The following is a 72089-nucleotide window of genomic DNA, read 5'->3' as shown; positions in this document are numbered from 1 at the left end:
GGGCCCGGTTGGACTTGAATAACGGCAAGCGAAGACGACGTCCAGAAGGCAATGGTCGGAATCATTCACAATATTTTTTCACTTTTTTAAGTACTTGCCTTTCGAAAAATACACTGAAAGGTTCAAAGGGAATTCCAGATATTTTGCTGGCGGTATGAACAATTCTGAAAAGTTTGTTTTTGTTTTGCGCTGACAGGCTTCCATACCAGCGTATAAAGTTATAAGTTAAAATAATTTGGATAAAGGTTTGGTAAAAGGTTCGCAATAGAGTGTTGCCGATGGAAAACTTGCTCAACTGACGTAAGAAATACAGCCGCTGTTCTCCTTTTTTGTAAATACGATTGGTGTTTTCCGGAAAAGATAATTTTGAGTCAATTGCTGCGCCAAGATATTTGTAACTGTCCACAGTTTCGATTTCTTCACCATTAATAAGAAGCGGCGTTAAACTTGAGTTTTGTCCTTCTGAAATCAATAATCATTTCTTTTGCTTTTTTAGTGTTTAAAACCAGATAGTTTCCTTGACACCAATTTATAAAGTTTAAAATTTCATGCTGGTAAAAGGTTTCTGAACGTGAAATAAGACCACATAGTGCTGCATCATCTGCAAATTTGACTGTAAAAACATCACTGGAGGTACTAAAACAGTCATTTGTATATAATGTGAATAAAAAGTACACAGCCTTGTGGAGCACCAGTAGATGTATATATAACATTTGATCGAGAGTCATGAACAGACACAAACTGACTCCGACCAACAATAAAATCTTTGAGCCACTTGATAATAAAAGAATTAACAGCCATACTTGACAATTTAGATAAAAGTAAATGTGGTTGTATTGTGTTGAATGCCGAGGAGAAATCAACAAAGAGTAATCGAACAAAGCTATTGCCCTTTTCCAGATGAGATAAAACATTGTGTAGGAGAGTCAGTGTAGCATCATCAGTACCACGCCCAGGTCTGTACGCAAACTGAAAGGGAACTAACACGTGTGTAACATTATGAAGCAAATGGTTTTTAACAATACGTTCTAGACATTTCATGACAACAGATGCAAGTGATGCAGGACGGTAATCGTTAAGAATAGATGGGCGTTGTATTTTTGGAACGCGGACAATGTTTGAAGTTTTCGACAGAGATGCGATTTTACCAGACGTTAGTGAATTTGGGAAAAACATTGAAATACATGTGGTGTTCTCCACATTCCTTTAAAATAAAACCACCCAGCTTATCTGGACCAGAAGATTTCAGAACGTTAAGCAGTTAAACGAAAGTAGTACATCTGCCTCTGTGATTAACAAGTCCTAACTCAGAGGTAGTGATAGACACATATCGTCAATCAAAACGGGCATAGAAAGAGTTCAGTTCTATAACAAACTATTGACAGTCAGACACAAGGATATTTTGCTACTTTTGTTTTGTTCCAATGATAGATTTCAAACCAGTCCAGGCTAACCTGACATTATTGTCGGAAAACTGTTTTTCAATCTTTTGTTTATAAGAGTTCTTACATTTGATAGTTTGCGTGAATATGTCTTTTGTACGCTTTTCACCCTCTTTTTGCCCCCTCAGCAGAACGAACGCTTTTTCTCATTGAGCACTGACTTGAACTCCTTTGTAATCGATGGCTTGTTGTTCGGATATATCTTGTATGGCTTGTTGTCCATTTTACAGTTTACAGTTTTGGTGACAGGTTTTTCAGACTTTAATTTCTGCTTGTAGGGTGGTAACAGATGGATTGTGATCCGATGATCCCAGGGGTGCTTTTACATAGGACTTGTAGGCATTTCTAATATTTCCGTAACAGAGATCAATAGTCCTATTGAATCTGGTGGAACAATCAACATACTGGTAAATGTTAGGTAAACATTGTTAAGAGTGCACTTGTTAAAATCACCACGAATAAAATAAGGGGCATCTGGAGAAAGTGACTGAGCCTTGTCACACGCTGCACATGGAAGTTGATACTACGTGGAAGTTGTTAGCTGACGCTAGAACAATGATCTGCTTACATCCCTTATCACACCCGAGATGAGCTGACGCTAGAACAATAGTCTCCTTGCATCCCTTATCACACCCGAGTTGAGCTGAGGCTGGAACAATAGTCTGCTTGCATCCCTTATCACACCCGAGGTGAGCTGAGGCTGGAACAAGTCTGCTTACATCCCTTATCACACCCGAGGTGAGCTCAGGCTGGAACAATACTCTGCTTACATCCCTTATCACACTCGCGGTGAGCTGAGGCTGGAACAATACTCTGCTTGCATCCCTTATCACACTCGAGGTGAGCTGAGGCTGGAACAATAGTCTGCTTACATCCCTTATCACACCCGAGATGAGCTGACGCTGGAACAATAGTCTGCTTGCATCCCTTATCACACCCGAGGTGAGCTGACCCTGGAACAATAGTCTGCTTACATCCCTTATCACACTCGCGGTGAGCTGAGGCTGGAACAATACTCTGCTTGCATCCCTTATCACACTCGAGGTGAGCTGAGGCTGGAACAATAGTCTACTTACATCCCTTATCACACCCGAGATGAGCTGACGCTGGAACAATAGTCTGCTTGCATCCCTTATCACACCCGAGGTGAGCTGACCCTGGAACAATAGTCTGCTTACATCCCTTATCACACTCGCGGTGAGCTGAGGCTGGAACAATACTCTGCTTGCATCCCTTATCACACTCGAGGTGAGCTGAGGCTGGAACAATAGTCTGCTTACATCCCTTATCACACCCGAGATGAGCTGACGCTGGAACAATAGTCTGCTTGCATCCCTTATCACACCCGAGGTGAGCTGACCCTGGAACAATAGTCTGCTTACATCCCTTATCACACTCGCGGTGAGCTGAGGCTGGAACAATACTCTGCTTGCATCCCTTATCACACTCGAGGTGAGCTGAGGCTGGAACAATAGTCTACTTACATCCCTTATCACACCCGAGATGAGCTGACGCTGGAACAATAGTCTGCTTGCATCCCTTATCACACCCGAGGTGAGCTGACCCTGGAACAATAGTCTGCTTACATCCCTTATCACACTCGCGGTGAGCTGAGGCTGGAACAATACTCTGCTTGCATCCCTTATCACACTCGAGGTGAGCTGAGGCTGGAACAATAGTCTGCTTACATCCCTTATCACACCCGAGATGAGCTGACGCTGGAACAATAGTCTGCTTGCATCCCTTATCACACCCGAGGTGAGCTGACCCTGGAACAATAGTCTGCTTGCATCCCTTATCACACCCGAGTGAGTGAGTGAGTGAGTTAATATTTAACGTCACATCGGCAATATCTCAGCCATATCGTGACGAGAACATTTAATACTGGAATGAAATATATGTCTATTATAAAACCTGTCAACGAAGGACAGTAAAACAACTAGAACATCACAGCTGAGAATATAAAACCAGTAACTATACCTAAAACAATTTATCTATAGAGGACAATACAAGATAAAAATGGGCTATAGATTGCTAACAACTGAAGGTAGATCACCATACTAGGGACCATTGGGACTTTCAATGCCTTTGCTACCTGCATGGACCCTAGCTGGATTTACATTATCCCCTCAGCCGTCAGCAATTTGTGAAATCTAGCCATGCAAATAAAAAGACACTTATGCTACGATTAAAAACGTGGAAACTTAGAATTTACTCTGAATGTTTGTGGACTTACGTACCCTCTCAGGAGGACGATAGTTTTACAGTACTTCAACCCTCTTTGAGGATACAGCCACTAACAATTCTAGTTACTAATCTAAACTACCACTTATTAAAATACATATATTTACAGAATCACTGCTCACATTTCTCCCATGAAATCAATTTCCTTTAAAAAACCAATGATTAAATGAAAGCTAACAGTTGTAAAAGGATCCTTGATAATTTTGACATTGAAATACTTATCCCTTGTGATGGAGAATTCAACACAGTCAAGCAGAATATGCTTGACCGTAACTCTCTCATCACAAGGGATACAAAATGGAGGATCCTCACCTTTTAACAGGTACTCATGGGTATATCTTGTATGGCCAATACGACATCGTCGCATGATTACCTCTTCAAATCTGGACTGACAACCCAAGTGGGTATAACCAATGTAGGGTTTCATTTCATGTAGTTTATTGATACCTACTTGGGGGTCAAACTTCTTCTGCATCAGATCACGGATGGAAGTTCTAATGCTAGCTTTGTAATCAGAGTATGGAAAAAGAAGTGGTGTCACAGATTTGTTGAGTGCTCCTTGGCAGCAAGATCGACCATCATGTTACCAGAAATGCCTACGTGGCTTGGTAACCAACAAAAGACGATGTCGAACTGGCCAGTAGCAAGATCATTATACAGTTCAATAATTTCTATTAAAAGTGGATGTTTACATGATAAATGTTTAATAGCCTGAAGACAAGAAAGAGCGTCTGAATAGATGATGCACTGTTTACATTTAGGGTGTCTTTGAATATATTTAAGAGCCATTAATATGGCGTTAGCTTCCGCTGTGAAAATAGAGCTGCTATCCGGTAGTCTAGAAGATATTGTTCTGGATCCAATGACAAGATGGCACAAGATACTGCGTCACCGTCATTGGACCCGTCTGTGAAAAAGGATTTGTAATTGTCATATTTGTTTTTAACTGATGATATTCTTGTTTATATTGTAAGTCATTTGTTTCATTTTTTTAAATGATGTTAATGCTAGGTCAACTTGTGGCCTAACCAATTGCCAAGGAGGAGAAGAACGAAGACGGGAAGGCGATATACTTTCCAGCTCAATGCCAGCAGAAGAAATAAATGGTTTAATTCTGTGCCCTAGAGGCGGAACAAGAGAAGACTTTTTGTGATACAAATCCTGATAAAGCGGATTGAAGACACAGTTATAGATTCAGTTACGGTTAGATTCATTAGAATATAATTTAGTAATGTATTGTAAAGACAGTTTTATACGACGTTGTGCAAGAGATGGTTCATCGGCTTCAACGTAGAGACTTTCAGTGGGTGATGTTCTGAAAGACGCCAGACAATGTCTTAAGCCTTGATGGTGGACAGAATCAAGAAGTTTAAGATTGCTTTTGCAGGCTCCACCATATACGATTGAGCCATAGTCGAGTTTTGAACGGACCAGTGATCGATATAGGTGTAAGAGGGTAGTTTGATCCCCTCCCCACATTGAGTTGGAAACAACTTTCAACAAATCTGGTGCCTTCAGGCATTTAGCTTTGAGGGATTTAATGTGCGGTAAGAAGGTTAAATGAGAATCGAAAATTAAACCCAAGAACTTGGCCTCCTTTACAACTCTGATGGGAGAGCCATTTAAAGATAATTCAGGGTCCTTATGCGGCTTATATTTTCTACATAAATGTATACAATTTGTTTTGGATTTAGAAAATTTAAAGCCGTTTTCAAGACACCGTTTGTTTATTTTATTTAGACACAACTGTAGTTGCCGTTCAATAGTATGCATATTTTTACCTCGACAAGAAATGTTAAAATCATCCACAAAAAGTGATCCGTCAATGGAATCGTTTAAAACCTTCGATAAACTGTTGATCTTAATACTAAATAATTAGGGGAAAGTCAATTTCATTCTCAACCTTTCTGAAAAGGAAATTCACCGATAAACCTCAGAACTAGAAACTATAATTAAAGACCATGAAGAAACAATTAGAAGGGACTTTCAAACTGTAGATGAAAATTTATTATCAGAACTAGCAAAACATACAGTTGACACATTAAAGAAGACGAAATAAGGGGTATACAGCTGAGAAACAGAATTCTATGGTATGAAGAGGGGGAAAAGCCAACCAAATATTTTGCAACCTAGAAAATAGAAACTATGTTAGCAAATCAATTAGTAAGATTACCACAGAATTGCCGACATCTATTCTATCGTAAATTCTACCTATATATAAATCAAATGTCTTTTACAATGAAAAGAGGTGGTATTACATGTATACCCAAGCCAAATAAAAACAGAAGTCTTTTAAAAACCTGGAGACCAATAACACTATTGAATTCATTGTATAAAATAGTGAGCACTTTTATTTCTAATCGTTTAAAAAAACCTTAGACTCTCTTATACATGAAAATCAGACTGGATTTATACCTGGTAGAAATACTGTCTCTAAAGATTTTATCAATTTGGTATTGGAAAAGTTTGGTTTCGGACCCAAAATTATTAGATGGATAAATATCCTAACCTATAATACAACTTCTTGTGTCATTCAAAATGGACTTCTCTCAGAATTCCTTTCATATGAACAGGGCTGTAGACAAGGGGACCCGTTATCACCACATCTTTTTCTTTTTGTAGCTGAAATCCTCGGATGCATGATAAGGCAAAATGAAAAAGTCAAAGGTATAGTAATTGATGATAAGGAGTATAAATTAGGACAACATGCAGATGATACTGAGTTGTTTTTAGATGGTACTGAAAAATGTCTTTATTCTGCTATTGCCACAATTAGTACATTCTATAAGATGTCAGGACTGCTATTAGACAATGCATCCTTTTCGGATGCAAAAGAATTGGCACACCCAATGCCTATATCAATAAAGTACGTCACATAAAACCAGAATCGGAAACACCTACTTGGTTCGTCAGTTCACATTTGAAAATCTCATCATGCAACGATGTCATATTGACAACAGCAGGTGTACACAAGAATATATATTGAAAGGCGATGATCCTCCGTGGTGAACGAATCACAGTCAAGCGTGTTCAGCTTGATTTTATTGATTTCTCCATCACACAAGAATAATATTTCAATGCCAAAACAGTTGGTGATGTATTTAATTTTGAATCCACAATCCACAAAATCCAGAATCATGAATATGGTCCTGAAAGTGGATCTTAAATAAGACGAATAGTATATTCGAACCAGTTATAGGATTCGGGAACATTGAACCTCAATATCACTGTCACATTCTGTGAAAATGTTAACCCGTGAAGATGCAGGTTGGAATTGATCTTCAGTAATCCGTGCTTGTTAACGAAGATGATATTAGTTGTCAAAATGCAAAGACTGGTTGGTTCCTCCTTAACGCCGCACTCAACAATAATCGACTAAAAAGTCAAATCTGGTCTGGCAATTGGCTTACCATGACTTTGTGAACCTGACCGCCCACTTATTCATCACGCATACTGATGTAATCCATTCATACCTACATAGCTTCATACAGACAAAACTTCATAGTCTCAGATTGTGCCAGATAAACGATAAAACCATCATCAAACTTTGTTTTGCATGAAAACAATGTCCATTGTACAATTCCGCCTCATAGAGTGTTTGTACGTATTGGACTTGCGACTGTTTGGATATAGGATAATTAGTATGGCAAGTGTCAGTGAGTTCCAGATATATTCATTCGTTTGAGCTCTGTTGAACACAATAATAATTAATTAATTAAAATACATAGGAAAAAGTAAAATCATTACTTTGTCAGATAGCAACAAAATGTTACCGTATTTAGTATTTTTTTTTGTTAATCACATTATCATAATCATTCTTAACAACTGATTGTAATTCATTCACTGTGTATACTGGTGTATGCAGAACTGTACAATCGACGTCCGATGGATGTGGAACGATTTCTTTTTGACAGACAGAAAGTTCTGGTACCGATAATGGTCACCCCAATGATCCTTAGCAATGACTATGATAATGGCAGTCCAAACTAATCACTGAAACGACCCTGCTGCTTTATATATTGCACCTAAATGAAACTCTATACCATGATACGTTAGCCATAGTGTGTATATTTGAAGACACAACATTTACTAAATTGTACAGTGCTATTTAACAAATAATGAAACACCAGCTAATCCGACTCCAGTATATTTTCACATGTGTACCATACTTATAATACCAGTATCAACATAAACCAATGAAGTTTCAGCATATACACTGATATCTTATCAATCATATGATTGATATCTTATCAATCATATGATGCTGGTTGTGATTGTGAAAATTGTGATTTAAAAGTTTAATTATAGATCCGAAAACCTTACTATCAGAGAATGTTGGAGAGTGTATGCCTCTGACATGAAATCATACGTCCCGTGCTGAAATGAGTTTGTAGCTGTGTTTTTGTTTGGTGTTCATTTATACCTATATACGGCTTTAGTCTGTTCGTGTCATTTCTTTCCTGATCAGTGCACTTCTTCATACTGCATCACCATTTCCACATCTATAGTATGTCCTCAGGCAAGTGTTTCACTCTTCTTTCTGCATGTCCTTCCTCTGATTAATGGAGACTAGTTAAAAGCATATTGTTCTTCCGTTTCGGTTGCGGGATTCAGGTTTTATAGATACCTTCGAGGACTGATTTTCTAAATGAAGTTCATGTTTCTGTTGTTGTTGCAGATCATGTTGATATCCAGAGTATGTGTCAGTGACATTGTAATCTCAGTTCGTCGCCATTATCCATTATAATAATTGAGCTCTTGTTGTCTGCCATCGATCGCACACGTAAATCGTCTTTCCTTCATTACTCAATGACACATATACCCACCCGAGTCTTCATGGACATGTATCGGTAGTACTGGCATTAAGCGACAGACTTACATCGCCACAGCTAGATTATATTAGATAAATCTAATGACAGACTGCTGTATTTTCTAAAATACCGCCGTTTGCCAATCTTTGGGTGTTGTTAGCATCTATCTTTGGATTCATCTCTCTGTAAGTGGTATAGTTGAACATTTCGGTAGATTTTCCAGTTTTATGATCATTACTAACAGTGCTACCAACTTCCTGTTTTATTGTTTGGTCGGTAGTGAGTTTAGATCCACGTTTATAACCCTCGTATCTCTGTGCAAGAGGAAACCCTGTTCCACAAGGAGAAACAGATCTATGTCCGTGTAACATTTTGACTACACGTTGACTGACTGACTACTATCACAGTTTGACTACCACTTTCAGTTGGAAATAGATTGGCTGAGTGCGGCGTAAAACTAAACTCACTCACTCATTCACTGAAATACATTGGCTACCTGGTGACACCCAGAGGCTTCAGTAAATTGCAGAAGGCTACAACTCGGCGGCCAGATGTATTCAGTTATTAATTAGCAGGAGGGAACCAAAGATGGATTATTGTTTCTGGTGTTGTGTGTGAAACTGATAATCCTCAGACGAGCATTATTGATTCAGTGCGTCCTTGTCAGGGGCATACCCCTTCAGCAAGTCATACTCTCGTGGGCATATTCGAATAAATGATTTTCTGTACATTTTGAAAATGGGTCTAGGACCTGATTTTGCTTAAGAATTTAGTATAAAGAATATCTGAATATTGAAAACACACTCATGCATTTAGCATTATACCTTATTAGACTCTCTCACGTGGTGTAGGACAGTAGGTATAGTGGTATGGTTCTTCTGTACCAATGCGAAGCCAACAAATTTGTTTCCCATTGTGCCTGGCCATCAGCTGGCTTTGTGTTCATCTTTCTACCGTGCATTGATTGACGAAGTTCTTATATCTGAATAAATGGAATGATATATTTATAACTTTATCGTATAACATATAACTTGAGTCGATTGTGTACTTTTCACACAGCGCATCCTGTCATCAAATGCAAAACGCATACGAACCAGATTCGTTATTGTGCTTATACAATAAGTTTGCTACTGATGGCAAGAAGAGATTGAAACCCTTCCTCACCCCCACCCCCTACACACACACACACGCACACACGCACACGCACACGCACACGCACACACGCAAAATCACCAACACCAACACCCACCTACCACAACCCTCAGAAAATGAAATATGTGTCCGACCTCCTCATCCTTCACTTTGATGTCATAAAATATCCGAATATATAATAGCTATAAATATAATTTTGAATTTTATAGAAAAATTCTGTATGTAAAATTCCCTGCTTTGTGCAGGGAGGGCAAACTTACTGGAAACATCGTAAGCAGCCATTTGAAACATTACTAATCACCATTCAGGGCAATATTTAGTCCGTGTTTTTAAATGTCAATATCGACTATTTGCTCGCTTGAATTTTAAAAAAGGCAACTTTCCGCTTTTTGTCAGGGCGTTTACATGTGCCCATGTCATTAAAGTTACCCCTGTACCATCACATAGAATTGTTAGAAACATTATGGACAATATGTTTCCTAACTAGATAACTGATGTTTTTAAGTGGTAGAGTAAATTAGCAACTGAGATTGTCAGTTGCTGCAAGCTTAAAGGGGGTTAAATCATTGTAAAATCAGCGTAAAATAATTCAAGACGGTACATGTCCCAAACTGTCTATGTAGTAAGGCTTTTATGTAGTATTCTTGATATTTTAATTTTAGGCTGCATTTTTCAACAGTCGGCAGCGATTGAAGGGATGGTGTAAATCCAGCCAGGGTCCATGCTGATAGCAAAAGGCCCCATGGTCCATAGCATGGTGATCAACCTTCAGTTGTTAGTCTACAGCCTGTTTTAGATGATGTATTGATCAAATTGTGCTGTTAGTTTTAATTTCACATATTAGGTTTAATTCAGACTATGATACTGTTGTTGTTTTACTGTAGGCACCCGTGGCGAGCCACCTCCTCGTGGTGGGTGCTGGGTAACGCCAAGAGCTCGCCGACACCCCCGTTGTGGACCCGGGGGGATATTTGGTCCACCAACCCATTTGCCGTGGGTTGCAACCCTGTGTCGGTGGAGGAAGGGATTCTGGTGGTTGAGGGCAATAGGTGCCTGCAACCCTGTACCTATTGCTCAACACACCACTTTGGCCCTGACTTCACCTAGACGGGAGGTAGAACTGACCCGGTTCTACCAATCGGCTGGTCATGTCATGCCCTGTGCATGGTCAACATCAAATGTGGATTATGTATATCTTTGTATCTTTTCCACGAAATATTTTTGTGATACTCTCATGTTTGAAAATTGTTGCTATGCCTAGAGTCCTATGCCAGAAGGCGGTGGCTCATGGGCCAATCTGGCAATACTGACCTCCGGGATCTATGTGTCTTCAGATAATAGCCATGGGCGGAACCAGGCTGACTTTTCTTCTGTTTGACAATTTTAGCTACCTGTGTCTGTACTGCTAGAGTATAGCAACCCTGTAACCCTGGTGGTTTGGAGTCGGTTTCCACTTCGACACCGTCCTTGTTGACACTCCATGGTGGGTGGGAAGCAGGGTTGTCGAATATCCTTTCTTCGTTATGGCTACCCCCAATCTAACTGGTTCTCGATCAAAATAAAAAAGGCGACATGTTGAAACAGATGGTTTATCATCTTCTGATGATGACTCTACTGCAGTCAGTAGTGAATCCTGGCCGCGCTTTTTAGTTGTGGACGGAATTGATGGACAACCCTTGAAGCTTAACCCCTTTGTCATATCAAAAGCCATTGCTGGAATATGTGGTGAAGTGAGAAATGTAACACGTCTCAGGACAGGTTCTCTGTTAGTTGAATGTGCAAAGAGACAGCAATCTGTTAATTTGCTCGCAGCTCGTCAGTTTGCGAATACTGGGATTACTGTTTCCGTTCATAAAACTCTTAATTCGTGCAGAGGCATCATACGTGATCGGGCAAAATGTCTTGCTGACATGTCAGAAGGCGAAATTGCTTCTGAACTGAAGTCCCAGGGTGTCACCTCTGTCAAGAGATTCTCTAGGAATATAAGTGATAATATCATTGGGACGAATACATACCTGTTTACTTTCTGTCTCACGTCCTTACCAAAATCAATAAAAGCTGGTTATTTTAACATTGAAGTGGAAGTGTATATTCCCAATCCGCTTCGATGTTTCAAATGTCAACAGTTTGGACATGGAGCTAAGTCATATCACAGCTCACCAGTTTGCTCCCGTTGTAGTGGGAAACATGAAAATGTCAACTAAAATGTGCGAACTGCAATGGTAACCATATGTCATTTTCAAAATCATGTCCAGCATATGAAAGACAAGCACAAATTTTGAAATTGAAGCACACCAACAATATATCCTTCAATGAAGCAAAGAAACTTTTACCAGTTACAAGTCACATGTCGTCTGCAAAAACGTACGCAGTAGCTGTTTCTACTCCTTGTACAAAGGTTGATCAGGGCTGTCAAACTGCGATCACCTGGGTCTCAGATGACCAAACTGTTTTGTACAGTGTTTCTGGTGCCAGAAATGGTGCTGCCACTCAGACAGAGACTGAAGCTGACCATATGCTTCCAGCAATGTCTCCCACACCATTAACCACCACTACATCGCCAGCACCTGAAGTTCTTTCAGACCCCGAAGTACAGCCAGCATCGGTAAACAAACCTAAACGTCTTACGAACAAACAACAGAAACAACTCAAAAAGAAAGAAACTAGGGCACTTAAGCACATAGAAGTGTCTCTTCCTTTACCTGTTCCTGTAGAGGTTCACAACACTTTTGAACCTCTGGACATGGAGGTCACGCCATCGCTATCAGATCAGCGAAGACCTTCTCCACGTGCTCGATCTCCAATTGAACCACCATGACTTCTTCCACTACTTTATTTCAATGGAATTGTAGAGGACTTCGTAATAATTTTAATGATCTTCAGCTATTAATACAAGATCTAAAACCATCAGCCTTTTGCTTACAGGAAACTTTCCCTAAAGCTACAGATAATTTTGACTTGAGATCATATACTTCTTACCATCACCTTTCCCCTCCAGGTTATAAAGCTACTGAAGGATCTTCTGTTATGGTGAGGCAGGGTGTTATTCACAGTCCTGTTCCTCTTAATACCCCTCTCCAGGCTGTCGCTGTATGCGTAACCCTGAATATTGTTTTTACTCTTTGTTCTTTATATATTCCACCTTCGTTTTGTCTCCAACGGGGTGACCTTCAAGCATTATATGACCAGCTACCGAAGCCCTGTGTCATCCTGGGTGATTTAAATGGTCATAACCCTCTTTGGGGTAGTACTAACATCAATACAAACGGTACAATCTTAGAGGAGTTTTTCTCAAACAATGATTTATGTATTTTTAATGATGGTGCTTACACTTATCTTCATCCTGGAACTGGCAGCTACTCTTGTCTGGACTTGTCAATAGTGGATTCCAATTTACTGGGTGAATTCGAGTGGACGGTTCACGATGACCTGTGCGGAAGTGACCATTTTCCTACTGTTCTCACAGCTGTGTGTCCATCTGATGTTCCTCCATCATCCAGATGGAATTTCACTAAGGCTGACTGGAATTTGTATGCAACTCTTTGTACTAATAAACTAACACCTGATGCTTTTACAGATGTTGCAGATCCTATAGAATCTTTCTCTGCTGAACTTCTCAAAATAGCTGAAGATTGTATTCCAAAGTCCTCTCCAAATTCTCACATACGTACACTATGGTTTACAGCTGATTGCTGAAGGAAGGCTGAACATTATTTCCGTCGCCATCCCATGGTCCATAACTTAAATAAATATAAAATACTAAATGCTAAAGCCCGACGTATTTTTAAACAAAATAAACGCAAGTCTTGGCAAAATTATGTGACAAGGATAACTTCACGAACGCCAATGTCAAAGGTTTGGAACATGATCCAGAAAATAAAAGGTAAGGGGATCAAATCAAGCATCCACCATCTACAATCTGGAGATCAGTTGTTAACTGATCGATCCGATATCGCAAATAAACTGGGTGAAACGCTTGCCAAACATTCTTCCTCGTCTAATTATGTTCCAAAATTTCAAAAATACCAAGAACAACAGGAGAAGAAACACATCAAGTTTCATTCGGACAACGGGGAAGATTACAACGAACTCTTTTCTATCCATGAGCTTTATAATGCTCTTAAACAAGCTAATAATACCGCTACAGGAGCTGATGGTATACATTATCAACTCCTGAAACACTTACCAGGATCATGTTTAGAGACTCTGTTGAATATCTAGAAACTCTGTTGAATATTGACGTCAGGTAAATTTCCTTCATCCTGGTGTTGTTCCCATACCTAAACCTGGACGTGATCATACTGATCCATCTAATTATAGACCTATTTCACTGACTAGCTGCGTTTGCAAAACCATGGAACGCATGGTCAATAACAGATTGATATGGTACTTAGAATCAAACAACTTAATCACAGATATTCAATGTGGTTTTCGCAAAAATCGAAGTACCATTGACCATTTGGTTCGATTGGAATCATTCGTTAAGAATGCCATTGTATCCAAACAGCATGCAGTGCCAATCTTTTTTGATTTAGAAAAGGCTTATGACACTACATGGAAGCACGGTATTTTAAAAGATATTCATGCCTTTGGATTGCGAGGCCGTCTGCCTCAATTTATATCCGAATTTTTAGCTGACAGGCAATTTCAAGTCCGCGTGGGTTCTACCTTGTCTGATTATTATGCTCAAGATCAGAGTGTCCCACAAGGCAGTATTTTGTCTGTCACTTTATTCAGCATTAAAATCAACAGTTTAGCAAAGGTTTAAATGATTCAATTGATGGATCACTTTTCGTGGATGATTTTAATATTTCTTGTCGTGGGAACAACATGCACACAATAGAAAGACAACTCCAGCTTTGTTTAAATAAGATTGATAAATGGTGTATGGAAAATGGATTTAAATTTTCAAAAACCAAAACTAATTGCATCCACTTTTGCCGAAAGTATAAACCTCATAAAAACCCCGAACTATATCAAGATAACACACCTATTACAGTTGTTAAACAAGCAAAATTCTTGGGCATAATTTTTGATGAACATTTAACATTTCGACCACACATTAAATATTTAAAAAATAAATGCCTGAAGGCCCTCGATTTGCTGAAGGTTGTATCTAATACAAAGTAGGGTGCAGACCTGAAAACCCTCCTCCAACTATACCGAGCTCTTATACGATCCAAACTTGATTACGGCTCCGTTGTGTATGGCGGAGCCTGCAAAAGCAACCTGAAACTTTTAGATTCTATTCATCACCACGGTCTAAGACTTTGTCTTGGATCCTTTCGAACTTCTCCCCTTGACAGTCTTTATGTTGAAGCCGATGAGCCTTCTTTGAACCATCGGCGTATTAAGCTTTCTTTGCAGTATGTTACAAAACTGTTTTCTAATGAATCCAACCCTGCATACAACTGCGTTTTTAATCCTCTCTACGAGGATTTGTATGGGAAAAAAACTTCTCTTATTCCGCCTCTTGGAATACCAATTAAACCTTTCCTTTCTGCCGCTGGCATTAAGCTACAAAATATAGCTCCTTCCCGTCTTCTTTCGTCTCCTCCTTGGCAATTGGTTAGGCCAGAGGTTGACCTCACCCTGACAATGTTTAAGAAATCCGAAACAAATGAATTACAATACAAACAAGGATATAATCAGTTAAAAAGTAAATATAGCAATTACAAATCCTTGTTCACAGACGGGTCCAAGGACGGAGGCGCTGTGGCCTGTGCCACTGTCATTGGTTCTACAACAATATCGTCTAGAATACCGGACAATGCCTCTATTTTCACAGCTGAAGCAAATGCCATATTAACGGCTCTTAAACATATTGAAAGACACCCTAAACATAAACAGTATATAATTTATTCAGACTCTCTTTCTTGCCTTCAGGCTATTAAAAACTTATCGTGTAAACATCCACTATTAATAGAACTTATTGAAATATATAATGTTCTTGCTACTGGCCAATACGACATCGTCCTCTGCTGGTTACCTAGCCACGTAGGCATTTCTGGTAACACAATGGCCGATTTTGCTGCCAAGGCAGCACTCAACAAATCTGTGACACCACTTCTTGTTCCTTATTCGGATTACAAAGCTAGCATTGGAACTTACATCCGTGATCTGATGCAGGAGAGGTGGGACACTCAAGTAGGTATCAATAAATTACATGAAATAAAACCCTACATTGGTTACACCTACTTGGGTTGTCAGTCCAGATCTGAAGAGGTCATCATGCGACGATGTCGCATTGGCCATACTAGATATACTCACAAATACTTATTAACTCATTAAGCCCTGGAGCCGCTCCACTGGCCAACACCTGGCACCCCTCGCTGACTGCCTGATTGCTGCGACGAGGCTAATTAGTGCTAATCATGCCTGATTGGTGATGGGGCGTGGCCTAAATTTCTGAAGAGCACTTTTGGACACTCAAAGTGATAGGGTAGAGATTGATTATTGGCTTTATCGTTGACCAATGGCTATGTTGTGTTACGGCTGTATCAACTATCATGCAACAATTTGTGTATTGTAAACATAACATCAGTTACTGTAATGATGTATGAAAGAAACACATAAGACATATGGGAGTAGACTGACACTATGATGAGTGTATTCGTTCTCAGATTGTGAACACACATGTCTTAGTATTTTGGACATGTAAAAGAATTACGACTGAAATGCAACAATTGAAAAGAATGAGTGAATTTAGTTTTACAGCGATTTTAGCTATATTCCAGCAGTATAGCGCGGGCTTCACGCATTGTATATCGTACCATTTGTACAACACAACTAGTGCATAAAGCGTTATTGTCCTTGGAACAAGTCTTTATGGTAGGCCTCAAAACAGTCAACGCACAAAAACACATCACAGCTTGAACATCTGCATTTGATTTCTCGACGTTTGCCAGTCCGTTTCATTGTATGTAAGACATACTTAAACCAAATGATTTCCCTCTCATATCATTGTGAGAGTTTAAATTGTTCAAAACATCTATGTCAATGGCAGTAAAGACGAATTTACGCACATGCATAATAATCTATGAAAGAAGCGTTTTTGCTGATACATTGCTTGTGTATACTGAATATTTTAAGGGAAATACTAATAAGCTAGTCTGTGACTTACATATAACAGATTCAGTTTGTCGCTTTGGTTCATCTAGATTTAACGCAGAAAATATACAAACATACATGCATACATATTGTATAATGTTATTCCTTGCACATACATAAGACAAAGGGTCATGGGATGGGCGTCATCAAAGTTCCCGAATAGGACGTTTTGTATCTTAACTGTTCAATATAGTCCCTGATTTGTTATCTATGACCAATCGTATCATGAGATACCTGTCACATTGGAAATGACAGGTGATGGGGCGTGGGCTAAATTTCTGAAGAGTACTTTCGGTCACTTGACAGCTTGGATACAGATTGACTTTTGGTTAGATCGTTGACCAATCTATATGCTAGATTTCGGCTTTATCAACTCTAGCTATCATGAAAAACTTTGTGTATCGTGAACATACATAATCGTAAGGATGCCTGAAATGTATACGTAGGACTAACAAGCACTTTCACGAGTTTATTTTTTTCTAAGCGCTCAAAGCGCTACAATCCGATTATTTTTACCCCGGATAACCCAATCCAATCATTGAGTAGAGATAGTATTTATTTGCGTATACTTTTTGCGCACACTACTTGTACATCAAACATAATGGCTTGCTGAACATTTCAATATAATCTGCACATTGTTAAATAAAATATCATAATTCAAGTACATGTATTATAGAATTCAAAAAAGTAACACGATACTGATTTATTGTGATGTATACACTTGTAGTTGAATCTCCCCAAATATTTATGAAGATGGGCATACTTATATTTGTTTTGAAAGCAAACGAGGTTCAGAAGATTGGCAATGGGCGTGACTCCACAAAACAGGTTGTCCAATGATGTAACAGCGCATAAGTATGTTTTACACTTGTCACCGGACAAAAGTTTAACTGGACATGCATTCGACCAGAGGCTAGCGCTGTTATTTTGAGGTTGAAAGAGGTGTTCATATATTTAGTGTTGTCTGATTGAAAGATTATACGCATCAATTCCGTAACTGATATATTCTCCTCCTTTTATTGACGATGGATCTGGTACACGTGATCATTACACAGGATAAGATAATTACAGAGATCAAATACAAACGTTTCTTACACAATGCTTATGTAAATTGCATTGAAAAATCACATTTCAGATAAGCATGAAACAGCTTGAACAAAATACCCCAGTTACCTTTGTACGGTTTATGTGTACTATATATGTATATTATGAGTAGATGCAAGAGTTATCACTTCATATTCGATTATGTATTATTGTCAACTTTAAAAATCAATAGTCGCAAATGAATTAGGTCTGAATTAGTAACTTGGTTTATTTCAAATCTACACGAACATGAGTGTAATACAGATTCATTATATGAACTATTACAATGAATGAATGATTCTGAACAATATGTTCTGTAGATAGATGTATTTTAATGTTTGGTAGCTAGACTAGGAAGTTGAGCTGTTTGTGGCTGTACCCTCGAAGGGGGTTGAAGTATTGTAAAATTATTGTCCTGCTGAGAGGGTACGTAAGTCCCACATCGTTCAAAGCCAGTGTAAACGTACCAGGATTTTTAAATGTTATTTTTTTTTAAATGTTTAATGTTGTTTCTTGTTCTTTTAATTTTGGCTAAAATTTCCTACAATCGCCATCAGCTGAAGGGATGATGTAAATCCAACTAGGGTCCATGCAGGTAGCAAAGGTACTGTGAGTCCCCTTGGTCTCTAGTGTGGTGATCTACCTTCCGTTGTTGGCGATCTATAGCCCATTTTATATTGTGTTATCCCCTATCGCTAAATATTTTAGAATTCCTTTCTAGTTTTACTTGTTTATCTGTGATATTCTAGTCATTTTACTGTCCTTTGTTGACAGGATTATATAATCAATCTTTCATTATTGTTACTCTATATATTGTTTTAGTCACGATGTGGCTGAAATATTGCCAAAGTGACTTTAAATTTTAACTCACTCATTCACTCACTTGTTTTACTGTCCTTTGACGACAATTTTCATAAAATATACTTCATTGTAAACGTGAAATTTGTACTTGTCACGATAAAACTGATACATTGCCCACGTGACGCTAAATATTCACTCACTCACTCACCCCAGTGTCAAAGTGAACATAAAGGGAAATAACGGAGATACAAAAACGTAAACCGTGTTATAAAAGGTTCTTTGCTTGATAATGCCAGTCAACACTCATGGGATTGTTTTAACTGATGAAGCTGTCAATTTGTTTAGCTACTATGTAGATGTGTTTGTGAATGTTTCTATTGACATTTCAATTTCATGCTTTAAACGATTTGTTAAATCCCCACCGGAACTCTCCAATATGAAAAGAACATGAATTGCTTGATTGTCTGTAGCAGATCATCAATACATTATAAGTATTCAGTCAGCAAATTTACTGACGTCTCTGAACAACATCATGCATACGTAATTTTCTTTTGACGCAAATTTCTTTTTCTGTCCTTATCATAATTTTTGACGCTTGCTGAGATACACATATATTCACGGGTAATTTTCATGAAGTTCACTTTCCCTGAAATGACGGTCGGTGTTATCAGGAAACAGAGTATTTTATTTTAGAAAATATACATACACTTACAGCATTCGACATTCAGCTTGACATGACGTCCGTTGCCAAGACATGAACATCAAGACGAATATCGTTATATTTGCTTACAAAGTATATAGAGGCTGATTAACTTGTATACACTTGGTCGTGTCTTTCATTGATGATTCGCCCCGAAAGGAAAAGAGATCAGAAACAAACTTCAGCAACTCTTGTTTGTCTTTAGCAGCATCAGTCTCTAAACGACACACGCAACAGCCACAGTGAAGTAATTACCGATCTTGGGAGACATCACTATAGTCAGCCTTATGATGCTTATATTCAGGTACAGCACGTCTTCTATAACACAGGATAATTTGAAACTACAGTTAACTTTTAGATGCGTCAAATGCCTGTTGTATCTGCTCATTACCACTCTTGCCATTATTAATGTGTTTGTAGTTATTTACACTATGCTGAAATATGAAGTAAGCTTTAGCGTAGAAGGAAAATGCTTCTTGTAGTCGATGGATATACAGTGAAGAGCCTGAAAGCTACCAACACCGTAAGCTCGTTTCCTGCCTTCGGGTAAACATATTATGTATTCATTTTGCCACCAAAATAACGTCCACGTTATATATAAAAAACAAGGCACCGCACTGAATTTTAATTTAGCATGTACAGTATCACGGGGCTTCGTAGTTAGGTAGTACTCAAACCACTCGAATGGCGTTGTGTTTACTGTCTGTTATTGGAAATGTGATAGGCATATATGATTTTTCCAAGATAAGATGTTTCGTTTAACTGTCTTAAATCAACAGATAAAGGACCGCAAAAATGAAAACAGAATGCCTTTATCTCCTAATTGATGTTTGTATTTCAAACTTTTGAGGCATACTTGACTGTCTTCATTGTCTTCGTGAGACGTTTAATTAGGTAGAGACCTTGCATGGTTCCGACTTCAGCGTTCAGTGCAAAATAAGTTACTTCAGGTGACTTGATCGTCTCAGTGCAATCACTGCAAGGTTTAGGTTCTTCAGAGATCTCTGAACTAACATTAATTACATGTCACACTGCAGATAGTTTTGCCAATTGCATGACTATTACCAACTGTTCTACCAACATTATTTTCTTGTTTTTGATAGAGGTCAAATTTAGATCAACCTTGCTATATCTGTGCGAGGAGACAATTTCCTCCATCAGGCAAAAAACACCAATGTCCGCATCATCAGTGTGACCATATATATATTTCAGCCAGTTGACTACATTTGACTTCAACATGGCTACCTATTGGTTTTATAATTAGCTTCAAATGTTGTCGACGAAATCATCTACAACTAACTATGTCTTTCTGAGTACAATAACAGTACCTTTATCCCTTTAGAAACGAGTTGTGGTGATCACCGTTTAGTTGTTCAGACTGGAAGTCGAAACTTTCGTACAGTTACTTACAGAACCCGAGTTTATGCTATTCAATGTACAGTGAAAATACTATACGTATCAACTGCACAAACTATACTTTTACGCCTTCCAACTTGATCACCATCTGTGTATCACTACATTGAAGATACACAATCTCATATCCAGAGAATTAATGTTAATGTTTCACACAGTATTAGGCAATCGCAATATCTAACATTGAATATATAAATTACAGTATGGTTCAAAATTATTGAGAATAGCTAAAGCATTTCATATTATTAAACGAGAACAAATCAGATAAAATTGAATGTATTGTGAAAGTGAACTGACCTTTTCATGTTGTGTAGGTAACAATTTAATATTTTATCAAGTCTCCTTGAGCTTCACGGCACAGTCTAAGACGGGTAGGCATACTTCCTATCAGAGAGGTTAGTGTCTCGTGAGTTATGCTGTCCCAGTATCGGACCACTTCTCTCTTCATGTCTTCAATTTTTGTCAACCCCTTTTGATTCACACATTCCTTCATCATCCCCCAAATGTTCTCAATGGGATTTAAGTCAGGACTATATGCAGGAAATGGTAATGCAGTCACATTTTTCTCCTGAAACCAATGCTTGGCATGTTTTGCGGTGTGTTTAGGATAATTATCTTGCTGCAAAATCCAGTCATTTCCATAAAACACATGTGCACTTGGAAGGAGAAAATTATCTAATATGTTAGTGTAGCGTTGACTTGTCAGATTTCCCTCAAACACAAACACCGGGGTCGTTCCTAATAAGGATATCCCTCCCCATACATGAAACTTTGGGCTGTATATAGGTCGTCGATACAACGGTGCTGACGCAGACTTTGTCCATATTTTCACATTATTGGGATATACCCATATTGAGCTTTCATCAGTAAAAATCACATTTTCCCAGTCAAAGTTTTCATGTGCCAAACACCACTCAACACGCCTGTCTTTATGTTCTTGTTTCATGAGAGGAGAAGGAATTCCAGTCTTTTTCTCCCATCCAAGATCAATCAAATTTCTTCTAACTGTAGATTTTGATACAACTGTTGATCCCCTTTCTATCATTTCATACCTGATGTTGGAGATGCTTGCCCTTTGCTTTTTAGACGCTAAAATTCCCAGCCGGACGCGATCTGAGAAGTCCAATTTTCTGGGTCTCCCTGCTCCTTTCTGGTGCCCAAAATCCTTTCCCTCTTTAAAATTCTTCCTAATTCTATACACAGTAGAAAGAGGGGTTCCTGTTCTCTCTGCCAATGTATTTACATCATCAATTCCTTGATTAAACAACTCAAAAATCAACCTTCTTTCATCTTCAGCAGACATTGTTGACAGTGCTGAGGAAAATGACGTATGCTACAAATTCAGGGAGGTAACTCTAATTGTACTATACTCAGTAGGCCAAGATGAGTTACCTCCCTTATACCATTACTTAGTTTTAAGTATCAGTGAATCAGTTGAGGTGTTAGGATAGCTCAAAGTAAGAAGAAAAATTCTCAATAATTATGAACCAGACTATATGGTCACGAAAATACCCTAAAATACAAATATTGTTTCTATACTAAAATTATTTTGTTCTCGGGGTTTAACGCTTCCTCACTTAAAAGTATTTTATAAGCGCTTTGTTCAAGTCAAAGAAAGATAAAGTAAAAATTTAAACTTTGAAATTCAGAAAAATGACAAACACAAAGGTGTGTACATACGATGAGCACGCGCTGCTAGAATTTCGAAAACACATTGTTCCATAATAGTGAGTCAGGTAGAGGTCACACACGTATATCATGGATAGGCATCAGCAGTCAAGAGACAGAATTTTGTTACTTATCCTCTAAAAAAGAGAAAGCTAATGTAATATACACAGGACAGAGGTGAAACGTGCCCGCTGCAACAACACCCAGACTGACTTCATGACACACAGAAAAATTTGATCGAGAACTCAGCCGACTTTTGCACTATTCTTTCCTGATTGCAACCCAAATGTATCACACGTTCATATTATGCCAACTATAGCGAAACACGGCATAGGGATGGTCTTTCAGGATATGCAGCTGAATGAACATTGTACAGCAAGTATTACCATTTATTAGGTTTGCAATATATTTGCCATCTACTTAAGCATATTATCCATTCATTTCCCACAGGATACACCAACACTGAGTATATATTTGGCGTGGAGATGACAGCTCAGTGCATTCATCATCATGGATTTTGTACACAACAAGATCCTGTTAGTATCTATTGGAATAGTGTTGTGTTTGCTGGGCATTATTGGAAACTCAATAAGCGTCTATGTTCTCTCCAAATTGAATTCAAAGCCATTACGACTGCTGCGGTACCTCAATGTTGTGGATATAGGATTGTTAGTGATGATCTTCTTCGGGCTGATGACGACTATCCTTCAGTTGGAACGACTGGTGCCTAGTACTTTGAACGTGTTCCTTTGTACAGCACCATTGTTTTCTACACTTCAAACGTTTGGAGCATACCTGACTGTATTGATAGCATTTGTGAGATGTCTGGCCGTGGCAGTGCCTTTTAGATTCTCCACTTGTATGCGTGATTCTGTTCAAAACAAGTTGCTCATAGCTATTGCAGTGTTTTCTCTGTTATTCAACGTGCCCGTCTTTCTCCTGTGGAAACTTGTTTTTTCGGATTCATTCAGCGATGTGCTGGTGCTTGTTCACTTTCACATGACGTACCTTAGTCTGGTATTTTCGTGCATTCTCCCTATACTCGTCATCGTCATCTGCAACGTCATCCTCGTGGTTTCCAGATGTAGAATGAGATCGTTAACACGCCACAATGGCGAATGTAGATCCCCCGAAACACGACGCGGTCGGGGCGCATTTCAGCTGACATGCCTTGTTCTTGCAATAACTGCAATGTTTATTGCCACTCACGGACCTTTTGGCGTTTACAAATTTGTTGTTTTAACATCTTATATTTCCCGTGACGTAGCTCTCCGTGTTGTTTCGTTTACACTTCTGATGACAATCATAAACAGTGCTACTAACTTCATATTCTACTGCTTAATCGGTAGTGAATTCAGAACCACCTTAATATCTCTGTGCAAGAAGAGGCCTTGTTTCAACACAAGAAGAAACAGCCCTATGCCCGTGTCATCAGTGTAGAACCTTCACGATAATCATAGCTATCACAAGAGATCAGTGACACTCACGGTACCATTCGAATGCTTTTCTGCTATAAACTATCATCAGAGGGAGCATCTTACGGTCGCCATTGCGACTTGGTGTCTCTTTGTAATATTTGAGCAACCTGGACATTTCAAGAGCGATGCACTAAGTCGATAGATTGGCCAGAAACACCGCTACACGTCGCCACATGTACCGTCCAGCGTAGTATCCATGTGTTTATGTAATTACAAAGTGCAAGTTAGTTCATGTCATATAGATGTGAACAAAACTATGTGACAGTTCCCAGATGATGTTTCCAGGAATATGTAGGACTTTAAAGGTCAGTAAAATTATATCTTCCTTTAACATTCCTCTTACTGGTATGTTTATTTGTGTAAATGTTTGAATAATTCGACCGAGCGTTTTCAGTGTGAAGTTTCAAGAAATGTTCAGGTCACATTAACGATGTACATGCACAGAGTGAATTTTACGAATCGGGATACACAAAACCCGACTGTCCGTTAAAAGTAAAAAGACAGGTTACAGTTGAGCGGATGTACTGTTTAGTAGTGGAACATGTTCCAGTTTTAACTTATCACATTATATCAAGTCGGTTCGTCAATGCCTTTTCTCACATCACCTTCCCCATCAAACAGCAAACACGGAAGCACTTTGTAGCTGCAGAAGGAACTCTCCTCTGTGGCGAAGATTTACCGAGCTTACAAATTTCAAATGATTCCTGTTCACCAGTTGCCCTAACGTAAACGTAGATCATTTCGAACTGTCCTCCTGTTGATGAAATTTTAAAAAATATTTTCAAAGATCTTTTTCCAGTTTGTGAGATGGTGGAATAGTAGCAGCGTACACTTTTGAACTTAAATATTCATTGTAAGTATGTCACAGTTACGAAAAGGTATTTTTTAACTGAGCTACGCACATTGTATCCGTGTGAGATCATGGTCTACTGCAATTTGTTTGAGAAATATCCTTGGCATTGATATGTTCAGTTTACAGGAAACGTTAGCAGGGATAGATATAGCGTATTTTGGCTATATCCATGCACCATTACCCAACCTATTTATTCTATTTTGATACTCTCGTGCAGTTTAAGTCTATGTAACAGCTAAAGAACTGACGAATGAATACCCTGTGAATATTGTATCGTTATACAACGACATGCAAAACTGAACAACAGAACAACACATACTACTGTTTAGAATTGTTTCGCCAAATTTGATGGTTCTTCATTTTCCCCTTATCTTTGTATACATGACAAAATAAGTGTTCCATCTCCAATGCACAATGGTAGATTCTGCTGCAAAAGCAGCGCAAATCTGTGGCACCAATACTTATCCCATACTCTTGTTATAAAGCTGCTAGACCCAAATCGGTTACACGTACTTGGGTTGTCAGTCCAGATGTGAAGAGGTCATCATGCGACAATGTCGTATTGACAACAGCAGGTGTATACATGAATAAATGTTGAAAGGTGACGATCCTCCGTGAAAAAATCACAGTCAAGCATGTCCCGCTTTATTATATTGATTTTTCCATCACACAAGGAAAATTATTTCAGTGCCTAAACCGTTGATGATCTTTTCAATAAGGTCAGTTATCTTTGGATTTTGAAAATAAACTGACTTATTTTATGAATTAGTATTTAGTACTTGAATTTTGATTTGTTAAAATGGATTGATGCCTTTGTGCCCCTTAATGCTATCGGGCACCCGTGGCGAGCCACCACCTCGTAGTGGGTGCTGGGTATCGCTAAGTGCTCGACCTCCCCTAGTTGTGGACCCAGGGGCATATCTGGTCCACCAACCCGTTTACCGTGGGTTGCGGTCGTGTGTCGGTGGAGGAAGGGATTCTGGTGGTAGAGGGCAACATGGGCATGGAACCGTGTTCCTGTTGCCTAACACACCACTTTGGCCCTAACCTCACCTAGACGGGTGGTAGAACTGGTCACGCCATGCCCTGTGCACAGAATTTATTTCTGAACATTTAACTTATTTGGTATTGGTCCTTTTGATTTGAAACGTAAGAATTATTGATATATTACATTCCCTAGTGTCCTATGTCAGAAGACATTGGCTCATGGGCCGACCTCTAACTTCTCCAAGTGTTTGTTAAAGCTGAACCAGCATTATATTTGGAAGACAAATATAGCTATTTATGGTGCATTTATCGGAGTATATCACCGCTGTGTCCCAAGTGTCATTTGCCACAGCTACAATGAAACACTGTCCTTGTTGACACTCGGTGGCGGATGAAGAGCAGTGGTGTTGTATTTTACTATATCCATCATGTCTCTTACGAATTCTGGTTCAAATAGAAATGACTAAAAAGACCCTCTAGAGGCTGATCATCTTTCAAGTCATGAAGGTGTTTCAGCTTCACAGCAACAAGAAACTGAGTCTAAGTTTATAGTCATTGCGTCTACAAATGGAGAACCACTTAAACTCCGTTTGTGATATCAAAAACAATTCAGTCTATATGTGAAGAAGTAAATAACGTTTCACGTCTCCATGGCGGTTTGCTTCTTGTGGAGTGCTTGCGTCGGCAGCAGTCAGTCTATTTACCACAAGTCTATTAAACCACAAGTTTGCAAATATTAATGTTGTCGTCTCACCACAAGAAACAGAATGGTACCACTGAGCCAAGCAACACCTACCCGTTTACATTGCGACTGTGCCTAAATCTATAAAAGCCGGTTATTTCAATATCGGAGTAGAGGTATACATCCCAAGTCCACTCTGGTGTGGACAAGGTTCTACGTCCCGTCGTAGTGTTCAACGTTATCAAGGTTGCTGTGAAGATGATCATGATCCTTCCTGCAATAAAGATCCTAAATGTGCAAATTGCGGTGGTAACCATGTATCAAATTCTTGCCCTGATTGGCAGATACAAACATAAATCCTCAAATTGAAACATCTGAATAACGTTTCCTTTGTTGAAGCTAAAAATCATGTTACAAGTCAGATCCAATCTGAAATATCGTCGACTCAACTGTTGTCTCTGGAAAACGAAAAACGATCTGACTTGGATGAAATCTGTTAAACCAGTGAAAGCTGTTACGTCTTGAACTCCTTCTGACTGCCAGGCTACTGTACCAACATGTGCCTCTCAAACTGTGAGTGAGTCAGAACCTGAGCGTACTCAAACAAATATTGATTTGGAGGAACGATAAAAGGCGACTATTCTTGTCGTAAGAGGCGACTAACGGGTGGTCAGGCTCGCTGACTTGATTGGGACATGGCATTGTTCCCAATTGCGCAGATCGATGTTCATGTTGTTGATCACTGGATTGTCTGGTCCAGACTCGCCATACAAACCGTCGCCATATAGGTGGAATATTGTTGAGTGCGGCGTAAAACTAAACTCACTCACTCATATCTGCTTTAAACCCCTTGAGATGGAGGTGTCTCCATCTTCACAGCAGAAGGATATGGGTTCTTCCTCAACGTAGGAGAGATCCTTAATAGAACCACCATAAGCCAAAATCGTAATCTCACTCAACAGAATTGCAAGAGGACTGAAGAATAACTTCAAGGAGATCCACTGATTACTACAGGACTTTAAACCATCAGTATTTTGTCTTTAAGAGACATATCTTAAAAATACAGATACTCCAGACTACAGACCTCCGGGAGGTGCATCCATTTTGGTACAGCAGGGCATAATACATAGCCCTGTTCCTCTTCATACGAATCTTCAAACTGTAGCTGTTCGCCTAATCTAGCACATTGCATTTTCACTACCTCCCTCTTCTGGCATTCAGCAATCGGATCCTCAAATCTATGTGATCAGCTTCCAAAGCCATTTATAATCATGGGTTACCTCAATGGCCACAAAACGCTTTGTGCAGCTACCAACACAAATCATAAAGGTAAAATTATAGAAGAATTCATTTCAGATTTATAGGATATTAAACGAGCTTCCCCTTTTATATCAAGTTTATGTCCCTCACTAAAGCTCGTGACAAACCAAAATTATTTCACGAGGGACATAAACTTGATATGAAAGGGGAACGAGTTTTGTATCCTATTTATTACCCACGTTTTAAAAAGTGAAAATATCGTTAAAATAAAGCAATATTTTGCTCTCCTATATAGAACCATGTAACGCTGATTAATACACCATATTGGTGATTGGAATGTCAACCGCTTCACTCCAGGAAAACGTACGCTGCGTAGAGGCAATGTATTTCCTATACGGCGCCTAATCACAATTTAAGACAGAATCAAGTCGTGATCAAAATTTTTTTTTTTTCAGTTGAGGATTTGTTTTCAAAAGCAATAATGTAATTCATCAAAACATTTGTGAAGTGTAAATATTGACTACGTGACCTAAATCTTGCCTGAACGTCAGTCAGCCATCACTGTCGGGCTAGTCGTCATGTTGAGAAGTGTTCACAAAGAAGATTATAGGAAGCATTTAATTAGGAGCGGCAAACTCAACAGCAAAGATTAATGTGAATAACTGGGAACTGTATGTTTCAAATAGTTGAGCTTAATGTTCTTCATCGGAGGACGAGTTACTGCAAATAATTCGGCGACGTTTGCGCAGGATGTCAGTGACGCCTTCTCATCTCGGCTAGGAATTCCCACTTGTCGAGATTCGACGTTTATGTTGAAGACTGCACCGAAAATTAGGTCTGAAAACACAGCCTACAACCTCGAACTAAGACGATTTCAAGCCTATTGTGTTCAGATTCTGGTAAGTGCCTTTGACCCTTACATAAGAAACCACGGGAGGCATGGCAGTGACAAAATGTTTGTGCGGGAGGAGGCGAATGGATGGGGCTGACAGTGGCAGTGATAAACACACAAGAGCGCCGCTCGTCTTTTGATGTTGTGTGTTACTGTGCAGTCCTGACAACATACACGCAGAAGGCATTCAGTCTCTTGATAACATTCACAACTCTTCAAATCAATAGTCCGTCAATTTTGACGAAATCAATAACTTTTACGGGCGACGCCATATTTGTTTACACTCGTGAGAGGCCTACAAGACGTATTTGTTTACGTATTTTTATAGATTGTTTTATTTTCGTTTTTATTACAGAAACTTGAGTTATCATAGAATTGAAAACAATGCTAGTAACCACACTAAATGAAATAAATTTTATCTAATTCCATGGAAGTGTTTTCGTTTTACATACCCTCAGGTGTGAAAACTTGAATGAAAATCATGAATGGAATGAGTGATGAAAGTAGTACCAGTAATGTCAAAGTTCACGTATTATCCAATCAAATCACTCGAAGGTGTTATGAAACACCTTTACGAAGCACCATGTGGGTAATAAAATAATTTATGTATATTTAGTGGTGATGCAGCTGTATATCTACATCCAGCTACAGGAACACATTTATCCCTGGATTTATCTCTTACGGACCCCATGTTATGTAATGGATTTGAATGGATGGTCCATGACGACCTATGTGGGAGTCATCACTTCCCTACCATTCTGAAAACAACTGACCCTGCTGATGATCCATCGTTATCCAGAAGGCACTTCGCCAGGGCTGACTGGTCATTATGTGAAAACTATGTACCGATATGTTTTTGCGACAAGTGTTTTCCGATATACTGAATGACATTGCCTGAACAAACTATTCCCAGTTTCACATATTCGCAGTTCCACATATTCGCAAGCCATGATTCAATGAAGAATGCAAACAAGCCAGAAAGTGTAGGAAGAAAGCTGAGAAGTATTTTACAGTCTTTACGTTGAGGCAGATGAACCATCTCTTACATAACGCCATCTAAAATTAGCTTTACAACTTATCACAAAACCATACTCTCACGAATCTAACCCTGCATATAATTGTGTCTTCAAAACTCTCTATGAGGATGTGTATTACAAAAAGTCTTCTCTTGTTCCGCCTCTTCGGCCAAGAATTAAGCCATTTGCTGGCACTGACCTGGAAAATATAGCTCCTTCCAGACATCTTTCTTCTCATCCTTGGTAATTGGTTAGGCCACAAGTTGAATTAACATTAACTACATTTAAAAAATCAGAAACTAATGAATAACAATATAGACAAGAACATAATCAATTGGATCCAGGACAATATCTTCCAGAATACCGAATAACAGCTCTATTTTTACTGCAGAAGCAAAAAGCCATATTAACAGCTCTTAAAGACATCCATGCCCTATGTGCAACGGATATGCAAATGTATATGTAATCTGTTGTAGGCTTGCATCTACCAGTGTATTACATTCAACATATCTTAATGCTTTAGATGAGTTAATGGATGCCTATGATATGCTTTGTAAAGAAGGTGTTCATGTATTAGGAGTTCTGAACTCAGATCTGTGTACAGCTGTTTTTCCTCACGTGAAAAGGAACCCGAAAAGCTAATTACCTATAGAAATCTTGTACACGTGTTACATAAATCTCGCATGTATGACCCGGACTATACATGGAGATGTAAGGACAATTTGTGCAAGTCTCTAACTAACTATATCCTTATACCCTCTCATGAGGTAAGCAACATACTTCAATGTTGTGTGCTTGATCAGTGTGACTACACGATCTCTGCCCACTTTCCTTGTTTGGTAAAGATTACAGTACAATCTAAATCTGTAATTCCTACGTCCAAAACATGTATTCCGAAATGGCACAAAGCTGACTCCACTGAATTGAATCCTTACACATAAGAAACGGGGAGTCTTCTCTCTGACGTATGTATGCCATGCAATGAAGTTCAACCTCTATAATGAAAAGATTGGTAGTGCTCTTACTAGTGTTAACTCTCAGTGCATTCCCTCTGGAACATTTAGAAAAGCTTTGCGTCTTATATAACGCAATTATGAAAGCTGTCTACTTTCCCAATATCTTCAGACTGGATATGGCTTTTCCACTTTATAAGGGAAAAGGTTCAAAATGTGATCCCAAAAACTACAGAGGTATCACACTTAGCTCCTGTATGGGAAAACGATTTGAAAAACTATTTCTCTCACGTCTACAATGTTACATAAGCCATATTAACCCTTACTTTCCAAACCCTCTACTGTGCAATTATTTCAACGTTCATGCTCAATAATTGCGTAACATATTATGTTGAGCTTGGCTCAGAAGTCTTTTCAGCGTTTCTCGATAATGAGAAAGCCTTTGATCGCAATTGGCATAACGGTCTATTCCTAAACGTTGGGTATAGCGGGGGGAATGTGGAATCTGCTATATTATCGTTACACCTGCAGCTCTTCTTTTGTAATGTACAACGGAAATAGTTCGGATACATTTGAAGTGAAACAAGGTGTATGGCAAGGTAGACCTCTGTCTGCATGGTTCTTCTTTGTCTTTATTAATGATTTATCAACCGAATTATAACTTAGTAACAATGGTATATGTGTATATGGTATTGACGTGCCATCGATTCTGTTAGCCGATGATACGACACTATTAAGTACCACCCCTTCTAGACTGCAGAATTCACTACATATTGTCTGGACCATGCAGGTAGCAAAGGTACTGTAAGTCCCCATGGTTCCTAGTGTGGTGATCTACCTTCTGTTGTTGGCGATCTATAGTCTGTTTTTATATTGTATTATCTAAATAGTGCTATTAGTTTTAACTTTCCATGCTAGTTTTAATTGAAATTGTGATATTCTAGTTGTTTTACTGTCCTTCGTTGACGGGTTTTTATGATTTATATATGCGTTTTTTCATTGTTGTATGTTCTCGTCACGATATGGCTGAGATATTGCCGATGTGACGTTAAGTATTAACTCACTCACTCACTACATATTGTCTCAGAATATACTTCTCGGTGTAGTTGTTTCGGAAAGGGAAACAATCTTGTCCTGAGCTTTCATTTATCGCAATTAATATTAGTTCATCAGTAAAATATTCTGTGAGTGGCAACCTAGGTCTCTGGACAATGGTTTGATACACTGATAAGTGCAGATTGTTATTCTTAGGAAGATTATGTAACAACACTTGTCATTAATCAACGAAAACGCTGTTCTGTGCATTCTTTTCACTCACTGTTCACTTAAATATTAACTCATGCAGTATTTGCAACACTTTATTATATACTGTGCGAAAGTATAATCTACTGAAATATGTAGTAACTTATGTGCAAACTGGAATTTTCCGTCAAACACAGTTTGGAGCAGAATAGTTGTAAGTGCTATCTTCTCTTATGAAGAAGCTCAATGGAAATTAAGACTTTCCATAAGAGAAGATATGTCCAGGTATTCTGTAATACACCAAACACGGAGTCTACATAGACTTTACACTCAAATGTATTTGTATCCAGGCTATAAAGCCTGTATACAACAATGAGACACAGAAATCATTTGTATTAATTGAAATGCTGGATGATGATGATGCCCTTGTACCTTTGTTGGTGCCAATCTTCAGATCCCTGGCCTTGACGAAACAGCATGGCAACCATCATATTACACTTTTCGGACTACATCTATTTGTCTGTTCCTTAAAGGACTCTTTGATGTATACTTTATAGACTACCACTGTTGTAAATATCCGTGCTTTGTTAATATCATATGTATGTATGTAACTGACTGATATCATAAATGCTTAATCTTCCAATGTCTTTTAGAGGAAATAAAAACATTCATTCAATCAGTCAGTCAGTCAGTCACTCACTCACTCAGTCAGTCAGTCATTGGTTCATTATTCAAAGACATCCTAAACATAAACAATATATAATCTATTCAGACTCTCTTTCTTGCCTTCAGGCTACTAAAACGTATCATGTAAGCATCCTCTTTTAACTGAAATAATTGAATTGTATTGTAATGATCTTGCTACTGGCCAATACGACATTGTCTTCTGTTGGTTACCCAGCCATGTTGGCATTTCCGGTAACACAGTGGCCGATTTTGCTGCTAAGGCAGCACTCAACAAAACTGTAACACCACTTCAAATTCCATACTCAGATTACAAAACTAGCATTAGAACGTATATCCGTGAGCTGATGTAGAATGAATGGGACGCTCAAGTAGGTATTAATATGTTACATGCTATAAAACCCTATATTGGCTACACCTTCTTGGGCTGTCAGTCCAGATTTGAGGAGGTCATCATGCGACGATGTCGCGTTGGCCACTCAAGATATACAATTGAATATTTGCTTAAAGGTGAAGATCCTCCATTTTTTATCCCTTGTGATGAAAGAATCACAGTTAAACAGGTCTTTCATCACAAGGGACAAATATTACAAATCCCAAACTATAAAGGATGTGTTAAATAATGTAAGGTTTCATTTAGTTATTGTATTTTTAAAAGAATTGGATATGTTAAATGATTTGTAAACCGATAAATATTTAATTATTGGTAGCTTAGATTAATAACTAAGATTGTTAGTGACTGTACCCTCAATGGGGGTTGAATTATGGTAAAATCATTGTGAGAGACCTCCAGTTGTTGGCTATCTATAGCCTGTTTTTATATTGTATTGTCCAAATAGTGATATTAGTTTTAACTTTCCACGCTAGGTTTCATGTTAATTGTAATATTGTAGTTCTTGTCTTGTCCCTTGTTGACATTAACTCACTCACTCGCTCACTCGCTCACTCACTCACGTAATGCTATCGTTAATGATAACATGATAATTTACCTTACCACCAGTGATACTGTCGCCGTTTCACTGTCCATTGCAGGCAAGTTTTATGCTTGAAAATGTATTTATTTTAAATCCACAATCTACAAGATCCATAATCATGACTATGGCCCTGAAGATGGATCTTAAATAAGACGAATAGTATATGTGAGCCTATGATAGGATTCTGGATCATTGAACATCAATGTCACTGTCACATTCTGTACATAATTTAACCCATGAAGATGCGGAATAGAACTGATCCTTAGTAACCCATGCTTGGTGATCGGGTGGCTAGGCTCGCTGACCTGGTCGACACATGTCATCGTATTCCAGTTGCGTACAACGATGTTCATGATGTTGATCACTGGATTGTTTATTCTACGCTCGATTATTTACAGACCGCCGCCATATAACTTTAATATTGCTGAGTTCAACGTAATATTCACTCACTCACTCATACTTCATGGAATAGTTAATGTTATGATTCTTTGAGAAGTGACTGAATGGAAATGTGTGTATGACAATTTCGGCTCCACTTGCTTTGGTTTGTCGGTTGGTTGTTCTTTAATACAGCACTCAGCAATAATCGTGTAAATAATCAAATCTGGTCTCCATAATCCAGTGATTCACGACACCTATACAACTGGCATTCCATAACATGTGTCAACCAAGTCACACATACTGATATTTCTATTGTTGTTGCAGATTATGCTGATATCCACAGTATGTGACAGTGACATTGTAATCTCAGTTCGCCGCCATTATCTGTTATGATAATTGAGCTGTTGCGGTCTTCCATCGATCGCAGACGTAAATCGTCTTTCCTTCATTACTCAATGGCAAATATTCCCACCCGAAACTTCATGGATATGTGTTGGTAGTACTAGTAGTAAGCGACATAGTTACATCACCACAGCTAGATTAGGTTAGATAAATCTGATGACAGACTGCGGTATTTTCTCAATACCGCCGTTTGCCAATTTGTCCAACAGCAATACGTCCATGCCCTTTGTACTTCAACGTGAACACATTATATATTCATCTTCCCAAAGGAAATAACAGCCTGTAGTATATATACGGCGAGACACCATATTGGCGAGATCATTCAGCATGTACAACATCATGATTTCCCTCAGTTATTTTGAAGTGAAGATGTATGTTTACATCCCACTATCTTTACTAGGTATAATTGGAAACGCGATTAGCGTGTTTATTCTTTCCAAGATGAACTCAAAGTCCTTGAGATTATTGAAGTACCTCAATGTGGTGGATATTATACTGTTAGCGATGGTTTGCACTTGGAGTATGGTGACTACACGTGGATTTACTGATCTTGCTCTCGCTGAAAACATTGTGGATCTGTGTGTTGGGACATTGCCTCTTGTAGTTCAGACTTTTGAAGCATACCTGACTGTCTTGATTGCCACTGTGAGATGTCTGGCCGTGGCAATGCCGTTCAGATTTTCAACTTTCATGCGTGATTCAGTGCAAAATAAGTTACTCTTTGCAAGTGCAGTATTTTCAGTGTTTTTCAACGTGCCTTTCATAGTAGGGCAGTACGCACGAAGAACATCTTCACACACTTGGATTCCAGACTTCTGCTTCTACTTCCAACAGATATTTTGCCGGTTTCTTCCAATACTCGTCATTCTCAGTTGCAACGCCATCCTAGTTATTTCAAGATGTAGAATGAAATCATTACATAGACAGGACAACCAAAGTAGTTCACCCAATGGACGACACGGCAGGAGTGCGTTTCAGTTGACGTGCCTCGTCCTTGCAATCACTGCAATGTTTATCGTTACACACGGTTCTTTAGGTGTTGTTAATATCTATGTTTGGACTCATCGCTCTGCACTTGGTATAGTTGAATATTTCGGTAAATTTTCCACTTTTATGATTATTACTAACAGTGCTACTAACTTCCTGTTTTATTGTTTGATCGGTAGCGAGTTTAGAACAACCCTCGTATCTCTGTGCAAGAGGAATCCCTGTTCCACAAGAAGAAACAGATCTATGCCCGTGTCAGCAGTGTAGCAGTTCGACTACGCGTCGACTGACTGACTGCTATCACTATTTGACTACCATTTTCAGTTTGAGATACATTGGCTACCTGGTGACCTGAGAGCTCTGTTTGTAAACATTTTGCTATACGTTCCAGTAGGCTACAACTCGGCGGCCAGATGTATCTAATTATCAGGATGGAACCACCGAGGGATTATTGTTGCTGGTGTTGTGTGTGAAAGTGATAATTGTCAAAGAAGCATCATTGATACAGTGTGTCCTTGTCAGAGACATACCTCATGGTGAGTTTATGCGAATATATGATTTTCTATACATTTTGAAATTTTGTTTAGAAACGGATTTTGCTTACAAATTTAGTATAAGGAATATCTGAATATTGAAAACACAGCCATCCATTTAGCAATGTACCTTATCAGATGTGGTGTGGGACAGTAGGTATAGGTATGGTTCCTCTATACCGATGTGCAGCCAACAACTCATCAGCCAGCTTTGTGTTCATCTCTTTACCGTACTTTGATTGACGAACTGACAGTACCAATAAAATGTATACATCATACAAAAATTATTCAAAATGTTCTTGTTTCTGGACAAACCAAATTATTGTATACTAAGCCTTCGGTTAATGCTCTGATACAATAAGTTTACTAGTTACAGCTAGGGGAAGATATCAAAACATCTCCTCACCTCCCCAAAATATCGACTATTTACTCGCTTGAATTTTGAAAAAGGCACAATAGTGATCGTATGTATTTCAATTTCGTTAAAAGACCAATCTATCACCCAAGAATACCTTAAGATATTTCGGAAATTAAACACACAGGAACGCCGAAGTGAACTTTCCGCTTTATTGCAGAGAGTTTTATTGAGAAAACTCATGTACCCGTGTCGTTAATGTTACCCCTGTAACATCACGTATAATTCGAACATGAAACATTGCCTACGTGACGTTAAATATTCACTCACTCACTCAAGTGTCAAAGTGAAAATAAGGTGAAATAACGGATGCAAAACGCAAACTGTGCTCGAAAAAGTTATTTGGTTGATAATGACAATCAACACCACTCATGGAATTGTTTTAACTAATGAAGCTTCCAATTAGTCCAGATACTATGGAGATGGTTGTTTGGGGTTTTCTTTTTTCTTTTTTCTTTTTTTTTTTTTTGTTTAGTTTTTTTTGTGAATGTTTCTATTGACATTTTAATTTTGTTTATTAAAAGGTTTGTTAAATGCCCTAAGGGACTCTCGAAACTGAAAAGAGCATGAAATGCTTGGTTGTCTGTAGCAGATCAGAAGTACGTTATAAGTATTCAGTCAGCAAATTTACTGCCTGTCTCTGAACAAAACCATGTAATATTCCTTTGATATACTGCCATTATCATACTTTTTTTACGATTGCTGAAATAGGATAAAAAGCATACAAGCTCTCATACATACATACACTATGGCAAAATGGAACATTTTGCAGATTTTCCTTCAGTTTCATCGCAATATTCTGTGAGAGTCACAGAGTCATTTGTTTCATTGAACCCTTTTCACTTTTCCGAATCCAATGTTAGGCTGCAGTTCACCATATTTTGTAAAACTAATATTTAGAAACTTTTTTCTGCTATGTGATTGTAAAATCAATTCTCGGACACATTCGTCGGCAAGTAACATTTAAATTGCTAATGCGATGTTTGGTGAAAATCATATATTGAAAAAACTACTGAACAAAACCAACAAACATACACATACGGGTATCAAACATACACCTCCGTTATTATTTTCTCCTTGTTATGCAATTGTATAATGCAAGTGATGCGACATCTGAGCTTCTGTCCCCTCGATCTTCACTCGTGGAAAATATCAGTCCGAAAATATATACCTGTCAAAAGCCCCAACCGGCAAGTTCCATATTTTGCATAAAGCAGCGATTTCTTCCTTATCCGACAACACCGATTGTTGTAGCCATGTCAATACAGGCAAATGTAGTATCATAGATGTTCAGAGCTTGGGAACGCCACTTAAACATCAAAAGTATCTTCTGGTTTGCTATTTATACACATTTGCAAAAACCCGAAGGTATTTACAGGTGCGGTTTCGTGTTACTGAGTGGGGAACACTTGTCGGGAAGTAGAATACCGAACAAATTACTAAGAAAGTTACGTAAGAATCTTACGTCTTGCTTAAGGTTATGAAACAAATCAACGTTCGTGAATTCAACTTTCCGGGTGAATATGAATTCATTTTAAAACGCCAATAATAACGCCGTGAATAGCGAATTCCCCGTGTCAAAAATGGGGAAACTGATGATGCTCCTATATTCACATTAATTTTCATGCAGTTCACTTTCCCTGAAATGGCGGTCGGTGATATCAGGAAACAGAGTATTTTATTTTAGAAAGTATGCATACACTTACAACATGACCTGATGTCAGCACTTGAACATGGAGACGATTATCGTTATATTGCTTACAAAGTAAACAGGTGCTGAATAACTTGTATGGACTTGATCGTGTCTTCCATTGATGATTAGTCCCACAAGGAAAAGAGATTAGAAACAGACTCAAACAACTCTGGTTTGTCTTAAGCAGCATCAGTCACTAAACAACACACGCAACAGCCACAGTGAAGTAATTACCGAGCTTGGTGGACATCACTATAGTCCGCCTGATGATGCTTATATTCAGGTACGGTATACCTTTTATAACATAGGATAATTAGAAACTGCTGTTCACTTTTGGATGTGTCAAATGCCTGTTATGTCTTCTTAATACCACTCTTGCCATTGTTAATGTCTTTGCGGTTATTTGCCTTCGTATAAAGATATTATGCATTCAGTTTGCCCCCCAAACAACTTGTACTTTCCTAATGATGGATGCTCTCAGGATTCAAGACCAGTCGTCATGTGTTTATGTGCACTCGTGCATTGATGTTTGTAGTTCAAACTTTTGAGGCATACTTGACTGTCTTCATTGTCTTTGCGAGACGTTTAATTATGACGAGACCTTGCACGTTTCCGACTTCTATGCGGTGTCAGTGCAGAATAAGTTACTTCAGGTGACTTGATCGTCTCCGTGCAATCACTGCTGCCTTGTTTATATTCTTCAGAGGTCTCTGAACTAACCTTAATTATATGTCACACTGCAGATAGGTTTGGATCTAATTTAGAACAACCCTGGCATCTCTGTTTGAGGAGACCATTTGCTCCATGAGGCCAGAGATCAATGTCCGCATCATCAGTGGGAACATATAAATATATATTTCAGCCAGTTGATTACAATTTGAGTAGAACATAGCGACCGATTGGTTTTAGAGTTGGCTTCTATTGTTGACGACGACGAGTGAGTGAGTGATTGAGTTAAGATTTAAAGTCACATTTGCAATATATCAGCCATATCGTAACTAAAACTAGTTCTTAAAAGGAGAAAAATCATTTTGGACAAAACAATGTAAAAGTGGGCTATAGGTCGCCAACAGCTGGGGATAGTGTTGACGACGAAATCATCGACATTTCCTAATTATTTCTGGTGTTGTGTATGAAACTGACGATCAGTGCTACCAACTTCATTTTCTACTTTTTGATAGGAATCTAATTTAGAACAACCCTGGTATCTCTGTCCGAGGAGACAGTTTGTTCCATAAGGCCAAAACGATCAATGTCCGTATCATCAGTGTGATCATATAAATATATTTCAGCTAGGTCACTACCATTTGAGTACAGCATAGCGACCTATTCGTTTTATAATTAGCTTTAAATGTTGACTACGAAATCATTTACATTTTCTAATTATTTCTGTTGTTGTGTGTGAAACTGACGATCAACAGAGGAGCAGCATTGACTCAGGACGTCCAGATCTGTATACATTCTCCGAAAAAGCTGATCCGTGTGGTGGCTGCCATAAGTCTGTATTTTGTCAATGCAAAATAGTGTAACTCGGTTTATGTTTACGATATAAACACGGTATTGAAAAATGTGTATTTGATGGCTACGTGTACGGCTGTGTGAATTGACATATAAATATATATTACAGTATAGTGGGGTGTCTAGGACAGAATATCATTTTCTGAGTACAATATCACTACCTTTATCCCTTTAGAAACGAATTGTGGTGACCACCATCTAGTTCTTAAAGTTACTTACAGTTACAGAACTCAATGATTTTATGTTATTCAATGTACAGTGAAAATAATGTACGTGTGCTATCAACAGCACAAAAAACTTCCACCGACTACCGCCTTCCAACTTGATAACCATCTGTGTATCACTACATTGAAGATACACATTTTCAGCGAATTAGTGTTATACAGTATTTGGCAATCGCAATATCTAACATCGAATATATGAATTATGCTCACAAAATACCCTAAAATACAAATATTCTCTCTCTATTAATGATATTTTGTTCTCGGGGTTTGGTGCTTGCTCAATTAAAAGTATTTTATGAGCGCTTTGTTCAAGTCAAACAAGTTTCCTACATTTCCATTAAAGATAAAAGTAAAAAGAAGAAACATAAAAACTTAACTTAGAAATTCAGAAAATGGCAGACACAGAGGTCTGTAAATATGATGAATATGCGCTGCTAGAATTTCGAAAACACATTGCTCCATAATAGTGAGTCAGGTAGAGGTCACATATACTTATAATGGATAGCCATCAGCAGCCAAGAGACAGACTTATGTTACTTATCCTCTAAAAAGGGGAAAGCTAATGTAATGTACACACTACAGAGATGAAACGTACCTGCTCTAACACACCAGATTGATTTGATGACACACAGAAAAAGAAAAGTGGATCAAGAACTGAGCCTGCTTTTACAGTATGCCATCCTGATTGCAACCAAAATGTATCACACGTTCACATTTTGCCACATATAGCGATACACTGCATAGGGATGGTCTTTCAGGCTATGCAGCTGAATGAACATTGTACAGCAAGTATCACCATTTATTAGGTAATTTGCAATTTATTTGCCATCTACTTAAGCATATTACGCATTTCTTTCGCAAAAGGGAACACCAACACTAAGTATATATTTGACGTGGAGATGACAACTCAGTGTATCCATCATCATCCTGTTATCTTCTGGAATAGTGTTGTGTTTGCTGGGCATTAATGGAAACTCAGTAAGCGTGTGTGTTCTCTATAAATTGAATTCAAAGCCAATACGACTCCTGACATACCCCAACGTGCTGGATATGGGACTACTAGTAATCATCCGTTTCGTGCTGATGATGACTGTCCTTGAAAGAGAAGGACTGGGGTTCATACTTTGCAGCTGTTCCTTTGTCTAGCACTATTGTTTTCTACACTTTAAACGTTTGGGGCATACCTGACTGTAATGATGGCATTTGTGAGATGTCTGGCCGTGGCAATGCCTTTTAGATTCTCCACTTGTGTGCGTGATTCTGTTCACAACAAGTTGCTATTGCGGTGTTTTCTCTGTTATTCAACGTACCCTTCTTTCTCCTGTGGATATTTATCTTTTCGGATTCATTCTCTAGTGTCCAGGTTGTTGAATTTCACGCCACGTACCTTAGTCTGGTATTTTCATGCATTATCCCTATACTCGTCAGCGTCATCTGCAACGTCAACGTCCTCGTGGTATCCAGATGCAGAATGAGATCGTTAACACGCCACAAAGACGAATGTAGATCCCCTGATTAACAAAGTAAGGACAACGACAAAGAGGTGTGAGAGAATGTTTCTTCTTTATTCCTAGTACATGAGAGCGGCTCGTAGTCGGGAGACTGAGAGCAGTCCTGGACTGGCTGCTGAGACCGGTTGATGTTGCTGGGGTCGTCTCTGTCCGCTCTCTTTCCGCTCTGCCTTCTGCCTGGCCGCCTCCCCTTCATATAGTCCCTTGGTCAGTCTTAATGGCCCGCTCATTTGCATTCCACCTGAAGTGCGCCTAGCTGGATACACGTCCGAAAAGTCAGCTACAAGCCCCCATTAATTTCATTACTGGTCACAGGTAGTGTCCATGCATTAAAGTGTCATGGCCGTCATGGTGGATTATTTTTGCAGCAGACCCTTGCTGCGTGTGGGTTCATTCGGGGGGCTGATCGCTGCTTTATGTAGCCCACATGTAGTGTGTCCAGTCGTTACTGTGTCCTTCTTTTCATGATGGCTTAGTTCACAGTAGTTCTTTGCTGGATACTTAATTATGCATTCGGTGGACTTAACATAGATTCACTTGGGACTGACCAGAGGAGGCGGGTATCAACTATGTTACACCTGACGCACGACATAGTCGGGGCATGCCTTGTTCTAGCAATAACTCTGATGTTTGTTGCCACTCACTGACCCTCGGGCGTTTACAAATTTGTTGCTTTAACATCTGATATTTCATCTGAAGTAACTGTCCATGTTCTGTCGTTTACAATTTTCATGACAATCATAAACAGTGCTACTAACTTCATTTTCTACTGCTTAATAGGTAGTGAATTCAGAACCACCTTAATATCTCTGTGCAAGAAGAAGCCTCGTTTCGCCATTGATTTGGTGTCTTTTTGTGCTATTTAACCAACTTGGACATTTCAAGAGCGAGGCACTGAGACAATAGATAGGCCAGAAACACCGCTACACATCGCCTGATGTACCTTTTAGCGTAGTATCTATGTATTTATGTAATTACAAGGTGCAAGTTAGTTCGTGTCTGATAGATGTGAACAAAACTATGTGACAGTTCCCAGATGATGTTTCCATGAATATATAGGACTTTAAAGGTCAGTAAAATTATATCTTCCTTTAACATTCCTCTTACTGGTATGTTTATTTGTGTAAATGTTTGAATAATTCGACCGAGCGTTTTCAGTGTGAAGTTTCAAGAAATGTTCAGGTCACATTAACGATGTACATGCACAGAGTGAATTTTACGAATCGGGATACACAAAACCCGATCGTCCGTTAAAAGTAAAAAGACAGGTTACAGTTGAGAGGATGTAATTGCAATCGATCGCTGTCAGTCAATCTCAACACATAGTATTTCAGTCTCAACTCCCTTGCGAGTATACAACTCTGCTTGTCACTTGGCGCACCAAGTTTATTGAGGCTCTCTCATCCTAACGAGGTACCCATTCACAGCTGGGTGGACTGGGTTCACTGCACTGCTCTTCACTGGATCACTAGCCTGGCGCCTTAACCTTAGCCAGCTCGCCCACCGTGCCCCCTGTGTATATACAGCCCAGAATTAGTGGGGAGTAGAACATGTTCCAGTTTTAACTCATCATATTATATCAAGTCGGTTCGTAAAAACCTTTTCAGGCGTGACCTCTCACAGCATCTTTCCCATCAAACAGCAAGCATGGAAGTACGTTATAGATGGAGGAGGAACTTGCCGAAGATTTACCAAGCTTACAGATGCCAAATGATTCCTTTTCACCACTTGCCCATGCTATTCCTAACGTACACGTAAATCATTTCGAATCGTCCTGCTCTTGATGAAATGAAGAAATATCGTTCCATCTCCAGTGCACAATGGTCTATTTTGCTGAAAAGCAGCACTCGACAAATCTATCGCATCAATACTTATCCCATACTCTTGTTATAAAGCTGCTATTCGGTAATACCTACTTGGTTTGTCAGTTCATATTTGAAAAGCTCATCATGCAATGATGTATTGACAATAGCAGGTATACACAATATATATTGAAAGGCGATGATCCTCCGTGATGTCCGTGATGAAAGAATCACAGTCAAGCATGTTCCGCTTGATTTTATTGATTTCTCCATCACACAAGAATAATATTTCAATGCCAAAACAGTTGGTGATGTATTTGTTTTTGAATCCACAATCCACAATCCACAAAATCCACAATCATGAATATGGTCCAGAAAGTGGATCTTAAATAAGACGAATAGTTTATTCGAGCCAGTGATAGGATTCTGGAACAATGAACCTCAATATCACTGTCACATTCTGTGAATATGTTAACCCGTGAAGATGCGGCTTGGAATTGATCTTCAGTAAACCATGCTTGGTGGTCGGGTGGGCAGGCTCGCAGACATGGTTGACACATGTCATCGTATCCCAATTCCGTAGAACGATGTTCATGATATTAATCACCGGACTGCTTACTCTAGACTCGATTATTTACAGGCCGCCGACATATAGCTTTAATATTGCTGAGTTCGGCGTAATCTTCACTCACACACTCATACTTTATGGAATAGTTCATAATGTGATTCTTTGAGAAGTGACTGGCGAGAAGCAGTCAACGTTAACAAAGATGATTTTAGTTGTCAAAATGCAAAGACAAAAACAGATTCTTTGAATGGAAACGTGTGTATGACAATTTCAGCTCCACTTGCCTTGGTTTGTTAGTTGGTTTTTTTAAAGCCGCACTCAGCGCGCAATAACCGAGTGAATAATCAAATCTGGTCTGGCAATTGGCATTCCATGACTGTGTCAACCAAGTCAGCGAGCCTGACCACTTATTTATCACACATACTGATGTAATCCATTCATACCTACATAGCTCGAGCTCCATACAAACAAAGCTTCATAGTCTAAGGTTGTGCCAAGTAACGATAAAAAAACATCATCAAAATTGTATAAGTCCGCTTGTATATCACAAGCACATAAGCATTCTCGGTGAAGCCAATGTCATGGCATTTAAGCTGGTATACCTTCACCAAGGAGACATGTACGACAGACCAAGACGATGCACCCATCGGTAAGCGTAATTACAGTCATCTTTCTTGTCAGTTCTTGAGAATCTGAGCACCTTCGGACTTGATCGTGAGAGAGGTTCATAGAGTATTTGTACATATTCGATTTGCGACTGTTTGGATATAGGATAATTAGAATGGTAAGTGTCAGTGATTTGCAAATTTATTCATTCTTGTCAGCTCTGTCTAACACAATAATAATTAATTAAGGAAAATATATAGGAAAAAGGGAAATCATTATCATGTCAGATATCAACAAAATGTAACCGTATTTGGTTTGTTGGGAATCACGTTATCATAATCATTGGTAATAATTGATTGTAATTCATAAACACGTGCTCCCTTTATGTCATGGAGCCAGGCACTAGACAGGCCACTGTATGCAGAACTGTACAAACGACGTCCGACGGATGTGGAACGGTTTCGATTTGACAGACGGAAAGTTCTAGTACCGATAATGGTCACCCCGATGATCATTAGCAATGACTATGATAATGGTGGTCCAAACAAACTAATCACTGAATCTCCTCCGCTGCTTTATATATTGCACCTGAATGAAACTCTGAAACAAGATACGTTAGCCAGTGATATTTAACAAAATAATGCAACACCACCTAATCCGACTCCAGTATCTCTACTTTTAACTCATGTACGATACTTATTCTAACAGTATCACCATAAAGCAAGGAAGTGTCAGCATATACACTGATATCTTAGATGTCATATGAAGCCGAATGAATGAAAATTGTGATTTAAAAGTTTAATTATAGATCCGAAAACCTTACTATCAGAGAATGTTGAAGAGCGTATGTCTCTGACATGAAATCATGAAGTCACTTGCTAAAGTGAGTTTATAGCTGTGCTTTTGTTTGTTGTTCATTTATGTCTATACACGGCCTGGCTTTAGTCTGTTCATGTCCGGCACCCGTGAACGGCCACCTCCTCGTGGTGGGTGCTGGGTAACGCAAAGAACCGTTCGAACCCCGTGTGGACCCGGGTCAACTAGGTCCATAGCACCCCAAGGAGCAACCGAATTGGGCAACCTGTTAGCCTTGGGTTGCGTCCCCTGTCGGTGGAGGACGGGTGGTAGAATCGGCCCGATTCTATCAATCGGCTGGTCACGCCGTGCCATGTGCATGGATATTATTTATGATAACTGAAAAAGGGTTAGAACAATTTTGACCATGTTGACTTTGTTTGTTCTAAACGTGTCATAGAATTATATTGCCTGGAGTCCGATGCCAGAAGGCGGTGGGTCATGGGCCAATCTAGTAGGATATGTCTTTTTTAGATATGTTTCTACTTGAGTATATCCACCTGGTGTCCTTGGTGCCATCTGTTGGAGATCCACAGATGTAAGGCATCGTCCTTGTTGACACTCGGTGGTGGGTGGGGAGCCAGATGGATGAAACATAACTTCTACTAACATGACACCCCCTTAAAAAAAACGTACTCATGAACCAGAAGATTCACTCTCTTCCGAAGATGACGATCTTTCAACACAAAAATGAACTCTGATCACTGGTCTAGATTTCTAGTCAGGTCTTCCACTAATGGCAGTCCTCTATAGCTGAATCCATTTGCCATTGCAAAGGGTATCGAAGGTTTAGCTGGGGAAGTTAAAGAAGTTAAAATGTTACGTTCTAGCTGTCTTTTGATTGAGTGCAGGAAACACATTCAATCACAAATTCTCCTTTCCACCAAATCATTAGCGAATGTTCCTGTGCAAGTTTCTCCTCACAGGACTTTGAACAACAGCAAGAGTATTGTACGAGATGCAATACGGTGTCTCGGCTGAAACTGTCTCAGAACTGAAATCACAAAATGTTATTGACGAAAGACAAAATATTGAAGAAAGACAATGAAACGGTCAAGACAAACACATACTTGTTTACATTTGGTCTTCCGGCTCGTCCTGAATGACTTAAGGCTGGATACTGTAACTTAAGGTTTGATGCTGAATCCCCTGAGATGTTACAGCTGTCGGAAGTTTGGCCACGGATCTAAGTCATGTCGTAATCCAGCCGCTTGTCATCGATGTGGTGGAACATGCGAGGATGGCAAGTCATGTACAAATCCCCCTTCGTGTGTCAACTGCTCAGGTAGCCAAAGGAATGTCCTACACTGAAACTTCAATCAAAAATCTCTCGAATAAAGCAAGACCGTAATGTAAATTTTCTGGAAGCACGGAATATTGTTCTAGCTCAAGAACAGCCAGGATCTACGTATGCCACCACTGTGTCTACACGACTTTCAGACCCAAAGACAAACCATGTATCTCTTCAAACAATTGCTTGCCAGACTGACTACACATGGACAAAGACGGTTGCACCTACTTCGATATCTACAGCAGTTCAAGCGAGGCCTTTTCAACAAAGCTCTTGTTCGCAAACCATTACTTCAAGTCAAACAATCATTCAGTCTCAGGCGTCTTGTGATAAGGATTCATCTTTACATCAGGTACAGTCATTATCACACTCAACTCAGTTATCCAAATCTGCCACAAATGTGAAACAAATTACAAAAACTAAATCGAAATCTAAACCTGAATCTGCGAAACAGAACCCTAGTGGAAGAGCCCCAAAAGGGTCAAATGATCAGGTCCAACTGTTCAATAACTTTGGATCACTCGTGGACATGGATGTGTCTGAAAGCAACCATTTTCGGACACATAGCTTGTTACCCTCGAGAAGAGCGAGGTGGCGTTCTCCTGTTAATCCCCCAAAGAGATAACCTCGTCACCCGTAGTACAGTGGAACTGCAGAGGACTCAGGTCAAATTTGAATGATTTACATCTTTTAGTTCAAGATTTCACACCGTTAGCATTCTGCTTACGAGAAACATATCTAAAGCAGACAGATCACTTTGAAGTACGTCAATATAGTGCATATCATTGTTCTTCTCCTCCAGGTGATAAAGCCATTTTAGGATCTTCAATCCTCGTTGGGAATGATGTGATTGTTCTATATAAAACAAATCTCCAGGCCGTTGCAGTAAGGCTTACTTTGCATGTTGCAGTTACTCTTTGCTCTTTGTACATTTCCCCTTCATCATCTGTTCAGGAAGCTGATCTTCAGGCTCTGTATGATGAACTCCCTAAACCCTCTATAATAATGGGTGATTTAAATGGGCAGACTCCTCTCTGGGGCAGTAGTAATACAAACACTAAAGGTAAATTACTGGAGAATTTCATTTCAAATAATGATCTATATTTATAATGATGGTTCAAATACAATTTTACACCATGGCACAGGATCTCTTGATTTATCTATTACTGACTCTAACCTATTGAGTGAATTTGAATGGTCAGTCCATGATGACCTCTGTGGAAGTGACCATTTCCCGACAATACTAAAGCCTGTGACGCCATCCGATGTTCCTCCATCATCAAGATGGAATTTTAAAAAGGCCAACTCTCCATTATGTGAAGTTCTCTGCACTGACAAACCTGAACTTTTTAATGATATTCCTGATGCCATAAAATGCTTTTCAGATAAATTAAATAAAATTGCTGATGAATGTATCCCAAAGTCCTCTCCAGTTCCTCATGTCCGGCAACCATGGTTTACAGATGATTGCAAAAAGGCTAGGAAGGCACGGAAGAAAGCTGAACATTATTTTCGTCGCCATCCTATGGTCCACAACTTAGACAAATTTAGAATTATCAATGCTAAAGCACGGCGTACTTTCCAGCAAAGTACACGGCAATCTTGGCGAAACTATGTATCAAAAATTAATGCGCGTACGCCGATATCAAAGGTGTGGAATATGATCCAGAAAATCAAAGGTAAGGGCTCTAAATCTAGCATTCACCATCTAAAAGATGGGAAACAGTTATTAACCACTAAATCAGATATTGCAAATACGCTTGTAGAGACGTTAGCCGGACATTCTTCCTCATCTAATTATCTACCTGTATTCCAAAAATATCAAACACAGCAAGAAAAGAAAGCTATTAATTTCAATTCTGATAATGGGGAAAACTGCAATGAAACCTTTTCGATACATGAGCTTCATACTCTTGATCAGACCCACGACACTGCTTCTGGAGCTGATAACATCCATTATCAACTCCTGAAACTCTTACCTGAATCATGTTTGGAGGCACTCTTACATATTTGTGATGACATTTGGACAACTGGAACTTTCCCTTCATCATGGCGCGATGCTATAGTTGTTCTGATCCCCAAGCCTGGACGTGATCATTCTGATCCTTCTAATTATAGGCCCATTTCACTAACTAGCGGCGTTTGCAAGACCATGGAACACATGATAAATAATCAACTTGTTTGGTACTTGGAAACATATAACCTCGTAACAGTACAGAAGTACTATCGATCATCTTGTGCGTTTGGAATCTTTTGTTAAGAATGCCATAATAAATAAGCAACATGCAGTGTCGATCTTTTTTGTTTTAGAAAAAGCGTACGACACGACATGCAAACATGGAATTTTAAAAGATTTACATGACTTTGGATTACGAGGCCGATTGCCTCAATTTATATCCAACTTTGTAAATGGCAGGCAATTTCAAGTTAGAGTGGGTTCTACACTATCTGATCATTACAGTCAGGATAAGGGTGTCCCACAAGGCAGTATTTTGTCTGTCACATTGTTTAGTATTACAATCAACAATTTATCTAAGGTTTTAAATGATTCAATCGATGGATCACTTTTCGCGGATAATTTTAACATTTCTTGTCGTGGCAAAAATATGCATACCATTGAACGCCAACTACAGTTATGTTTAAGCAAAATAGATAAATGGTGTCTTGAAAACGGCTTTAAATTTTCTAAATCAAAAACTAATAGCATACATTTTTGCCGTAAATATAAACCACATAAGGACCCAGAACTGTTCTTAAATGGCACTCCCATTAAAGTTGTCAAGGAGGCCAGGTTCTTAGGTCTCATTGTTAACTCACATTGAACTCCCGCATATCGAATCCCTGAAAACTAAATGCCTGAAGGCACTTGATTTATTGAAAGTCGTGTCTAGTTCAAAATGGGGACGTGATCAAGCTACCCTCCTACACCTATATAGATCACTTGTCCGTTCGAATCTTGATTATGGCTCAATTGTATATGGTGGAGCCTGCAAAAGCAACCTAAAACTATTAGATTCTGTCCATCATCAAGGTCTAAGACTTTGTCTTGGCTCCTTTCGAACCTCACCTGTTGACAGCCTGTATGTCGAGGCTGATGAACCATCTCTTGAGCAGCGACGTATAAAATTAGCTTTACCGTATATAACAGAACTATATTCCAATGAGTCAAACCCTGCATTCAACTGTGTCTTCAATCCTTTCTATGAGGATTTATACAATAAGAAATCTTCTCTTGTTCCGCCTCTTGGTTTAAGAATAAAACCATTTATTTCTGCTGTCGGCATTGAGCTGGATAATATAGCTCCTTCCCAGCTTTTTCCTTCTCCTCCTTGGCAGTTGGTTAGGCCACAAGTTGAACTAACATTAACTTCATTTAAAAAGTCTGAAACAAATTAATTACAGTATAAACAAGAATACAATCACTTAAAACATAAATATAGCAATTATAGATCCTTATTTACATATGGGTCCAGTAGCTTCTGCCACTGTCATTGGATCCAGAACAATAACTACTAGAATAACAGATAACAGCTCTATTTTTTACTGCAGAAGCAAACGCCATATTAACGGCTCTTAAATATATTCAAAGACACCCTAAATATAAACAATATATCATATCTCCCGAGAGGGTACATAAGTCCACAAACGTTCACAATAAATTCAAACACTCCACTTTTTAATCGTGGTATATGTGTTCTTTTAGATGTATAGCTATATGTGCCTACATTGCTAACGGCTGAGGAGATGGTGTAAATCCAGCTGGGGTCCATGCAGGTAGCAAAAGTAATGTATGTCCCCATGGTCCCTAGTATGGTAATCTACCTTCAGTTGTTGGCAGTCTATAGCCTGTTTTTACAGTGTATTGTCCGAATACTGATGTTACTCTTACCTTTCCACGCTAGTTTTAATCCCATTTGTGACATACTAGTTGTTTTACTGTCCTTCGGTGACAGGTTTTTATATTGTACATATGATCTTTTTCGTTGTTGAATGTTCTCGTCACGATATGGCTGAGATATTGCCGATGTGACGTTAAATATTAACTCACTCATCCACTCACTGTTCATGTCATTTCTTTCGTGATCAGTGCACTTCTTCATACTGCATCACCATTTCCATATCTATAGTATGTCCTCAGTCAAGTGTTTCACTCTTCTTTCTGCATGTCCTTCCTCTGATTAACGGAAACTAGTTAAAAACATATTGCTCTTCCGTTTCGGTTACGGGATTCAGGTTATATAGATACCTACGAGGACTGATTTTCTAAATGAAGTGGATTTTTCCGTTCTTGTTGCAGATCATGTTGATATCCAGAGTATGTGTCAGTGACATTGTGAGTGAGTGAGTGAGTGAGTTAAAATTTATCGTCACATCGGCAGTATTTCAGCCATATCGTGACGAGGACGATTTATTATAAAAATACATAGTAATTAATGGCACACATTTAAAACTGTCACCGAAGGACAGTAAAACTAACTAGGATATCACAGAGAGGTATTTAAAACTAGTAAGTAGAACTAAAACGGTATAACTATTTTTGGGGGGACAATACAATATAAAAATGGGCTATAGATTGCCAACAGCTGAAGGTAGATCACCACACTGGGGACCATGGGGACTTACAGTACCTTCGCTACCTGCATGGACCCCAACTGGATTTACACCATCCCCTCAGCCGTTAGCAGTTTAGATACATCTAGCCATAATTATAAATACAAATATGCTACGATTAAAAATTGGAAAGTTGAAACTGACTGTGAATGATTGGGGACTTATGTACCCTCTCAGGAGGACAATAATTTTACAGCACTTTAACCCCCCTCGAGGGTACAGCCACTAACAATCTGAAGTACCAATTCAAACTTTCAATAATAAAATATTTAGCTATTTACAATTCATTTAACAAATCTATTTCTTTTAAAAAAAACAATAATTAAATGAGAACTAATATTGTTAAAAAGATCCCTCATAGTTTGTGTTTTAAAATAATTATCCCTTGTGATGGAATATTCAACACAGTCAAGCAGGACATGCTTGACTGTGATTCGTTCATCACAAGGGATACAAAACGGAGGATCTTCACTTTTCAATAAATATCCATGCGTATATCTAGTGTGGCCAATGCGACATCGCCGCATGATGACCTCCTCAAATCTGGACTGACAATCCAAGTAGGTGTAACCGATGGAGGGTTTTATTGCATGTAACTTATTAATACCTACTAGGGTGTCCCACTTCTTCTGCATAAGATCACGGATATACGATCTGATGACAGCTTTGTAATCAGAGTAAGGAATACGAAGTGGTGTCACAGATTTGTTGAGTGCTGCCTTGGCAGCAAGATCCGCCATTGTATTCCCAGAAATGCCTACATGGCTGGGTAACCAACAAAGGACGATGTCGTATTGGCCAGTTGCAAGATTATTATACAGTTCAATAATTTCAATTAAAAGTGGATGTTTACAAGATACGTTTTTAATAGCCTGAAGGCAAGAAAGAGAGTCTGAATATATTATATATTGTTTATGTTTAGGGTGTCTTTCAATGTATTTAAGAGCTGTTAATATGGCGTTTGCTTCTGCTGTAAAAATAGAACTTTCATCTGGTATTCTAAAAGTGATTGTCCTGGATCCAATGACAATGGCACAAGCCACTGCATCACCGTCCTTGGACCCATCAGTAAATAAGGATTTGTAAGTGCTATATTTAGTTTTTAGTTGATAATATTCTTGTTTATATTTTAAGTCATTAGTTTCTGATTTTTTTGTGCAGTTAATGTTAGGTCCACGTGTGGCCTAACTAATTGCCAAGGGGGAGAAGAAAAAAGACGGGAAGGCGTTATGTTGTCCAACTCAATGCCGGCAGCAGAAATAAATGGTTTAATTCTGTGGCCTAAAGGCGGAACAAGAGAAGTTTTTTCTGTTGTACAGTTCCTCAAAAGGGGGATTAAAGATGGAGTTATAGGCAGGGTTTGACTGATTGGAATGTAATTTTGTCACGTACTGTAAGGCTAATTTTATACGGCGCTGATCAAAGGATGGTTCATCAGCCTCGACGTAGAGGCTCTCAATGGGTGACGTGCGAAAGGAGCCAAGACAAAGTCTTAGACCTTGATGATGGACTGAATCTAAACGTTTAAGGTTACATTTGCAGGCTCCACCATATACAATTGAGCCATAGTCAAGTTTAGAGCGGACGAGTGATCTATATAAGTGAAGGAGAGTAGTCTGATCCCCTCCCCACTTTGAATTGGAAACAACCTTTAACAAATCGAGCGCCTTGAGGCATTTAGCTTTAAGAGATTTAATATGTGGCAGAAATGTTAAATGGGAATCAAAAATTAAGCCCAAGAACTTGGCCTCCTTTACCACCTTAATGGGAGAGCCATTTAAGGTTAGCTCTGGGTCCTTATGAGGTCTATATTTCCTACAGAAGTGTATACAATTAGTTTTGGATTTAGAAAATTTAAAGCCGTTTTCAAGACACCACTTATTTATTCTATTTAAACATAACTGCAGTTGTCGTTCAATTGTATGCATATTTTTACCACGACAAGAAATATTAAAATCATCCACAAAGAGTGATCCATCAATTGAATCATTTAAAACCTTAGATAAACTGTTGATTTTAATGCTAAATAAAGTGACGGATACAATACTGCCTTGTGGAACACCCTGATGCTGATTGTAATGATCAGACAGGGTAGAACCCACTCGGACTTGAAACTGTCTGTCATTTAAAAAGTTGGAAATGAATTGAGGTAAACGACCTCGTAAACCGAAGTCATGTAAATCTCTTAAAATGCCATATTTCCACGTAGTGTCATATGCCTTCTCAAGATAAAAAAAGATAGACACAGCGTGTTGTTTATTAATTAGTGCGTTTTTAACAAATGATTCCAAACGCACGAGGTGATCGACAGTACTTCTGTTTTTACGGAAACCACATTGAATATCTGTTATAAGGTTATTTGTTTCCAAGTACCAGACAAGTCGATTATTTATCATGCGTTCCATGGTTTTGCAAACACAGCTAGTTAGTGAATTGGGCCTATAATTGGAAGGATCCGTATAATCGCGTCCAGGTTTAGGAATTGGAACAATTATAGCATCACGCCATGAGGACGTAAACTTCCCAAAAGTCCAAATATTATCAAAAATATTTAAAAGGGTCTCTAAACAGGATTCTGGTAAGTGCTTCAGAAGTTGATAATGTATGTTATCAGCTCCTGTAGCAGTATCATGAGCCTGGTCAAGTGCAGTATGAAGCTCATGTATGGAAAAAGTTTCGTTGTAATCTTCCCCATTATCTGAACTGAAATTTATAGCCTTCTTTTCTTGCTGGTTTTGGTATTGTTGGAATTCAGGTACATAATTAGAAGAAGAAGAATGTTTGGCCAACGTCTCACCAAGTTTATTTGCAATATCAGATTTATTAGTCAATAACTGGTTTCCGTCTTTAAGATGGTGGATGCTACATTTGGATCCCTTACCCTTAATTTTCTGGATCATATTCCACACCTTTGATATCGGAGTACGTGAATTAAGTTTGGATACATAATTTCGCCAAGACTGGCGTTTGCTTTGCTTGAAAGTACGTCTTGCTTTAGCATTTAAAATTTTAAATTTGTCTAAATTGTGGACCATAGGATGGCGACGGAAATAATGTTCAGCTTTCTTCCGTGCCTTCCTAGCTTGTTTGCAATCATTGTTGAACCATGGTTTTCGGATATGAGGAACTGCAGAGGACTTAGGAATACATTCGTCAGCTATGCTCTTTAGTTCATCTGAAAAGCATTTTATGGCATCAGGAATATCATGAAAAAGTTCAGGTTTGAGTTTAGCAGCACAAATAGCTTCATATAAAGACCAGTTAGCCTTTTTAAAATTCCATCTTGACGAAGGAGAAACATCAGATGGATTTACAGGATTTAAGATTGTTGGGAAGTGGTCACTTCCACAGAGGTCGTCGTGGACAGACCATTCAAATTCATTCAGTAGGTTAGAGTCAGTAATAGACAAGTCAAGAGCTGAATATGTTCCTGTGCCAGGATGTAAATGTGTATGTGAGCCATCATTATAAATGCATAAATCGTTATTCGAGATGAAATCCTCCAGCAATTTACCTTTGGTGTTAGTATTAGTACTACCCCAGAGTGGGTTGTGGCCATTTAAATCCCCCATGATTAAACAAGGTTTAGGTAATTGATCATAAAGAGCTTGAAGATCAGACAGTTGACAAGGTGATGTTGGCGGTATGTACAAAGAGCATAGAGTAAAAGCAACCTGTAATGTAAGTCGTACTGCAATGACTTGGAGATTTGTTTTAAGGGGTACTGTGCTATGAATAACATTGTTTCTCACCAGGATAGATGCTCCACCAGAAGCCTTATCCCCTCGAGGAGAAAAACAGTGGTATATATTAAATTGACGGAGATCAAAATTATCTGTCTGTTTCAGATGGGTTTCCTGTAAGCACAACGCTGACGGTTTAAAATCTTGGACTAATAATTGTAAATCAGTCAAATTGGTTTTAAGTCCTCTACAGTTCCATTGTATGATAGGCGAGGATATCATTTCTTCGGAGGATGGACGGGTGATCTACCCCTCAACTTCCTTGAGGGAGACAAGCTATGTGTCCTACCATGGCTATGGTCGGACACGTCCATGTCCTCAAGGGATCCAAACTTGTTAAAGAGTTTAACAGGATTATCCGCTCCCTTCGGAGCTCTGCCACTGTGACACTTTTTGACAGTTTCAGTGGACGGGTTGTGTTTGTTTTGTGCAGTTTGTTTGACATTTTTGTCTGATTTGGCTCGTTGATCTGACTTTGATGATTGTCTCTGTGATGTAATTGGGTCCATATTACAAGATACCGTGTCCGTTTGTAAAGAAGACATCGTTTGTGAACTTGAATTCTGTTTTTGAGGCCTCACCTGGACTTCGGCAGGTAATAAAGTAGGCGCTGATGTCCTTGTCCAAGTGTAGTCAGTTTGACAACTGACAGAGTTACATGAAAAATGTTTAGATTGGTATCCCTGAAGAGAAGCGGAAACCGCAGTGGAATATGTCTGACCAGGCTGTTCTTGTGCAAGCACAATCTTCTTTGCTTCAGCAAATGTAATCTTCTGTTCATGTTTTACTCTGGAAATTTTAGACTGCAGCTTCCAAGTTGGACAGTCCTTAGAAGATGATGGATGGTTACCAGAACAATTGACACAAACAGGGCTTTTGTTACACAGATTACCATCTTCGCAATTTCCGGCACAACGATGACACGCTGGTGGATTATGGCATGACTTGGAGCCATGACCATACTTTTGGCATTTGTAATACCTCAAGGGGTTAGGAATGAACGTCTCAACCCTGAGATGAAAGTAACCAGCCTTCAGTGATTTGGGATGGTTTGGAACGCAAAATGTCAACAGATAAGTGTTTGTTTTAATGATTTCATTATTCTTTCTGACAGTGAAACGTTTAACATCTGTCACCCCTTGGGCATGTAACTCTGTCACTATGTCAGTTTCTGTCATGTCCGAAAGGCAATGTCCAGCATCACGGACAATGCCTTTACTGGTGTTTAATGTCCTGTGTGGAGAGACCGTCACAGGGACATTTGCAAGTGACTTGGTCGAGAGCAGAATTTTGGATTGTATCTGTTTTTTGCATTCGATAAGTAAAGAACCGGAACGTAGTTTTGTAACTCCTTGTACTTCGCCTGCTAAACCTTCAATGCCCTTCGCAATGGCAAAGGGATTAAGTTTCAGAGGGCCATTATCCACTGAAGACATGATAAGGAAACGAGACCAATTGTCAGGGTTGATTAAAACTGTTTGAGCCTCATCGTCCGAAGAGAGTGAATCATCAGACTCATGCGATCGTTTTTTAAGTGGGGGTGCCATGATCATAATGGATATAATTCACCCTCCTAGCTCCCCACCCACCACGGAGTGTCAACAAGGACGATGTCACATGTCTGTGGATCTCCAACAGACGACACCAGGGATACCAGGAGGGTATACTCAAGTAGGAAAAATCTTGAAAAGATCAATCCTACCAGATTGGCCCATGAGCCATCGCCTTCTGGGCATTTAGGCTCTAGGCAAATTAAAGAAGATATATGTCAAATCGAGTGGAGTGTTTGAGAAACCCAAAGAGCCAAGGCCTAAATTTAACAATACGGTTTAAAAATATAAGTCGTGCAAATACAGATAATGCACAGGGCTCGACATGACCAGCCGATTGGTTGAACCGGGCCCATTCAACCACCCGTCTAGGTGAAGTAAGGGTCAAAGGAGTGTGTTGAGCAAAGGGAACACGATTACAGGCTCCCAATGCCCTCAACCCCCAGACTCCCGTCCTCCACCGACACAGGGCCGCAACCCACGGCAAACGGGTTGGTGGACCAAATATTCCCCCGGGTCCACAACGGGGGTGTCGGCGAGCTCTTTGCGTTACCCAGCACCCACCACGTGGAGGTGGCTCGCCACGGGTGCCAGCGACATTGTAATCTTAGTTCGTCGCCATTATCCATTATGATAATTAAGCTGATTATTAGGTAATGACAAACATACCCACCCGAGTCTTCATACATATGTGTTGGTACGAGGGTTGGCTGAAACGTTCTAAGCCTCACTGTGAAAAAAAACTTACAAAGTCCACGTTTGTAATTTATTTTTCTACATAGTCCCCTTCCAAGTTCACACACTTTTGCCAGCGATGCTGCAAGGCCCGAATCCCGGTCAGGAAGAAATCTTCTTCAGCTACCCTAAAAAAATCAGTCACAGCGGAAATGACGTCATCATTACTTGCAAAATGGCGACCGGCGAGTTCCTTTTTCATTTTGGGGAACAGGTGGAAGTCAGAAGGAGCCAAATCAGGTGAATAAGGAGGATGGTCAATGAGTTCAAAGCCACAATCGCGGATTGTTGACATGGCCACCACCGATTTGGGAACAGGCGCATTGTCTTGGTGGAAGAGGACACCTTTAGCGATCATCCCTCGTCGTTTGGCTTTGATTGCTTCTCGCAACGGGTTCACAAGATCAGCATAGTATCTGCCGTTGATAGTTTGACCTTTTTCAAGATAATCAATGAGCAGAATACCCCTGGAATCCCAAAAGACTGATGCCATCACCTTTCCAGCTGAAGGAACCGACTTGGCTTTCTTCGGAGCTGGTGAATCAGGATGCTTCCACTGTTTTGACTGTAGTTTTGTTTCTGGTTGAAAGTGATGTATCCAGGTCTCATCCATGGTTACAAATCGTGCCACAAAAGCATCGGGATCTGCTTCAAAACGACGCAAATTGTAAAGGGACGTCTGGAACCTGACACGTTTCTGTTCTGCTGTCAAGAGCTTTGGCACCCATCTTGCAGAAACTTTAGTCATTCCTAATTCGTTGGTGATAATATGTTCAAACTTCTCATGAGAAATGCCCACTACACTAGCAATATGTCAAGTAGTCAATCGTCGATCATCCATCAACATATCGAGCACTCGCTTGATGTTTTCTGGAGTGGTTGCTGTTGAAGGCCTTCCTGAGCGTGGGTCATCATCAAGGCTTTGTCTGCCACGCTTAAATTCTGCAGCCCACTTCTTTACTGTGGAAAATGAAGGAACATCATCCCCTAGAGTGGAGACCATGTCAGCATGTATCTGTGTTGGGGACATCCCTTTCTTTTGCAAGTACTTGATGACTGCCCTGTATTCAGTTTTGTCCATTTCTGATGATTTCAGAGGGTAGGTTTACCAAAAGAGCTGTAGTTGAGATAAAACTATTAGTACGTTTGTAGTTCTTGTGTCTATGATTCACTAAATGATTGTCCTCATTGGTGGCAAACACCACTCAGGCTGAGAACTTTTCAGCCAACCCTCGTAGTACTAGTATTAAGAGACATAGTTACATCCCCACAGCTAGATTAGATTAGATACATCTGATGATAGATTGCTGTATTGCTCAAATATCGCTGTTTGCCAATCTCTTGGTGTTCGTAGTATCTGTCTTTGGATTCCTCGCTCTGTAAGTGATTTAGTAGAACATTTCGGTAGATTTTCCAGTTTTATGATCATGAGTAACAGTGCTACCAACTTCCTGTTTGATCGGTCACGAGGTCAGAATAACTATCGTATCTTTGTACAAAAAAACCCCTGTTCCACAAGCAGCAGATCTATGTAGTATTTTGACTACTTGTTACCTGACTGACTACTATCACTGTTTGACTACCAGTTACAGTTTGAAATGAATTGGCTACCTGGTCACACCAGAGGACTCTGTAGACATATTATCACGAGAGAACCACGGAAGGATTATTGTTTCTGGTGTTGTGTGTGAAACTGATAATCATCAGAGACGCATCATTCATACAGTGCGCCCTGGTCAGAGACATACCTCTTCAGTAAGTCATACTCTGTTGAAATTATTTGAATAAATGATTTTCTATACATTTTGAAAATGTGTTTAGGAAGTGAATTTGCTTAGGAATTCAATATAAGAAATATCTGAATATTGAAACCAAAGTCATGCATTCAGCATTATACCTTATTAGACTCTTTGACGTGGTCTTGGTGGCAGTGGGTATAGTGGTATGGTACCTCTGTACCAATGTGCAGCCAACAAATTTTACTCTCATTGTCCCTGCCCATCAGCTGGCTGTGCCTTCAAAGTGTTATATCTGATGTTACGCTTAAGAATTTACCGTGACAAACAATGTAAGAAATCCTCTTGTAAACCAGCAAAACAGAACAAAGACAAGTCATAAACGTTCAAATTCTGTTTTTATGTAAAGAGAGGAAGGTATACAACGTCACAAGTCAATTTACCAATGCTGATTACAAATACAATTGAAGAGAGACTAAATCTAAGTCAGTGGGTCACAAAAATACAATATATCAAACTCACCAAAGTCTCACTACAAGAGGTAATCTGCTATGCAGAATGTCAACACAGCGATCGGTGTGACAGCAGATAATGTAGGTCAGGCGTTGACGGGTTTTCAAGCGTTGGCGGTGATGTAACTCCAGCAAATATGAACGAGTGTCGCCCTCAACACGGCAACCAACCACAAACGAACATCGTCAACGCTGTAGAATGCCCTCGAATAAGTCTTCAGGAAGAAAACACATAGAAACCTAGGAGCAGATAAATTCCGGAAAACCAGAATGCTAAAAGTGTTGACCAGCAATTAAAACGAAATGTGACCCAGCATATTTGATATTCAAAACACTAAATGTTGTGACCCAATAATAATTATTACTTAATTAAAAAAATATACAGAAAATAAATGCACACTCGTAACACTGAAATGGAATGATATATGTATAACCTTATTATATAACATATAGTTTGAATCGATTTTGAAGTTTTCAAACAGTGCATCCTGCCATACAATAAGTTTGCCACTGATGACAAGAAGATATTAAAACCCTTCCTCAGCCCTACCCCCTACACACACGCGCGCGCACACACGCACACACACACACACACACACACACACACACACACACACACACACCATCACTACCACCACCACCCACATACCCCAACTCTCAGAAACTTAAATATGTATCCGACCTCCTCATCCTTTACTTTGATGTAAAATATCCAAACATATAATAGGTATAAGTATAATTTTGAATTCTATAGAAAAATCCCTAATTTCTACAGGGAGGGCAACTTACTGGAAACTAGGTACATGGTATAAGCAGCCATTTGACACATTACTAATTACCATTTAGGACAAAATTTAGTCTGTGTTATTAAATCTAACTATTCGCTATTTACTCGCTTAAATTTTTAAAAAAAGGCAACTTGGTGATCATAGACATTTTGTATTCGTCAGTTGCTGTATCCTCAAAGAGGGTTAAAGTACCGTAAAATCATTGTCTCCCAGAGACAGTACGTAAAATTTTTATTTACCAAGATTTTTATGTGGTAGTCTTGTTATTTTCATTTTAGGCAAACTGTTCCTACAGTCAGCAGCGTTTGAAGGGATGGTGTAAATCCAGCCAGGGTCTATGCTGGTAGCAAAAGGCCCCATAGTCCCTAGCATGGTGATCAACCTTCATTTGCTGATCTACAGCCTGTTTTTAGATGATGTATTGTTCAAAAAGTGCTGTTAGTTTTAACTTCACATACTCGTATATATACACACACATATAGTGCCCACTATATATATTATTATATCTCAAAATATCGAATAATAATAATTAGATTTCATATGGCCTTGTTGCATAGTTTTTGGTGTTTAGAAGTATTTGGAGTGGCTGTCCTGAAGTAGACGCTATAACATATATATAAAACAATGCACTGCATTGAGATTTAATTCAGCATATACAGTACCATGACGTCTTCGTACACTGGGTTACGGAGTATTCAGGAACATTCAACTCGCGTTGTGTTGACTGGGTGTTATTGGAAATGTGATAAGTGTAGATGTTCTTTCCAAGATAAAATCAAAGTTCTTGAGTCTGTCGCAGTACCTTAATGTCATGGATGTTGCATTGTTGGTGACAGTTTGTACTTTCCTAACGATGGATCCGCTCAGGTCCGAAGGATTCAAGACAAGTTGTCATGTGTTTATGTGCATTAGTGCATTCGTGTTTGTATATAGTTCAAACTTTTGAGGCATACTTTACTGTCTTCCTTGTCTTTGTGAGACGTCTAATTGTGACAATACTTTCCACATTTTCAACTTCTGTGCGAGTTCAGTGCAACATAAGCTACTCTGACGGACGCCGTTTCAGGTGACTTGATCGTCTCTGTGCAGTCACTGCAAGGTTTAGGTTCTGGAGGCGTCTCTGAACTACCTTTAATTATATGTGACACTGCAGATAGTCTTGCTAGTTTTCATGACTATTATTTACTGTGCTACCAACTTTATTTTCTACATTTCGATAGGGATCTAATTTAGAACAACCGTGATATCTCTGTGCTAGTAGACAATTTCCACCATAAGACCAAAAAGATCAATGTCCGCATCATCAGTGTGACCATATGAATATATATTTCAGGCAGTTGACTACCATTTGATTACAAGATGGCGACCTATTGGTTTTATAATTAGCTTCAACTATTGACGACGAAATCATCTACATTTTCTAATTATTTCTGGTGTTGTGTGTGAAACTGACGATCAGCAGAGGAGCAGCATTGACTCAGGACGTCCAGATCTGTATACAATCTCCAACAACGCTGATGGTGGCTGCCATAAGTCTGTATTTTGGCGATGCAAAACAGTGTAACTCCATATACGTTTACTATATAAGCTGAGTATTGGGAAAATGTGTATTTGATGGCTAACTGTATTGCTGTGTAAGTTGACATTATCGAGTTTAATATGATTACAGTACTTTGGGATGTCTATGGCCTATCTGAATAGAATATGTCTTTCTGAGTACAAAATCAGTATCTTTATCCATTCAGAAACGTATTGTGATAGTCACCATCTAGTTGTTCAGGCTGGAAATCGAAACTTTCGTACAGCTGCACACAGAACTCGTTTTTATGTTATTCAATGTGCAGTGAAAGTACTGTACATATGCTATCAACAGCACAAACGATACACTAACGCCTTCCAACTTGCTAACCGTCAGTGTATCATTACATTGAAGATACACGTTTTCATACTCACCTGATTAGTGCTAACTTTTGATATGGTATTGTTCAATTGCAATGTCAGACAATGAATTTATAAATTATGCCCTAAAAAAAATCCTAAAATACAAATATTCTTTCTATACTAATAATAATTTCTTCTCTGCGTTTGGCGCTTCCTGAATTAAAAGTATTTTTGCAAGCACTTTTTCAAGTCAAACAAGTTTCTTACATCGATGTATTAAGGGTAAAAGTAAGAAGAAATATAAAAATGGTAAACACAGAGGTGTGTAAATATGATGAGCAAGCGCTGCTACAATTTTGGAAACATATCGCTCCATAATAGTGAGTCAGGTAAAGGTCAAACACACATATCATGGACAGACATCAGCAGCCAAGAGACAGAATTAATTTACTTATCCTCTGAAAAAAGAGAAAGCTAATGTAATATACACAAGAGAGACTTAATGCCACACAGAAAAAGAAAATGTTATCAAGAACTTAGCCGGCTTTTGCATTAATCTGTCCTGATTGCAAATAAAATGTATCCCACATTCACATTTTGACACATATAGGCGCAGGATATGCAGCTGAATGAACCTGGTACAGCAACCGTTACCATTTATTGGGTCTGCAATGTATTTGCCATCCACTTAAGCATATTATGTATTAATATTCCCAAAGGATACACCAATTCTGAGTATATATATTGCTTGGAGATGACAGCTCAGTGCATCCATCAGCATGGATTATGTACACATCGTGATCCTGTTACTATCTACTGGAATAGTGTTGTGTTTGCTCGGCATTATTGGAAACTCAACAAGCGTGTATGTGCTTTCCAAACTGAATTCAAAGCCATTACGACTCCTGAGGTACCTCAATGTTGTGGATATAGGACTGTTAGTGATCATCTGTTTCGCGCTTATGGCTGGTATCCTTGAAAGAGAAGGACTGGTGTCTGATACTTTCAAAGTGTATATTTGTCTAGCACCATTTTTTTCTACACTTCAAACGTTTGGAGCATACCTGACTGTATTGATAGCAATTGTGAGATGTCTGGCAGTGGCAATGCCTTTTAGATTCTCCACTTGTATGCGTGATTCTGTTCAAAACAAGCTGCTCGTAGCTATTGCAGTGTTTTCTCTGTTATTCAACGTGCCCGTCTTTCTCCTGTGGATGCTTATTTTTTCGGATTCATTCTCCGACGTGCTGGTGCTTCTTTGTTTTCACGCCACGTACCTTAGTCTGGTATTTTCATGCATTCTCCCTATACTCGTCATCTTCATCTGCAACGTCATCCTCGTGGTTTCCAGATGCAGAATGAGATCGTTAACACGTAACAATGACGAATGTAGTTCCCCTAACACACGGCACAATCGCGGCGCCTTTCAGCTGACATGCCTTGTTCTTGCAATAACTGTAATGTTTATTGCCACTCACGGACCTTTTGGCGTTTACAAGTTTGTTTTTTTTACATCATATACTTCCTATGACGCAACTCTCCATGTTGTCTGGTTTTCAGTTTTGATGACAATCATAAACAGTGCTACCAACTTCATTTTCTACTGCTTGATCGGTAGTGAATTCAGAACCACCTTAATATCTCTGTGCAAGAAGACGCCTTGTTTCAACTCAATGAGAAACATTCCTATGCCCGTGTCATCAGTGTAGAAATTTCCCGAGTAATCACAGCTATCATAAGAGATCAGTGACACTCACGGTGTTATTTGGATGCTTTTTGTGTTATGAACGAGGGAACATCTTACGGTCGCCATTGCGAATCGGTGTTGTTTGTGGCTATGTGACAGTGCCAAGTTTACGTTTCAGTGGAGATTTAGGACTTTAAAGGTCAGTAAACTTTTCTTTTTTCGTTCTATAAACGTTCCTTTTCCTGGTATATTTATTTGTGTAACTGTTCGGATAATTCAGCCTTGCGTTTTCAGTGTAAAGTTTGTTTAACATCTGAAAGTTTCAAGGAATATTCAGGTCCCATTATCGGGATACACAAAACCTGTTTGTCGTTGAAAGTAAACAGAGTTTAACTCATCACATTATATCAAATCGGTTCGTCGATGCCTTTCCAGGTGAGACCTACCACGACATCGTCTCCATCAAACAACAAACATGGAAGTACTTTGTAGCTGCAGAAGGAACTCTCCTGTGTGGCAAAGATTTACCAGGCTTGCACATTCCAAATGATTCCTATTCACCAGTTGCCCATGTAATCCTTAACGTAAACATTTTGAATCATCCTGCTGTTGGTGAAATTTTAAAAAATATTTTCAAAGTTCTTTTTCCAGTTTGTGCAGTGTACACTTTTGAATTTAAATATTCATTGTAAGTACGTCACAGTTACGAAAAGGTATTTTTTAACTGAGATACACACATTGTATCAGTGTGAGATCATGGTCTGCTGCAATTTGTTTGAGAGATTTCCTTGGCGTTGATATGTTCAATTTACAGGAAACGTTAGCAGGGATAGATATAGCTATAGCCATGCACCATTACCAAATTTAATTATTTTATTTTGATACTCTCGTGCAGGTTAAGTCTTTGAAATAGCTAAAGAATTACAAAATATCTGAGTAAGTGAGTGAGTTCATATTTAACGCCAGCAATATTTCAGCCATGTCGTGATGAGAACCTTTAACCTTCTGATGCAACAGAGGCGGCACACCCAATGTCGGTATCCATAAATTACGTCAAAAAAACCCCAAATCGGTAACACCTACTAGGTTTGGCAGTTCAGATTTGAAAAGGTCATCATGCGATGATGTATTGGCAACAGCATGAATACACATGAATATGTATTGAAAGGCGATGATCCTCCTTAATGAAAGAATCACAGTCAAGAATGTTCAGCTTGGTCGCATTGATTTCTCCGTCACACAAACAATATTTCAATGCCAAAACATTTGGTGATGTATTTCCACAATCCACAAAATCCGCAATCATGAATATGGTCCTGAAAGTGGATATGAAATAAGACGAATAGTTTATTCGAGCCCTTCATTCTGGAACAATGAACTTCACTATCACTGTCACATTCTGTAAATAAGTTAACCCGTAAAGATTCGGGTTAGAATTATTCTTCAGTAACCCATGCTTTGTGATCAGGCTCGCTGACTTGGTTGAAACATCGTATCCCAACTGCGTAGATCGAAGTTCATGATGTTGATCACTGGATTGCTTACTCTAGACTCGATTATTTACAGACTGCCGCCATATAGCTTTAATATTGCTGAGTTCGGCGTAATATTCACTCACTCACTCATACTTCATGAAATAGTTAATAATGTTATGATTCTTGGAGAAGTGACTGACGAGAAGCAGCCAGCGTTAACATCGATGATTGTAGTTGTTAAAATGCAAAAGCAAAAACAGTTTCTTTGAATGGAAATGTGTGTATGACCTCTACTTGCCTAGGTTTGTTGGTTGGTTTATTGTTAAAGCCGCACTCACTAATAATCGAGTTAATAATCAAATCTGGTCTGGTAGTTAGCCATGACATGTGTCAACCACGTCAGCGACCCTGACCGACCACTTCGTTACCACACGTACTGATGTAATCCATTCATACCTACATAGCTTCATACAGACAAAGCTTCATAGTCTCAAGTTGTGTCAATAAAAACCATCATCAAACTATGTTTTGCATGAAAACAAAATCCATTGTACAATGCTTGTATATCACAAGCACATAAGCATGTTCGTTGAAGCCAGTGTCACAGCATTTAAGCTGCTATTTCTAGACCAAGGGTGTATGTACGACTGACCAGTGATGACATAATTAAGATGGTACGTGTCAGTGATTTGCAAATATATTCATTCGTTTGAGCTCTACCGAACCCAATAATGGTTGACTAATGAAAATATACAGGAAAAAGTCATTGTCATGTCAGATAGCAACAAAATGTAACCGTATTTGGTTTGTTGAGAATCACATTATCATAATCATCGGTAATAATTGATCGTAATTTATAAACACATGCTCGGTTTATGTCATGGAGCCAGGCACTAGACTGTTTGGTCCAGACTCGATTGTTTACAGGCCACTGTGTAATACTGGTGTATGCAGAACTGTACAATCGATGTCCGACGGATGTGGAACGGTTTCTATTTGACAGACTGAAAGTTCTGGTTCCGATAATGGTCACCCCGATGATCATTAGCAATGACTATGATAATGGCGGTCCAAACAAACTAATCACTGAATCTCCTCCGCTGCTTTATATATTGCACCTGAATGAAACTCTGTACCAAGATACGTTAGCCATAGTGTGTATAATTGGAAATAAGGCAACACTAGCTAATCCGACTCCAGTATATTTTCACATGTGTACCATACTTATAATACCAGTATCAACATAAACCAATGAAGTTTCAGCATATACACTGACATCGTAGCTGTCATATGAAGCTGGATGAATGAAAACTGTGATTGAAAAGTTAAATTATAGATCCGAAAACCTTACTATCAGAGAATGTTGAAGAGAGTATGTCTCTGACATGAAATCATACGTCTCTGAAGTGAGTTTATAGCTGTGTTATTCTTTGTTGTTCATTTATACCTATATACGGCCTGGCTTTAGTCTGTTCATGTCATTTCTTTCCTGATCAGTGCACTTCTTCATACTGCATCACCATTTCTATATTGATAGTATGTCATCAGTCAAGTGTTTCAGTCTTCTTTCTGCATGTCCTTCCTCTGACTGACGGAAACTAGTTAAAAACATATTGTTCTTCTGTTTCGGTTACGGGAATCAGGTTTTATAGATACCTACGAGGACTGATTTTCTAAATGAAGTTCATGTTTCTGTTGTTGCAGATTATGTTGATATCCACAGTATGTGTCAGTGACATTGTAATCTCAGTTCGTCGCCATTATCCATTATAATAATTGAGCTCTTGTTGTCTGCCATCGATCGCAAACGTAAATCGTCTTTCCTTCACTACTCAATGACACATATACCCACCCGAGTCTTCATGGACATGTGTTGGTAGTACTGGCATTAAGCGACAGAGTTACATCGCCACAGCTAGATTATATTAGATAAATCTAATGACAGACTGATGTATTTTCTAAAATACCGCCGTTTGCCAATCTTTGGGTGTTGTTAGCATCTATCTTTGAATTCATCTCTCTGTAAGTGGTATAGTTGAACATTTCGGTAGATTTTGCAGTTTTATGATCATTACTAACAGTGCTACCAACCTCCTGTTTTATTGTTTCAGTTTAGTGAGTGTAGTGTAGTGAGTTTAGAACAACCCTCGTAACTCTGTGCAAGAGGAAACCCTGTTCCACAAGGAGAAACAGATCTATGTCCGTGTCAACAGTGTAACATTTTGACTACACGTTGACTGACTACTATCACAGTTTGACTATCACTTTCAGTTGGAAATAGATTGGCTGAGTTCGGCGTAAAACTAAACCCACTCACTCATTCACTGAAATTAATTGGCTACCTGGTGACAACCAGAGGCCTCAGTTAGTTGCAGAAGGCTACAACTCGGCGGCCAGATGTATCCAGTTATTATGTATGTAGTTATTAATTATCAGGAGGGAACCAAAGATGGATTATTGTTTCTGGTGTTGTGTGTGAAACTGATAATCCTCAGACGAGCATTATTGACTCAGTGCGTCCTTGTCAGGGGCACTTCTTCAGCAAGTCATACTCTCGTGAGTATATTCGAAAAAATGATTTTCTGTACATTTTGAAGATGCGTCCAGGACCTGATTTTGCTTTAATTTAGTATAAAGAATTTAGTATAAAGAATATCTGAATATTGAAAACACACTCATGCATTTAGCATTATACAGTATGGTTCAAAATTATTGAGAATAGCTAAAGCATTTCATATTATTAAACGAGAACAAATCAGATAAAATTGAATGTATTGTGAAAGTAAACTGACCTTTTCATGTTGTGTAGGTAACAATTTAATATTTTATCAAGTCTCCTTGAGCTTCACGGCACAGTCTAAGACGGGTAGGCATACTTCCTATCAGAGAGGTTAGTGTCTCGTGAGTTATGCTGTCCCAGTGTCGGACCACTTCTCTCTTCATGTCTTCAATTTTTGTCAACCCCTTTTGATTCACACATTCCTTCATCATCCCCCAAATGTTCTCAATGGGATTTAAGTCAGGACTATATGCAGGAAATGGTAATGCAGTCACATTTTTCTCCTGAAACCACTGCTTGGCATGTTTTGCGGTGTGTTTAGGGTCATTATCTTGCTGCAAAATCCAGTCATTTCCATAAAACACATGTGCACTTGGAAGGAGAAAATTATCTAATATGTTAGTGTAGCGTTGACTTGTCAGATTTCCCTCAAACACACACAGCGGGGTCGTTCCTAATAAGGATATCCCTCCCCATACATGAAACTTTGGGCTGTATTTAGGTCGTCGATACAACGGTGCTGACGCAGACTTTGTCCATATTTTCACATTATTGGGATATACCCATATTGAGCTTTCATCAGTAAAAATCACATTTTCCCAGTCAAAGTTTTCATGTGCCAAACACCACTCAACACGCCTGTCTTTATGTTCTTGTTTCATGAGAGGAGAAGGAATTCCAGTCTTTTTCTCCCATCCAAGATCAATCAAATTTCTTCTAACTGTAGATTTTGATACAACTGTTGATCCCGTTTCTATCATTTCATACCTGATGTTGGAGATGCTTGCCCTTTGCTTTTTAGACGCTAAAATTCCCAGCCGGACGCGATCTGAGAAGTCCAATTTTCTGGGTCTCCCTGCTCCTTTCTGGTGCCCAAAATTCTTTCCCTCTTTAACATTCTTCCTAATCCTATACACAGTAGAGTTCCTGTTCTCTCTGCCAATGTATTTACATCATCAATTCCTTGATTACACAACTCAAAAATCAACCTTCTTTTATCTTCAGCAGACATTGTTGACAGTGCTGAGGAAAATGACGTCTGCTACAAATTCAGGAAGGTAACTCTAATTGTACTATACTCAGTAGACCAAGATGAGTTACCTCCCTTATACCATTACTTAGTTTTAAGTATCAGTGAATCAGATGAGGTGTTAGGATAGCTCAAAGTAAGAAGAAAAATTCTCAATAATTATGAACCAGACTATACCTTATTCGACTCTCTCACGTGGTGTAGGACAGTAGGTATAGCGGTATGGTTCTTCTGTACCAATGTGAAGCCAACATCAGCTGGCTTTGTGTTCATCTTTCTACCGTGCATTAATTGACGAAGTTCTTATATCTGAATAAATGAAATGATATATGTATAACTTTATCGTATAACATATAACTTGAGTCGATTTTGTACTTTTCACACAGCGCATCCTGTCATCAAATGCAAAATGCATATGAACCAGATTCGTTATTGTGCTTATACTATAAGTTTGCTACTGATGGCAAGAAAGGATTGAAACCCTTCCTCACCCCGACCCCCTACACACACACACACACACACACACACACACACACACACACACACACACACACACACACACACACACACACACACACACACACAAACTCACCAACTCACCAACACCCACCTACCCCAACCCTCAGAAAATGAAATATGTGTCCGACCTCCTCATCCTTCACTTTGATGTCATAAAATATCCAAATATCTAATAGCTATAAATATAATTTTGAATTTTATAAAACATTCTGTTTGTAAAATTCCCTGCTTTGTGCAGGGAGGCCAAAATCACCATTCAGGGCAATATTTAATCCGTGTTTTTAAATGTAAATATCGACTATTTGCTCGCTTGAATTTTAAAAAAGGCAACTTAGTGGTCATAGGAATTGTGTTTTCGTCAAATGACCAATCCTTGTCGATCACCCAAGAATCCGTTAGGATATTTCGGAAAATACACACAGGAACACCGAAGTCAACTTTCCGCTTTTTGTCAGGGCGTTTACATGTGCCCATGTCATTAAAGTTACCCCTGTACCATCACATAGAATTGTTAGAAACATTATGGACAATATGTTTCCTAACTAGATAACTGATTTTTTTTTAAGTGGGAGAGTAAATTAGAAACTGAGAGTGTCAGTTGCTGCATCCTCAAAGTGGGTTAAAATCATTGTAAAATCACCGTAAAATCATTCAAGACGGTACATGTCCCAAAATGACCATGTAGTAAGGTGTTTGTGTAGTATTCTTGATATTTTAATTTTAGGCTACATTTTTCAACAGTCGACAGCGATTGAAGGGATGGTGTAAATCCAGCTAGGGTCCATGCTGGTAGCAAAAGGCCCCATGGTCCATAGCATGGTGATCAACCTTCAGTTGTTAGTCTACAGCCTGTTTTAGGTGATGTATTGATCAAATTGTGCTGTTAGTTTTAATTTCACATACTAGGTTTAATTCAGACTGTGATACTGTTGTTCTTTTACTGTCCATTGACGACAGGTTTCATAAAATATACATCTTCATTGTAAACGTGAAATTTGTACTTGTCACGATAAAACTGATACATTGCCGACGTGACGCTAAATATTCACTCACTCACTCACTCACCCCAGTGTCAAAGTGAAAAAAGGGGAAATAACGGAGATAGAAAAACGTAAACCGTGTTCTGAAAGGTTATTTGCTTGATAATGACAGTCAACACTCATGGGATTGTTTTGACTGGTGAAGCTGTCAATTTGTTTAGCTGCTATGTAGATGTTTTTGAGAATGTTTCTATTGACATTTCAACTTCACGAAATGCTTTAAACGATTTGTTAAATCCCCACAGGAACTCTCAACTATGAAAAGAACATGAATTGCTTGATTGTCTGTAGCAGATCATCAATACATTATAAATATTCAGTCTTACTTATTTCAGTATTACTGACATCTCTGAACAACATCATGCATACGTAATTTTCTTTTGACGCAAATTTATTTTTCTGTCATTATCATAATTTTTTACGCTTCCTGAGATACACCTATATTTCACGGGTAATTTTCATGAAGTTCACTTTCCCTGAAATGACGGTCGGTGTTATCAGGAAACAGAGTATTATATTTTAGAAAATATACATACACTTACAGCATTCGACATTCAGCTTGACATGACGTCCGATGCCAAGACATGAACATCAAGACGAATATCGTTATATTTGCTTACAAAGTATATACAGGCTGATTAACTTGTATACACTTGGTCGCGTCTTTCATTGATGATTCGCCCAGAAAGGAAAAGAGATCAGAAACAAACTTCAGCAACTCTTGTAGTCTTTAGCAGCATCAGTCGCTAAACGACACACGCAACAGCCACAGTGAAGTAATTGCCGATCTTGGGAGACATCACTATAGTCAGCCTAATGATGCTTATTTTCGGGTACAGAACGTCTTCTATAACACAGGATAATTTGAAACTACAGTTAACTTTTAGATGCGTCAAATGCCTGTTATATCTGCTCATTACCACTCTTGCCATTATTAATGTGTTTGTAGTTATTTATACAATGCTGAAATATGAAGTAAGCTTTAGCTTAGAAGGAAAATGCTTCTTGTAGTCCATGGATATACGGTGAACAGCCTGAGAGCTACAAACACCACAAGCTCGTTTAATGCCTTCGGGTAAACATATTATGGATTCATTTTGCCACCAAAATAACGTCCACTTTATATATAAAAAACAAGGCACCGCACTGAATTTTAATTCAGCATGTACAGTATCACGGGGTCTTCGTACACTGGGTTAGGTAGTATTCAAACACATTTGAATGGCGTTGTGTTTACTGGCTGTTTACTGGAAATGTGATAAGCGTATATGATTTTTCCAAGATAAGATGTTTCATTTAACTGTCTTAAATCAACAGATAAAGGACCGCAAAAATGAAAACAGATTGCCTTTATCTCCTAATTGATGTTTGTATTTCAAACATTTGAGGCATACTTGACTGTCTTCATTGTCTTTGTGAGACGTTTAATTAGGTAGAGACCTTGCATGTTTCCGACTTCAGCGTTCAGTGCAAGTTACCTCAGGTGACTTGATCGTCTCTGTTCAATCACTGCAAGGTTTAGGTTCTTCAGAGATCTCTGAACTAACTTTAATTACATGTCACACTGCAGATAGGTTTGCCAATTTCATGACTATTACCAACTGTTCTACCAACTTTATTTTCTTCTTTTTGATAGAGATCAAATTTAGAACAACCCTGGTATCTCTGTGCGAGGAGACAATTTCCTCCATGAGGCAAAAAAGACCAATGTCCGCATCATCAGTGTGACCATATGAATATATATTTCAGCCCATTGACAACCATTTGACTAC

General features: G+C 38.9%; 2 protein-coding genes and 1 pseudogene across 2 annotated transcripts; all 3 read left to right on the top strand.

The window, feature by feature from the left end:
• The first annotated feature begins 22934 nt into the window (after nt 1-22934).
• Nucleotides 22935-23864, top strand: LOC137286846 (FMRFamide peptide receptor frpr-18-like). The gene has a single exon (XM_067818856.1). It carries the CDS (start codon nt 22935-22937, stop codon nt 23862-23864), a length of 930 nt encoding a protein of 309 aa, XP_067674957.1.
• A 3415-nt stretch (nt 23865-27279) lies between these two features.
• LOC137286845 (uncharacterized) lies at nt 27280-41117 on the top strand (annotated as a pseudogene).
• Nucleotides 41118-62566: 21449 nt separating this feature from the next.
• On the top strand, nt 62567-63496 carry LOC137287012 (FMRFamide peptide receptor frpr-18-like). Its single transcript, XM_067819091.1, has one exon. It carries the CDS (start codon nt 62567-62569, stop codon nt 63494-63496), a length of 930 nt encoding a protein of 309 aa, XP_067675192.1.
• Nucleotides 63497-72089: the final 8593 nt, after the last annotated feature.

The sequence above is a fragment of the Haliotis asinina genome, chromosome 6, assembly GCF_037392515.1.
Source record: "Haliotis asinina isolate JCU_RB_2024 chromosome 6, JCU_Hal_asi_v2, whole genome shotgun sequence".
NCBI classification, from domain to species: domain Eukaryota; kingdom Metazoa; phylum Mollusca; class Gastropoda; order Lepetellida; family Haliotidae; genus Haliotis; species Haliotis asinina.
Note: the sequence above shows the minus strand (reverse complement) of the source record. Positions and strands in the feature narration are given on the sequence as shown.

Bases quoted from the DNA above. Each gene is read 5' to 3' on its own strand.
- LOC137286846 (XM_067818856.1), top strand. From the start codon at position 22,935: ATGGATTTTGTACACAACAAGATCCTGTTAGTATCTATTGGAATAGTG.
- LOC137287012 (XM_067819091.1), top strand. From the start codon at position 62,567: ATGGATTATGTACACATCGTGATCCTGTTACTATCTACTGGAATAGTG.